This window comes from Anopheles merus, chromosome 3R (genome assembly GCF_017562075.2).
Source record: "Anopheles merus strain MAF chromosome 3R, AmerM5.1, whole genome shotgun sequence".
Lineage (NCBI taxonomy): Eukaryota > Metazoa > Arthropoda > Insecta > Diptera > Culicidae > Anopheles > Anopheles merus.
In genome coordinates this window covers 44,868,794-44,940,643 of record NC_054084.1, presented here as the reverse complement: position 1 = coordinate 44,940,643, position 71,850 = coordinate 44,868,794, and the positions used below count along the sequence as shown (strand labels likewise).

The 71,850-nt window shown below is 42.2% G+C and overlaps 5 protein-coding genes across 13 annotated transcripts; 4 read left to right on the top strand and 1 right to left on the bottom strand.

The window, feature by feature from the left end:
- Nucleotides 1–28,577: 28,577 nt before the first annotated feature.
- Nucleotides 28,578–30,720, top strand: LOC121597506 (calcium-independent phospholipase A2-gamma-like). Its single transcript, XM_041923319.1, has 5 exons — nt 28,578–28,680; nt 28,746–28,828; nt 28,919–29,330; nt 29,392–29,612; nt 29,703–30,720. The coding sequence occupies exons 1-5, from the start codon at nt 28,659–28,661 to the stop codon at nt 30,369–30,371; spliced, it is 1,407 nt and encodes a 468-aa protein (XP_041779253.1). The 5' UTR covers nt 28,578–28,658; the 3' UTR covers nt 30,372–30,720.
- Nucleotides 30,721–31,056: 336 nt separating this feature from the next.
- On the top strand, nt 31,057–43,936 carry LOC121595896 (septation ring formation regulator EzrA-like). Of its 5 annotated transcripts, none has more exons than XR_006005215.1 (3): nt 31,057–32,347; nt 32,431–32,629; nt 43,863–43,936. XR_006005215.1 is itself a non-coding variant. In XM_041920278.1 (2 exons), exon 1 carries the CDS (start codon nt 31,471–31,473, stop codon nt 32,326–32,328), a length of 858 nt encoding a protein of 285 aa, XP_041776212.1. In that variant the 5' UTR covers nt 31,057–31,470; the 3' UTR covers nt 32,329–32,347; nt 43,863–43,936. The 5 variants fall into 5 exon arrangements, 3 of the variants coding, with proteins under 3 accessions (XP_041776212.1, XP_041776213.1, XP_041776214.1); XR_006005214.1 differs by lacking the exon at nt 43,863–43,936 and adding an exon at nt 37,701–39,548; XM_041920278.1 differs by lacking the exon at nt 32,431–32,629.
- Nucleotides 43,937–44,926: 990 nt separating this feature from the next.
- On the bottom strand, nt 44,927–52,636 carry LOC121595894 (ankyrin repeat domain-containing protein 13C). Of its 5 annotated transcripts, none has more exons than XM_041920273.1 (7): nt 52,534–52,636; nt 52,306–52,425; nt 51,668–51,709; nt 49,350–49,454; nt 48,471–49,273; nt 48,146–48,393; nt 47,307–47,752 (listed from the first exon to the last, which is right to left on the bottom strand). In XM_041920273.1, exons 2-7 carry the CDS (start codon nt 52,406–52,408, stop codon nt 47,695–47,697), a joined length of 1,359 nt encoding a protein of 452 aa, XP_041776207.1. In that variant the 5' UTR covers nt 52,409–52,425; nt 52,534–52,636; the 3' UTR covers nt 47,307–47,694. The 5 variants fall into 5 exon arrangements, with proteins under 5 accessions (XP_041776209.1, XP_041776211.1, XP_041776207.1 ...); XM_041920272.1 differs by having other exon boundaries at nt 52,520–52,628; XM_041920275.1 differs by lacking the exons at nt 47,307–47,752; nt 52,534–52,636 and adding an exon at nt 44,927–45,550 and having other exon boundaries at nt 52,306–52,513.
- Nucleotides 52,637–65,196: 12,560 nt separating this feature from the next.
- On the top strand, nt 65,197–67,869 carry LOC121595721 (uncharacterized protein K02A2.6-like). Its single transcript, XM_041919902.1, has one exon. The coding sequence runs from the start codon at nt 65,536–65,538 to the stop codon at nt 67,867–67,869; it is 2,334 nt and encodes a 777-aa protein (XP_041775836.1). The 5' UTR covers nt 65,197–65,535.
- Nucleotides 67,870–67,938: 69 nt separating this feature from the next.
- On the top strand, nt 67,939–68,700 carry LOC121595720 (uncharacterized protein K02A2.6-like). Its single transcript, XM_041919901.1, has one exon. It carries the CDS (start codon nt 67,939–67,941, stop codon nt 68,698–68,700), a length of 762 nt encoding a protein of 253 aa, XP_041775835.1.
- Nucleotides 68,701–71,850: the final 3,150 nt, after the last annotated feature.

Sequence of the window (71,850 nt, the reverse complement as noted above, 5' to 3'; positions counted from 1 at the left end):
TAATACCTCGTGCAAACCCGATTGCAATCATTCCACTTAAATTTTGCAGGTTCGTCTGTTGCATGCGAAGATTCTTCGGGATGAATCTTTCCTACTCTTTCGAACTATTTCGCCCGTTTTTACAAAGCATCTGTCAAGTTAGAGCCGCTGTTGATAAACAACAACCACTTTTATGCTCCTTCTATCATTTTGTTTTTCGTTAGTATTAATGCGTCGTCTGTGTGTGTGTGTGTGTGTGTGTGTGTGTGTGTGTGTGTGTGTGTGTGTGTGGTGTGTGTGTGTGTGTGTGTGTGTGTGTGTGTGTGTGTGTGTGTGTGTGTGTGTGTGTGTGTGTGTGTGTGTGTGTGTGTGTGTGTGTGTGTGTGTGTGTCTTTTTGCGCTTTGTTGATGATTTGTTGCCTGACTGCTGTGTGTATGATTTGGGTTTTTAATTTTGTTTGTTTTCGTTATTTCTAGAGCTTTTTCTATTCCAGTTATTTCCATCGATATTATGGGTGTTTTCTAATTGGTATTTGTATACGTATTTCCTGTCTTGAGATGCAACACAAATTCCTATTTTGCCAGCTGCGTCAAGGGGTTTTAACCTATTAAATTTTGGTTCCGTATTAAGTCCATTAGAGTTCTTTTTTATAGTTTCTGATCGAATTTGTTTCGTATTGTTGTTTTGTTGTTAATGTTGCGGAATGTAATATGTATGTGCAATTTTTAGATAATTTCTTTATTTGCTGCGTATAGTTTTTTTATATACTTCATGCATCGTTTTTTCTGGTTCGATTCTTCTGTAATTATTTTCTATGAATGGGTAAATATGCCACAGTTTAAAAAAAGCTCTTTTGCTGCTAGGTTTGTAGCTCTGTAACGAAGAGGTATTTCTGTATTTATAATGTTTAATTGCTTTTTCTTTCCTTTTCCTAGAAGGGATGCACCATACTCGAGTGCGCCTTTCACGATTAAGCTATGCACTGGAATTGGTTTCTTTAAGCTTAAGTTGTTCTTGTAAATATTTGCATACGTATTTCGGGATATTGAGATTGCTTAGCGTTTCATTTGTTTGTGCTTCATTTTGTTTGCGGAATGTTAGTTTGCTGTCTATCAAAATGCCCAAATGTGTAATGTATGTAATGTATGTGTCTACTCTCTCAACGGTTTCTCGATCTCAATATTTATGTCACTTATTTCGAGATCTGTTACCCACACTTACATTGTTTTGTGAGTTTATAGGCCGATTTAGTTTTGTTTGCAATTGCTGTGAAGTATGTCAATGCTTCTTGTAGTTTTTTTCTTAATCTCTAGGTGAGCTACTCGATTGCACTACAGGTGTAATGAGTTCGAAAGACAGTCACAGTTGCTATGTAATGAGTTCGGAAGATTGTTACGGTTGCCATGTAATGCGATGATCGTACAACTGTACTTCGAGTACCGTCGCGGTAGGTCAGTGTTTCGCTGACATGTATCGAGGTGGAATAATACTTTGTTCGAAGCGGACTTTTCAACACTTAATCGTCCAGGCGATCATAGAAACCTTTAGGAGGTTTCCCTTACTGGAAACGTTGGAGTTTAGAGGCCTTACCTTGGGTAGGGGGACATAACTAAACTCTTTAAATGAGAAGTTGATAGATGTTGGATGGGCATAGTCCTATACTGATAGTCTGAACGAATCTGACTTGCCACGGTTGGAATTGGTTTTATTTATACTCAAATGAAGTTAAGGGTTTCGCACATTTGATTCCGGGTTTTATGTTGGGAAGTTATTGTTTTCACTCAGCTAGTAACATTTGTCTTTTGTTGACAAGAACGATGGTTCTTGTCACTAAGTTCCTGTTTTGGGTTTAATGCATATACTGTTCCTGCGTTGGGTTACATACTGTTCCTGCTTATGTTGTGCGTTTCGGTTGTTTTTGATAAGTGTGTCACATCTATTATTTGTTTGAATGGACGGCCTGAACTCTTCCGGGCGTGTTGCTATGGTATGATCTGATTTACTGAATGTGTTATAATGAATGTGTTACAATGGTGTGGTTTGGCTTTCCAAAGTGTGTTACAATGTGTGTTGGCACGATATAGGCCACATGTAATTTGACAGGCGAATTGGGATATTAACAAATATTTACAAACATCAAGCTGTCATGTCCCATGAGCTCGAATAGGTAGAATGAATCGCAGCAGATGGCGCCACAGTACAACAACAGATAAGGATAAAAATGTGAGACAGATATATGACCAAGATTAGGGCCAATTAGGATAAAGTTCGACAGCGGTCACTTAAAGGGTCAACCAAGTTCATTGCCAAACAGCTGATCTGGAACAGGGCGCCATCGCGAAACGCGGTTAGTTGCAAATTAGATCACGGAAAGAAAGCCCCAATTTTTAAACTGCTTAAAATTTGCTTGAAATCTGCGTGAATAAACAACAGTTTGTAAAATTATCTTTACCGTGTTCGACTCACTTAATCGAGTGCTACACACGTAGCAACAATGTGTTTATAGCTGATAGTGTGTATTATTGATTTGGCTTCAGAATCGCTGTTATTTTGATGTGCTTGTAGCATTTTTTACCTTTATAATTTTCTACATGTCATTTATTTCTTTTATGAATTTTTCGGCTACTGCATTGTTCTAACCTTTTCAAATCTCACAAGATGCTTTGTCGTTACCGGGTGCTGTATTATTTTTATTATTCATAATTTTTCATGTCTATCACTTATGTTGATAAGATTGATTTGTCTTGATTGGTTTTTTGTTGTTGCCTTTTTATGTTTTAATAAAATTCGTTTCTAGAAACTTTTTCGCTGCTTATTTATTTTTGTAAATGATGTTTTGTTTGAGTTAATGAGGGGGGAGGGGTCCCGTGATACAGTCGTCAACTCGAACGACTCAATAACATGCCCGTCATGGGTTCAAGCCTAGAATGGTCCCCACGTAGCAAGGATTGACTTTCCGGCTGCGTGGTAATGGATTAAGTCTCGAAAGCCAGTATAGGCCGACATGTCCACGTAGGATGTTACGCCAAATAAAGGAAGAAGATGTTTTGTTTTATAAGTTACTGAAAGCCATCCTCACAAGTGGGTACAGGAAGGCCTTGACCGACAACGGCTGTTAAGCCATAAAGAAGAAGAAGAAGAAATGATGTTTGTACTCGTGGAATTTCTGTCTTTTGAATGTGTTTTTTTATTTTATTTATTTATTTATTTTTTTTTTCTATGAATCGCCGCCCTTACGACATAGTTTAATTCCTCTCTTCTTTCTGGTATGAACTGATTTATGTCGATCATCAGTTGTTTCGCTTTGTTTTGTAATTGAATTGCAGTTACGATAGTGCTATGGTTAATGGTCACCCATGCGATGATCTAATACGTTGCATTTGCTCTTGATACCTTGATTTGTCTTACGATACCATGGTAAGGTCAATTGCTATCAATTGTTGTGAGGTCATTTAATTGCAAGAAATAATGTGTATCTGTGAGAAGAAAAAGAAAACTCCCTTTCGTGGAGCATACACAGTAATCGATGTGCATATGCACTTATGATATTTATGTTTGGACGCCAACATCGCCACTAGACCGCGATTGCCTGCCAGCGTTTAAAGTTTAAAAATTTCTCCTTATGTCTAACCTTTAAAAGTAAATCGAATCACTTATAATGAAATCCACTTATATCATTACATTTGCCGAGACTACCCGGGATAAAGTATTTACAAAGAAATTTACAAGGAAAAATGTTAGATTTTTATATTATAATGAATTTGCCAATTTAAAGAGGCGAATGAGGCCAAGCGGTTCAAAACCTCAATAAAAATAAAGTTAACAAAAAAGCAATTCAATTTCAGCTAGTTGTTGGATTCTTGTTTTCACGTATATCGTTGGTTCTACCTTATATATCTGAAGCATAATCACCTCTGTCACATCCAGCTTTAGGTTGTTTTCCATAAACTTGTGGAACCCCTGGTGTGTCGGCTTTGGCACATCCGACAAATCCTGACCTCAGTTTTTTTCAAATTGCTTCTGTTTTTTCCTCTTTGTGCTTTTAATTTTTTTAATGCCTCTGTGATCTGGAAACAAGTCTATACATAACGGCTACTACACTTGGAATGACTTTCTTTCTTATGCAGTACTCAAACTATCGTTGGGCATATAATTAGGCTACATGTGCCTAATTAGCGACAATGCTATCCTTTTTCTTTTTATCATTATTGACACTGCACAAAACTCCATCAACAAAACAATATCAGCAAAATGCGACATATGGAGATGTTTAAGTGTTTCTTTTCTATACTGTCTCTTTTTTGCAGAGGCACTAAAGCGCAGCAATCTTGTCTCGTAGCAATAAGGCAACGAATCTCTCAAGTGCGTTGTGTGGCAACCCATCGCGCGACCGTAGCAACGTTCTTCACTTGATGACGATCGTCACTGTTATCTGAAATCTTTTATCCCAAAGTAAACCAATTCTGTGCGCACTCAAGTTTTCCCGTTTGATGCTATTCATGTCAATTTTGTAATTATATAAACATGCAGCACCAACTGACCTGGCCATGCTTAATGCCATGCGGTACGAGTAGCACTAGTTAGTCATATTAGCACTAATATGACACGTCCCAGGTGCTCTCGACGGGTCTTGTTTTACTGTTGATGGTCAAAGGCGGTCTCGGAGCGAATGCGGCTTTCCTCAGCGCGCGTTGTTCTACTTGAAGTTTCAAGAGCCCGCGGGCTTAAGGTAGAACTACTAATTGGACCCTTCAACGCCTAAAACACTCCGATTGCAGCTAGGCCACGACGAGTATTGCGTAGCCGGGCTGGGCGATTAATGTGTACCAGAAGCTGGGAGTGGTGGAGTTTCTTTTATTTCGCTTTGTATGTTATACTCTGCCTTTATTATTCGCTCTAGGGAAAGGTGTGTTTGTCGCGTGGCCAGCTGATTCAGACAGGTTCTTTCACTGGAGCTTTTTTTTTTTGCTCGTCTCTTCGTTACTAGAGCATTCGTCGTGTGTTCAGAGCCCGATACCACTAATTTGCGGGAATGTAATAGCATTAATTATGTGCACTTTTCCCCATCCTGGTCTTTTTCTTCATAATTTGTGTTTGCAAATTGGCACGAGCCACTGCAACACGCAAAGCATATGGGTGAGAGCCTTTCAGCGTGCGCTGCGAAACAGAACCAAAACTCCTACTCACCTCCGCACACACTTGACGCACTTGAAGGCGAAGATGAAAGGCATGGTTTCGGAAAGGACTATGTTACACGAAGCATACTCAATGGAGGTCTCCAGATAGACCATGTCACAGCATATGGTGGTAGGTATCAGAGGCACACACCCCCACAGGTGGCGGGCCAATTGCGCGGTCGGCATCGCAAAGATGGCGTAACCAGCATAAACTCAATTAAACCGTTTTCTGTAACGTTCTGGTCTGTCACCTGTCAGGTTTGTTCCAAATGCAAGACACCATATCTCAGTGAGCCATTATCTTTGGTTTTAAGTTAACCTATCCGTGGCCTCCACCGGCTGCTCAATAAAACAAAAAGTATTATATCAAGCATATAACCACAAAGAGGATATTTTTTTCGTTTTCGTGTTTTATCTAGAAATATGGTTGTTGTTTCTAGTCGCATTCAAAGAAGAACGAGTGCACTTGTACCGTGCGTTGTACGATGCCAAGTAAAGAATCCGGGATTTCATCCTGTGTACTGCGCTCTAATGCTTTTGATTACGCTTTTATGTTGTGTGCCTTTTTTAAGATATTCGTTTTTTTTAATACTTATATACAAAAATTGATTATTTTATTATTGTTGTTTTTTGCCTTTGCTCACCAGTTTGTAACGGCGGAGAGTTTTTTGCATTATTATTAATACTTAAATTGTAGAAAATTGAATACATCATTAAATCATCATTTTTTTAACGATTTTTTCACATCAGATTAAGGATTTAATTTGTATCCTCGTATTAAAAACATTATTGTTCATCATTACGCGCTATGGTTATGGCGCTGATCATTGGTAAAATTGTTGACGATGCCATTTCAAAACAAGCGAAGAGAGTAATTTGATTTTCTAGAACAGCGAATTACCACAAGTAACGAATTCCAGCTAAGTTTAAAAATAGTTTAAAATTAAAAAAATACTATACGTCGAAACGATTTGTAAATAAATTTTCAAATGACCGAACGATTTTTGGTCAAATTTCAATTGAAACTGAACATAGCAGTTAAAAAGATCCGAAAAAACTACTGCTTTTGAAAAAAACTACGCTTATAGAAAAAAAAAAGTGTGACTATCAACGATTCGTTGCTCAATGTAACGAGAATGATTTTACAAACTTTACTACCATTCACATATCAGTTTGAATTTTCAAAATGGGGGCTTTTACTACACTAGCCAGCTGTTATATATGGAATTTGAAACTTGAAATTTTAAGGTTAGCTCCTGGAGGATTGATTTTTTTTATGAAGGATAAATATCGTGTCAAGAAAGGATAAAAATGGTTTTAGTTTAGTTTAGTTTATTAATCGATGGACTATGAAGCCCTCTCGAGTCAAAATTTGTTTACAATACACATAAGATAACGAACAGAACATTTATATATTGTTATTGTTGAACGCATTCCAAACACTTAAAAGCGAAGTCAGTTCCGTTATCGTCATTCGAGGCTCGTAAATATCGTCAGCTGAATTTAAAAGACGGCACATACAAAGAAGGGGGTTGCGAGAGCCAAATGTTGTTCGGGTTTCGGCGACTGCCAGCATTGGTCGGCGACGAAGTATTCTGGCAGGAACATAGAGGTGAATCCTTGAAAGTAGCTCGGGACTGTCGATGGTTCCGTTTAAGATTCCCGTGATAAATGCCAGTCTGGTGTGCTCAACACGTTCGGCGAGAGGCGGGATCCCAAGCAGCAAACACCTAGTTCTGTAGTCGAGACGACGCGGCCAATCACGAAGGGCGAAGCGCGTTGCCTTCCGTTGGATGGACTCTAGCCGCGCAAGTGCCCGAGTAGATGCTGGCCACCAAACAATGCTAGCATATTCCAGCAGTGGTCTGATAAGTGCGCAGTACAGTGTCTTGAAACACATAGGATCACGAAGCTCGCGCGTCATGTTTATGACCAAGCCAAGTAGACGATTGCTACTAGCGACTACTTGGTCTATCTGTTCTTCGAAGGAGAGTTTAGCATCTAGGAGGACTCCTAGATCCTTTACACAGTTCACTCTTTCGAGGTTCTGACCATCAAACGTATAATTAAACAGCGCTGGAGCTCTTGAACGGCTGAATGAGATTATGGCGCATTTATCGATACAGACGCTTAGTGCGTTACGTTTGCACCAGGAGACAAATTCGGTCAAAGTGGCTTGAAGTTGAAGATGGTCCTCGGGCTCACGGATTTCACGATAGATTTTAGCATCATCTGCGTAGAGTAGGCAACTATTATCCGGGAGTGCCGTGCACAAGTCGTTTATGTAGAGCAGAAACAACAGAGGCCCCAGGTTGCTGCCCTGGGGTACGCCGGAAGAGGCACCGATAGATCTTGATTGGTGGGAGCCCATTCTAACTGCATATGAACGACCACATAAATACGATTTCATCCACTTTACCAGGGGTGGTGATAATCCAAGTCTATAAAGTTTTGCCAGAAGAATGTTGTGGGACACACTGTCAAAAGCCGCCTTAATATCCGTGTAAATGGCATCAACCTGCATACCATCATCAATGGACTTATAACAGCCGCTAACGAATTGCATCAGATTTGTCGTAGTTGATCTCTTAGGCATGAATCCATGTTGGTTGGTGCTGATGTATTTGCCGGCAGATGCTATTAATGGTTCATAGATGAGGAGCTCGAACACTTTGGCGCAGGCAAAGAGGTAATACCTCGATAGTTCACTGCTTCGTTTTTGCTGCCCTTTTTGTGGATGGGTGTTAGCCATGAGACCTTCCACAGTGATGGAAAGGTTCCTGTGCGCAGAGATTCGTTAAAAATCTTAGTTAAAACAGGAGCTACCGATATGGTCTTGATGGTTTGGTTTGGTATGGTTTTGATCGACTTTTTTAAGGTTAATAAAAGTACTTTAACTCATTTCAAACAAAAATAAAAGGGAAGAAAACGAATTGCATGTTGTGTGTACGTAATTGCTGAACTCCAATATAATGAGCCTTTACTGTCAAATTGTTACCCTGATAATTGCCTTGACGTAGCAATACGACAAAGTCGTCCCCAGTGAATAAAAAATTGCCTTAATGTCTTCGAACCACAACGTATTGGACATCCATTGCAGGGCACATACATCAACTACAGTTCCAAGTGTCAAAATACTCGTAGGACATATTCAAGCCCAACCTTCACATATGATATTCTAGACATTATAAAAGAATGTTTGTAAAGAAAGTTGTAGGATAAAAAATTTACATAATTTGGAAATAATTTGGACTTGTAAAAACAAAACTATGGAAATATGTAAAAACCTGTTTGTCAATTGTAGGTAATTGTTGGTTAGGCAAACATACGATGAATTTTACTAAACAAAAGTGCTAAACTGTTCTCGGACTGTTGTACTGTATGATAGGGCAAAGTTCATGAGCCAGATCTTAATTAACCTCTCCTCCTCCCCAACTCCTTTTCATTTCACGAACTTGAGCCTCCTCCCACTTAATTCAATCAATTCCTTCGTGCACTCTTTTGGGGTGAATACGTTCAAAATGGTTGAAAACCATTGTTTTAGGATGAAAGTTTGGCATTTTATCTTAAACACAAATGTTTTGCCGCGAAAGCAAAAGAGTTACATTCTGTATATGGTCATTTGATACAAAACAATACATTTCTGAATAAAGTTTGCTTGAAACATGATGTAAAGAATCTGGCAAATCATACCAATAAAGCTGAAGCATAGAGCCCAAAGATTGAATCAATATGGATTTAATTATTTTAATCCATACTAAACCAAAATAAAACTACTAAACTACTAAACTAAAAATGTCTACGCTTTTTTATTCATTAACTCCCATTTTTGGATATAATTATTGAAAACTTTCGATAAGTAGCATGTTAAATTAAAAAGGGTATTTTCTGAATATCTTTTGCAGTATTCGTAATTTAATTGCGCAATAGAGATTAAGTTCGAAAAATAATCGGTCTCTGTACTACTAGCTGTTTGTTCACATTTGACCTATCTATCAAATGTCAGGATTTGGTGTCAGGTCCAAATCAGGTCTCACGTTACAATAAAAGAAACTAATTTTCAAACATGAAAACACCCGAAGACTGTTTGTAAGTTCAGTAAATCTTGTCTGCTATCAATTTTCTTTCGAACTATTTGTATCTGGTTCGTGGTTTAACAACAGCTTACTCTTAAAAGTTTTTTGGTTTATGCTTATTCTAAAGATTGTATTGACGTAGGCGGAATAAACTTACAACAAAAACAGCAAAATATTATTTTTTGTTAGATATGAAACAAAATAATGAATTCCAGCTGAAAAAAAATTCCCACATTGTCATCCAAAATTTGATGGAGTTTCTCGAAGCTTTACAATGCTGATGTTATGTCATAGACGGTAAAAAATATCCAGAGTCTGAATCCATATTATACCTTTGATTTTATATAAAACGTTCCCTTCATCCTTTGTTTTCATAGCCAAGGGAAAGTCCGTTAATTAAATTTGAATTGATGGATATGTTAAATCAAACATGATGTGTGACAAGCGATCGAATAATTCGAATATTTTGTAGCAAGAATGTAAGTATCTTATTTTACATCTTCAAGTATACAGGTTTTTTTTCAATTTTGCTGTTCGAAAATGGCACCATGCAATAAACAATTACACGATCACATTCCCACAGATACTTACATTTGATCGTATAATACTTAGAACTCCATGGCTCAATTTGATAAAATTCTAATGGCCGAAAGGCAAACTAACATGAAATCTATATCCACTAGCGAGCCGTGGAATTTATGTACCCCGAGAACCCTCGGATATTGGAAAACAAGCGTGCCCTCCTTCGCCTTTCTTCTTTCACTCCCAAAATGCAGCTTCCGTAGCACAACAAGAGGGTGCAGCTTGCGAGTGGTACGATTAGAACGAAAGCAAACACCACCACTGTGCCTGAAAAACACATATGCTTCAGGCACTTTCATGCAATGTTTTCGATGGGAACAAGGGCCATAGAGAACCGTATGTACATTGGTGTGATTTAGGTTAGAAAGAGAGTAATTGTACCTTTTGAAAAGGGTCATACCGCATTTTTTGCCATTTGTTTACTCATAGATAGACCTGTTTCATCGTACGAAATTGCAGCTGAAAATGCTTAAGGGCCAGTATGTGGCTAAAGCAGCCTCTGCCTAAGCTGTGTCTATTCGAATCGCAACATCGACCGGCTTCTGTTTGGGGGAAATCGGTTTAGTTCTACCTCGATGCATGCACATTGGCAACATTCCATCTTGATCGTTTGCTAGCTGTACGAATTTGTTAATATGATAAACAGGAGAAGAAAAAAAAAACAACGTCCGAAACCGAAGCAATAAAGCCAAACCTTTAGAACGAGGAAATACTGTATACTGTCTAATGGATTCAAGATGCTTTCACAGCAATTGACATAAAAAGAACGCCGGCGTAAATGAACACTCTGAGCGAATGCTTTTAAGCCAGGCATTGATGCTCACTCTCTCTCTACATGCACAGCATGTGCATACGTGCTAAACGGTAATCGTGTTATTATTTTCGAGATTTAACGTTATTAGGGTGAGCTTAAAAGCTGTCTGTCCTTTGACAAGTCGTCGGGTAAAACAAGTAAACAAGTAAAACACGAATTGAATCGTTTTGAACTTCTTTTGCGCAATATGTCTATAGCTTTTAGTCGTAAATACTCTACATAAGACAGCTAAACAACGATCCTTAATGTATGCCAAATATGTGACCGACGTGGCCTTTCAATACAGTAAGCAAAGAACATCGTTTCTTGTCACAACCAGAAAGACAATGATATGATCAGGAAAACGATTGTAAGGAGCTATATCTAAAGCGACCATACTGTATCAGTTATTAATCACGTGGAACTCTTTTTAATGCAAAACAATTAGCCTAGTATATTTTTTACAGTAGAGTACTGACTCCAAACCTTCACCGGTGTTGTAATTTTCTACTGAAACAACTAAACCTTCATAATTCATAATTGCCGATTCCCAACTCAATGCATTGAAGCAAGCTCCCGAATCAATTAAATACTTTATCATTAATTTTTTTGAGCTCTGCGATAAAATATGAACCATTAGTTTACCATCGCTAGTAAATTCTATATCCAATGATTCATATTCATTTCCACAGACATTTGGTACTTCTTCTATGTTATCCATATATTCTTCTTTAGGACTGAGCAAAAATAAATTTTTCTGTTTTTTCGGAACACTATTCATTACTGTTTCAGCACATAGTGTTCCTTGATTTAGTTTTTTGTATGTGTGTTGGAATTCAATGGTTGGTGGTAATATTGATTTTGCCCCCGTGAATTATAATTTTCATGTTGATTCTGTGGTGGTGTTTGTTGTGAAAAATGTTGTGTATAATAATTTTGTGGTTGTGTTGAATTGTGTGATGGTGTTAGTTGTGTATAATTATTATGGTAGGAACTACTATGCGGAGCAAAATATCTTCTTGGCCGAGAAAAGTTACTGTTAATGTTACGAGTATTTGTGTTATATGCCGTACTATTGTGTTGTGATTGCCAAAAACTATTTGAATTTGAAGGGTTAGTGAAATTAGTGCTATTGTTGCAGCGTCTAAAACTATTGGCACTACATTCTTCTTGCTGCAGGTTTCTTTCGTCAATCACGCCTTGTGCAGATGAGCCACTACAGTAACTGGTTTGAGGAGTATTATGCGCTTCTGAGCGATTCAACCTTGTTTCGATTTTCCGCATGTGCTCAATTTGAACCACTTCATCTTCCAAATACTCTAAAAGTTCATCGAAATCTAAGTGTTTGTTCATTCTCGCCAGTGTTTGCAGTTCCGAATTTCTCAAACCAGCTAAAAAGTGTATTTTTAGGTTTCGTATGGCGTACGAGTCCTCGGTGTTGTTTTTATCTGCATTAATTATGTTTTCTTTGAGTTTAAGAACCCTTTCTTTGAATGCGGAAAAAGCTTCATTTCCCCCTTGCTGTAGTGTTTCCACTTGTTGGAAAATGGCTTCTAAGCTCATTTTTTCTCCAAACAGCTTAATAAGGTTTGTTTTTACTTTTACCCACGATTCGTCTAATATGCGATTAAAGAAACCAGCTGCACTACCTTTTAATTTAAACATTACGGTTCGAATTAAATCTTCCTCCGATTCACCCGCTGGTATTTGTTTAGCAAAGAATTCAACTTGATAAAGAAATCCATCTAAATCATTTGCATTTCCGTTGTATTCCGGGATACATAACATTGCCCTTTCGAGTGGAAATTCATATGCCATTTTGTGGATTGTAGTGTTTAATGCACGCTCGATTTCAATACTCTGGTTGAAAAAGTCTTCCTTAAGAATTCTGAGGTGTTCCGTATAATTATATTCTTTGTGTAGACACTGATCACTATTTGTAGTTGAATTAAGATTGTGTTGCAGATTTGTTGAATGAATTTTATCCACGTTACCGTTATTGATTTTGACAGTCCTGTTTCTAAGCGCCAACACCTTAGGGTTCATTACTCTCTACGTACGCGGCTAAAATAAAATGACGGATTATGGTTGCAAAAATTTACCAACTAATTTGATTAGCCTACCGATTATGATGACTATGATTGTAATGATAGTAATAAAAATAAACTGTTGTTAACTTAGTTACACGAAAGAAAAATGATTTTTTTAATAATTAGATCATAATTAGCACTTAACACTATGACGCTGCAATTTACCTTCACCACATACTTTATACCTTTACTTTTACACTATCACTTAGAACACCAGCCAGAAATAACGTTACGTGCGCTACAAAGTAGGCGCTTTACCGCTGTCACCAGATGAAACAACTAAAGATTAATATTTTAGAGATTATAACTAACTTTATTTATTAACTTTTATTTCCCGCTACATTAATTTAACCGCCACTCTAAACACACCCGAACTACACGCAAGCCGTCACCGAAGTCCCGCTTCTCTCCGCCATCGCTTCTGTCTCCATTCTCCGATCTCTCTTCGCCGTTCACGATCTCTCTCTCCAATCGATCTGTGCCGATCGCTCTCACTTCATTATCAGCACCCGAGTCGCATTTACACGTTACGCGAATCGTAGCGACCAAGGTCGCTGCACTACCGAGGAATGTTGATATTTGATTTGGAAATGGTGTCCCTCGTCATTTGCTTACACTCAGTCATTTTGAACAGTGTGTAGTAGTGATGGGTCATCGGAATCGCACCCACAGCTCGGAATCACTTCAAACCGTCGGCCCGGAGCCGTCTGGAGCCGTCCGGAGCCGTCGGAGCCGTCCGGAGCTGCCCAGAGCCGGTCGGAGCAGTCGGAACCGTTGAAGCCGTCGGAGTCGTTGTAACAGCCTGAAGTCTGAACGCCTCCTACGGCTCCAACCGGCTCCGTCGGCTACGACGACTAGTAGCTCCGGACGGCTCCAACAGTTCTGACTGCTCCGACGGCTCCAACGGTTCCGACGGCTTCGACCGGCACCGGCTGCCGACTGGTGGCTACGGACGGCTCCGGACGGCTTCGAGATCGGAATTTTGCACCTATCTTCCGGAAACACTTCCGATTTTGGCGGAGTCAATTGGAAGCGATTCCGGATTTTTGTTGAATTTATCCATCACTAGTGTGTAGCTGGTGCAGAGCGTGGCAGTGCGACAATTGTCTCGTTCGAAAACTACGGATTTCTCATTAGAATGCCGAGAAAACACAACAACTTTTTATAAAACATGTATGACTACTAAGCATAACTATCATGTATCTTGAAACGTACATTATATTTTTGTTCTCTCGTTAAATATTCTCCAAATACTAATGTCTCACGGACGCTTAACCTCGACGGTTAAAATCATATTATGAGCATTCATTTTTTATTTATTTAAGAATGAAGATTAGAAATAGTACTGGTGTTTTTTTTAATCAATTCTAACGAGTTTCGTTCATTACACTATGCTTGAAATGTGCGCATTTACCTAGTATCTCTACTCAAAACCTTTCTTTGTAAAACTGTGCAGACATGCGCCAATATCCAAAACACAATTTCCTACTTGTTGTTTGTTGCAAATCAATTTTGCAAATCATTGCTTACGATATACTTACCATTTACTTCTTTCCCGTTTCATTTCCGGACACTATTTCATCCCTAATTACCTTTACATCATTACATATGTCAACTGCATGTCTATTCCTGGTGTCATCACTTTTATCGCATATCATCACTTTGAAGGAATAGAAGAAATGCAAAATAAATCTCATTTAATCCACTGAACGTAAGAGTGCAATAAGGAACCACTGATCGTTGGATGGCAGCAACCACTTCTTAAAGACCGTCTACTAATTCATTTAGTTTTGCAAACAAATGCGAAAAAAACTTAAACGATACATACACAACTGTAACTAAATATTTGAATATTAGCTTGACACGATGTATGGTAAAAAGCCGAACTTTGCTGGTCCTGGGTTTGAGCGGAAAATCGACATTTACGTACTTTCCTTCCCGAGGCAAATATTATCATCACATACTCTTCCACAAGAAATGGACCCGACTTCCACCCCTTCCACCAAAGCACCGGTACCACTACACACACACACACACAACACACGCTCATGCCAACAGCCAGAACAGCAATAAAGTAGTCAGACCTCATCACCTCAACCGGCATCCGTTCCGGAGGCCATCGCAACGAGGCGTTGATAATAATGGTCGCTTTTTGAACTACTTGCGGTTGTGTACGCTTCAAAAGGGCGGGACGGGATTCATGTATAGCTAAAGGGTCCACACGGTATTTCTTGCCTGCAAACCTCAGCTCCTTATTCTCAGCCGTTCCGCACCTTAATCGACCGAAATAAAACGGATACGTTCTTTCGCACCTTCATTGCAGTTGGCGGCTGGGGCGGGTTTGCTTTACCTTTTCCTTCTCAATTCCAGTTGTGGAATGTAAGTACAGGAACAGGAAGCGGTAAATATGAAAATGCTTTCCTTTCGCTACCACAATACGCTACACAAAAGCTCATGTGCGTGAACTTGGGGAACTTTAGCTTTGACTTTTTCATGCCGGATATGGTGAAGGGGGTGAGCGAAAGGTTGAGTTTTGGCGGATGTTTATCGTAATGGTAAGGTATGTGCGGAATCACACCTTGGTAAGGATTTTGGATCCTGGAAATAATCTTGGGTGGGTTAAGAGTTGCGTTTTCTCTATCCCAAATACTTCAAATGAAGTGCGAGTACGGAATGTGCGAGTGTTTATATATAGGAAGTATTTAAGCCACATACACTTCAGAACGCATACTGTTTCTTGACAGTATGATCTCACGTATAAGTCAGTTGAAAAATCGTTTGAACTTGAAACATTTGTAATCCAACATTAAATTGTTCAAAAAAAACTTGAGGTAGGTACAATATGGCACATACTTACAATGTATTTGGATATTTCGACCAAAACAGTGCATAGTTTGTGTTTCATTTTCATTACTATTGCGTTTGTGCTCCGGTACCAGTTTTTTTTTCTAGGCAAAGTAGTCATCAGCGGTCCGTGCATGTTGATCCGTGTTGCTTGCAGTCACGTGCGGAACATCAGCCATGGAGGCCCCAAGCGATAATATTTAGGGGAGCCCTTTGAAATCTTTTGAAGTGCGTTGTTTTACGTAGACTAATTTTTGTTGTTGATGTGGCTTAATCTGAAAGTTGTGTACACTTTTGTTAAATGTCTTGTACTTAAATTTTTATATCAATTAATTTATTAATTTTTGTCTAATTTGAGGGGTAACATAGACTATAGTAGCGCAACTATAAAAACTGCAACTATAAACTAATTTATTATAGAGTTGCAAATAGTAAAAGAGCTTTTTTCTAGAAGTATGTTGCAATGTAAAATGCAAAACAGGTGTTCGCCATTCGTACTGTCCGATCTGTTTAGAAAAGAAAAGACTCCAAGTTCTCTGATTTTTTTTTATGAGGCCTGTGTAAGCCCAGTGTAACTGCATAATTAGCTTATGACTTCCTTCAGGATAACAATGTGTCAATGTTATCGCATGTCTTGGCTTCTCCATGGACAACACTTTTGGATATTTTTTATCGAACAGGATAGGGTTCGAACAAAGACAGAACCATCACCAGATGTTTATTTCATTGTTTGGCTTTTCTATGTAAGGTGAAGCATTCTATTAACAACGTATTCCCCAACAAACTGGGAGTATCTCATTGCGTACATAAAGAAGATGAAGTGGTCTTTCTGATACAAATGGTTATTTTCATATCTAGTTATCATATCTAAAACATGTTCCGACTGAGTACTGAAATTACTGCCAAAACCGCACGCACTTTGTGCATTTTAAGATTGTTTAAAAGTTACGACGAAAAAAGCAATTGAGCGATTGAAAGTACCTAACATTTGAGTGCCAAATCATTATTGTTTTTATTTCAGTACACAGCGGATATTTGCTGGGATGAAACCGGTTTCGATACCTAAGGATCAAACTAAGATAAATTCATGTTTTTGCAATTTTCTAACTAAATACCTTAGAAGTTAAAAATCATCAAAGTCTGACATCATTAAACATATGCATAACTTAATGTCAATTTTGGAAAGTCTGTCATATGCTCTGCCTAACAAAAAAGTCTCAAGAGCTCCCAAGGTTTTATGTTCTACATACTGTAATCTATACCAAAGGTCTCCAAACTACGGCCCGCGGGCCGCATGCGGCCCTCGAGAGCCTATTATGCGGCCCGTGGCAACTTTGTGAAGGTTAAAATAAATAGTTGATTATTGTGACTATTTTTAAAGAAAATGTAATTTCTGCTTTTTAGATACGTAGATCAAGGATGAATAATAGAGTTTTGTATATTATGCTAGTATTTTCTTATAAAGACGAAATTGAAACGTTCGCATTAGATACAGGCAACGGAAAAATGGCCCTCAACACGATTATATGTGAAGCAATGCGGCCCGCTTACTGAAAAGTTTGGGGACCCCTGATCTATACCATTGCCTGCCATTTGACGAAATAATTCGCTGTGACTGAGCTCGCCACAAAAGTTAAGGAATATTGTTTTTTTTTTCTTAGAAATTATTTTTAAAAATCACTGTCGAGTCCAATATTTAATAGCAGTAGCACTATTTTTGCGATATAACAATAATACCTATCAAATATGTCGAATGTTAACATTAACCACTAGTTTACGCGATTTCATATTTCATGCAACAAGTACTCGTGTCTTATAGTTTTATTCCGGCATTTGTTCCAAATTGCCCACTGTGCAGTGGCAGCCTAACACCTTTTGTTAACACTTTTGTTGGCTATTATGTTATTATGTATTACAGAAATGACACCGAGAGAAGTGTAATTGAATGTAACAATTTGAAAAGTATAGGAAATAGTGAATGTTACGAATGAATGTCAGCAAAATAAATATGTTACAACAATTTTATGTGGTTTATAAATTATAGACGTACCATTGTAGAATATGATCCTGTAAAAGTAAAGAATAAATTTAGTGGATATTTTAAGAAATTTTTGCTCCCCGAAAACTCTTTATCAAACGTTGTTATCGATTTTTTAATATTTATAATATCGATTTTATATTTAATAAAAATGCGCTTTTTTGGCATCGACACATGCAAACCCTTTTCGAAGAAATTTTAATGATAGCCAACGACACCCTGAAAATATAACATAGAGTTAGCGTTAGAAGTAATATTGTAATATTTTACTCTAACATTAACTCTAATATTTCATTTAAAAAAAACGGATATTTTAAATTGACTACACTCGAATTATTGCATCCTTTATTAGTGCCATTTGATTTAAATCAAACCCAGACAAACATTTCACGGCTCAAATCGAAAACATCATTAATATTAGAAGTAGCATCTGCTCAGCAGCATAAATCAATTGGTTTTATTACCTCCCACATCGGACCAGCAGAGCGCTCACGTGTTGGGCCGTAGCGTATGCGCACGCTTCGTCGGCCAAACGGTACGGTTCAATCTGGACCTCGCCCCGATCCTTTGGGGTGTTCTTTTGTTGTTAGCTTGTCAGCAGGGTGGCGGCAGCGTAGGCAACCGGTAGCACCTGGCCCATTAATCGTCGACCATCCGTTGTGCAAGTAGCTGATGAACGCCCGGCAGGATTCAAAAAGACCTTAAGAACCCACGCAAAGGACCCGAAGCGGTAAGAAAGAAAAAAAATGAGGCGAACACGTGCTTGTTTAGAAGCTACTCATTTTTTAAATGTTGTAATCATAAGAAAAGAAGATGATCCATGTGTACCGCTTTACGTCTTGTTTGTTAATGTAATGTTACGTAGATGCATTAAACAAAATGTGTTCAAAAATGGCTGAAATTAAATGTTTCTTCGTTTGCGCCTATTTGCTCAAGCTATGATCACAAACTATGATCACAGAATGATGAACAATTGCCCAAAACGCAAGGATAATAGATGTCGCACTTAGTGTGTCGTGTGCGTGCTACAATGGTTGCTGGTTTTTACTTAGCTGAAGATAGAGCAGAAGGAAAAAACGAACGTAACCAAAATCAGATTCAGCTGGAATGCTTAGCTCTCAAACGATCAATTTAGATATGGATCGGAGATGGTTACGGGCGGCTTAGGGTAACCTTCGTTATTCAATTATTGTACGATCTACAACAGCAACAAAAAAACGCGTCTTCTACGAATGAAGACGTGGTAAGATGGTGATAACGATCGCTGAAAACGGTTTATTTGTTGAACGATTTCTACACGGCCAAAGATGAAGAATTTGACCAATGTTGATGGAATGTTCCGATATTTCTTTCACTATGTACACATTCAGAAAAATAAATAGATGTAGAAACCATTCGTCGATCGCTTTAAGGCAGGGGTTGGCAAAGTTCGGCTCGTATATCGAATGCGGATCGCGAGCTTTATCTAACTTTCTCGCAATAACATTGTTTCGGCTATAGTGCTGATAGAAAAAAAAAACCGTAGATGAAGAGACAATTTTTAATAAAAAAATATTTATAGAAGAAACATTTGAACATTGGCATACTTCTAACAACAAAAAGGGGTTAGCAGTTGTGTACATAAAAATGAAAAATGTTTACATGTGTAACATACTTCCCAATCTGTTAGATGTATGCTTAATTTCAATACTGTAACCTAATTATTCGTACTGTTCGGCTATTAAAGAACAATTAGAATCAGAAAAGTTGTTTATATCTTCTCAGCCGATTAGAGTTAGCAGATTCGACTTTTTATGAACAAATTTGCATCTATTTTGGGGGGTTTAATTTGGACTGAATTATTGAAATGGATAAGTGTTGCACATCGATGTTCGCGACGGTTGTTTTAATAGTGAACGACATCATTTACTATATTTTCTGTTGTTAAAATTAGGCTTCAAACGCAGGAAATATGTGATAACAAATTATATCTGTCACATTTCTATCGACATTAAAGATTAAACAAATATTTAGCCTCAGTAGAAGAATTCTCTAGTCGAAGGATTGGGTCTGAATCAAACCCTATTAAAGCGTTGTTACTGATATAGCAAGTAGTTTAGCTTAAAGGTAATGGAAAATTTAATAGGTTGTATTGTTTCTAGGCTGCACAAGCTATCTCCGCAAGATCGGTTACATTAATTTTTATGGGGGAAAAATTTATGTACGAGCAAATGATGGTATCATATATCACTCAATCAAAATGGATTAATATATTATTATATTTTAATATATTTTATTTTATTATATTATTGTAATGTTATAACCTTTTCCATGAACCACAGGATTGATAAAGTATCTCTGCTCTGCCTGTTTTAATTAACATTATTGTTATATTATTAATAAATATTATTGAGTCTTAACTATGTAGTCTTGTTTTTTTGCAGCTTTGCTTTTCAAACGAAGTACCATGCAATATCTGCATAACATACCTTTTCATATGTATTAGATTTTTTCTACTGTATTTTCCGTACAAAGGTGTGCGATCCATCGATTATTCAATTAAAAAATATGCCGGTCAACTGTTAAATTCCAACTTGTGGGTGTGTGCGTATTTTTTTATGACACTTTTTTCTAACTAGCATCCAGAATGGTAAACGTTCACAGAGTCAGGCTCGTTAATGGCAAAGAGATCTTGCCAATCCTCTCACCTCTCTCTTTTAAATACAATTATTGAAAAATTAATGAATGTTTTGCTATCTTCTTTATAAGTGACTATTTGTCTACAACTAAAACATAACGAATAAAAGATACATGTTAGTATGCCCAAACTGTTTCTTTTTTTTGCTAATTACCACAAACATGAGGTGCATTTTTTGTAATCCTCCCGTTTTTTACAGGGTTTTCGAAGTCAGTTTCAAATGTAAACATTTGTCATTCACCACGTGCAAGATTTTAATCTACATCAATCTGATTTTTCATTTCCATCATAATATCATGATTTTCAACACAACTTGAGCTGGATTGAGTTTGACAGTTCTTTGTTATGTGTTGAAAATCATGCTGATGAAAAAAAGATTATGGAAATGAAATATCCGATTGATGTGGATTAACACGCACGTGGTGAATAACAACGTTTACATTCAAAACTGACTTGGAAAACCCTGTATTTTTTATGCACGTGAATTGTAATGTTTTACTTTCAACTAAACCAATTATTCGGTAAATGTATCGATTCTTCGATTTGGCGTAACGTCTTACGCGGACATGCCAGGCGCTGCAGGCTTTCGATACTTAATCAGTACCACACAGCCGGAAAGTCAATCCTTGCTCCTTGCTGGAGGAATAGTCCATTCTAGACATGAATCAAAGACGGGCATATTGTTTAGCCATTCGAGCTTACGACTGTACCACGGGACCGCCCCGTGTGTCCATTGCATTTCTAAAATGTCATGAAATGTGAAAGAAATCGGTAATAATCACAACAAATATTTACAGCTGATCGATCAAATCTGCAATTCATTACACATCATACATTTCTATAGTTGTGTTGTTTGTTTTAGAATAAAAAAATACTTAAAAAAGCAATGGCCGGTATCACATCAGTTCAACGATAAACCCAAACATATATGCATTGTCTTCTTTAACGGCAAAAGGGAAATGGCACTACGAGTTGCTGCACTGGTGCACCTTAAGCAAATATTGAAAGTAACGCGCAGAGCGTGCTACTCGCCATACGCAAATGAGGTTGCATAAATATCATAGGACAATATCGAAATGCACTGAAGGTAAGAGGAAGATAGGGCGAACGAAATTTCTTGGGATTTGTCATTGCATTTCTCTGCACTGCTGCACACGTATGCATCAGAATCTTTAAACTATTTTTTCTCTGTTAGCGTACAACCAGACATTCCGCCAAATGACGTCGCGCCGTGACGCGTGAACCCAAAATTGATGACAAATTGATGAGAAGTTCATACAAAAACAATCAGTTTCACGGCGAATATGTTCATATTGTATGGGCGCGTGAAAATGTTGGCATTTCATCGAATGTCAACGCACCATACAGGATGACAGCTGGGAACATACATTTAGGCGCGAAATATTTCAGCCATGCTTATTTTGGCTACTCTTTTCACGCTTCACGGCGTGAAATTGTCTCGATGTGTCTGGTTGCACGATGACATATTACACATACAACTTTTGCGCCAGAGATGAATCTTATGCTCCATGCTTCCAAACAAGAACAATTTTCTTTCCATCTGAACCACCAGCATAATGTGCTAATTGAAACCACAGGTGCCTGTAAAAACACGACGCAACCCGTACGCATTGCATCCTAATCAACCAACGACGTATGCAACGGTGCAAGCTCTTAGGGTGCGCTTATATGCGCGAACAAATTAGCTTCCCTTTTATTTTCAAAGTGCTAAATGAAAATCACTGAGCTGAAACGACAGGTGGCTCTACTGATGGAATGTTTTGAACAAATGCAACATATGAGAATAGATTTTCCACGTGTATTTGTATATGAAAAAACAACATTCTTTGTAATTGCTAAGTGGATGCATTCGTTTCATGTGATGTCGCTGATTAACGAAATGGTTGAGAAACAGACACAGGTTTAGATGTATTAGAATGCAACAGTGGTTTCGTTTTTATATAACTGGTTAGTTTTCATCATTGGTGTTTTGTTTCTAGTTTTCGTGTTGGTGTAGTTTTACTAATATTTGGTTTTATTTTTTTTAAATTTTCAGTGAATAACGAGTTTCAGGGGGCGGTCCCGTGGTACAGAGGTCAACTCGAACGACTCAATAACATGCCCGTCATGGGTTCAAGCCTAGAATGGACCGTCCCCCCGTAGCAAGGACTGACTATCCGGCTGCGTGGTAATGAATTAAGTCTCGAAAGCCTGTATAGGCCGACATGTCCGCGTAGGACGTTACGCCACATAGAAGAAGATGAAGAACGAGTTTAATCCGTTCCAGTGACTCGCTCGCTATGCGAAATGCTCGTTATGCTTATACTTTTGCTTGTATAATAATTATTTTATGCACATCTAATTCGTATAAGTAAAATAAAAGTAAAGTAGATGTAAAATAATTGATTCCAGAATCAAAAATATGTTGGTAGAAAGTGCATATCGGAAGCTCTCTTCATAATACGTCTTAATCTTCTTCTTTGGCACAACACAACCGTTGTCGGTCAAGGCCTGTCTGTACTACTAGTGAGTTTGGCTTTCAGTGACTTACTGAGTACACATAGCAGAATAGTGTTACGTATGGGGCACGGTCTATTCGCGGCTTGAACCCACGACGGGCATATTGTTAAGTTGTATACGAGTTGACAAATGTACCACCAAACCGGTCCCTTCATAATAGTAGCCATTGGTACGGGAAAGCTCGACAAAATGGGCATGTTAAGTCACAAAACACAAATTATTCTTACATTATTACATGTTTCCACTATTTATCTATGGATTAAAATTGCCACATAGAATGAAAATGACTTAAACGCATGAAAAAAGTTTGAAATAAAAATTGATGGTTTACGAGAAGTTATTTTGACACGAGGGTCAAAATGGGCATAGCCCTGGGGCAAAATGGGCATATGTAAACAATATGTGCAACAACTGCGCTTAGATAATGGTCTATGCTTTTACGCACGTTTCGTGAAATGTATTCGCGCCCTATCTTTTGTTTTGCTGTTCAGGAAAGCCCTTTAAATTGTTCCTAAAATATGTTATCAGAATTAAAAAACAGTTTTTATCCGTTTTAATCTACAAAATCGATTCTTTTGAAGCTGTGCCTGTTAACATTTTTAAGGCGACAAATACAACACCATGGCCTCACCAAGCGCCGTATGTCAAAAGCATCCGCCCATTTTGCCCCACGTGAAGCATATTTGTAATTTTTTATATATTAGCAAAAATACGCATCCAGGAAATAATCGATTAATCGATTCTTAGGACCGAAACATATTTATCTAAGTGATAATCAAAATTAAATAAATGCTCAATGTTCGTAATCGTGATCGTGATGTAGATGTCAGATTACCTCTCAGAAATGTATATAGAAAAAGAATGAGGTATTTTTGTAGTATTTAGATTGGCTCGTTATGAGTTATGAAAGGTTCTACTGTATAGCTATAAAAAGGTTATCTATTAAAACTCCTACAAATGATCGACTTTTCTGAGTGGATAGCTATTGGAAAATATTATGATCCTGGATCTTTGTTACGAAGGTTGTTATGTTTTTTTAAATTGAAGTTAGTTTTTTATATTGCAAATTAAACAAATGCTGGTGTAAAATAGTGAAACACAATATAATTCAAACAAACCATTCAAGAAAAGCGTAATGTATAAGCATATACAAAAGAGCGTCGATTATCCGGGGTGCTTCGGTCCGGAATTCGACAAGCACATTTCCAATTTGCTTCGGAGAGATTTTTTATGTCAAAGTCCATAGAAGTATTTGAATTTATTGTTGGTGTTTGATAATATCTACGTTAATGATAAACAATTATTGATTGCTTGTGATAAAGCTCAGGAAATCAATAAATTGGATGAAAAATGTGAGAACTGACAGAAAAATGCTCATGTCTTGTTACACGCACGGCAAGTTTTTTTTGTGTCAAAGCCTTAATTTGAGAGCAAAATACCAAATGAGGATGATAGTACTTTCCATCGTCTAATAAGCCTATCACTGGTTATATTAACAATTGTCTTGATACCAATCGATAAATTATTGATAGAATAAGTTTGCAATCAATAACTATACGTTTAACAATTATTATCTAATTACCTTAATCAACAAAAATTAAGTTCGGAAGTATCACAATACACTAAATATCTGCACACTGTGTTTTATACCAACCTGACCAACGCTGCTAATGTTTGCTACGATTAAACAGTTGCCAAATTCATGCCGACGTTTAAGCTGTCCGCCGATTCATCCGCCACTGGATAATTGTAGTTCTACTGCCCCTTAAAACCAAAGTGTCATAATAGTTTTTATTTTACAAAAATGAAATTCAACAAACTGAACAAAAATAAATAAAACAACTCTGAGCATATTGCATTCTAAGGGTAACACATCATAATTACAACGTACAGGGGAAAATCACACGCAATAGATACTTTGGCTGATAAACTTGCTATTTTAAACAAATATGTTTTAGATCTTACGATCAAAATAACAACATAGAACTGTTAAAATTAAATTCCATTACAATCCGCATTGTTATCGTCCTTGAGTGCGATGCAGTTTACTACAATCCGTAATTCCTGTTTGCTGGCCTATAGCCGGCAGCAGCACCACAAAACCATCGGCCCTGCCGGACCCGGATTGTGAGTGTGTGTGTATCAATCTTCTTTAATCTCGTCAAACGATCCAATCGGAAAATAATCTGCTTTTGATTTACATCAATCATTACGCACTCACCCATACCCTAACCAATGGAAAATGGTTCTTGCGATGGAAAGGACTCACGACATGGGGCGTGCTGCTGGGTGTGGGGTGTGTTTAGCACCTACACTGCACGCTTTCTCCCACACTGACCGGTATGGAAGGGTAGGCACCCGTTTGCTTCCTTCCCTGTACCGAAACCATCGCTTTAATCACACTGGGGTGAGTCCATTTAACATTAATCGTTAGTGGATAAAATTTATGTGAGAAAAGCGACATATTTTCACCAAGCGTGTTCGGCGGTGCATTTGGTATACCATCATACCCTCGTGATAAACATGGAAAATCGAATTAAATTCATATTAGCACTCGAAACAAAACTTTTGATAGAGTATTGCGGTGGCTTTAAGTGAAGGTCGTACATACTTATGATGTTGAGTCGATAGATTTAAATGATAATCCCAACGCTAATGATACTAGTGTAACAATCGTATGTAGCAAAATCAATATTTTTCGTAATGCTCTTTTAGTGTTATGCAGCTATTTTGGCGCAAATTTTCTTAGAATAAGACTGAAGTTGCGCAATTTTAAGATAATGTTATCTTTGTTCGAGAAAATTAAACAAGTTATATTTCGAACAGGTAAATAATTAAAAATAATTTTAATTTACTGAATAGGTTTATATAGATGAATCTTAATCCAATAAATTCTAATAAAAATATTACAACTAGCATTCGAGATTTTGAACCAATTGAAATTTAACTGTTTCCATTGCCTTCTGAGCGATATTGCATGCGCTTTTAAACAAAATATAAATGACACTGCGTTGCACTTGTAACAATAATTGCAACCATAATCATCATTTATTCCACAAATAAGGCTTTAATTTAAAAACTAATCAAAATGATTCCATATCAGCTTCAATTAAATGTCTTCTTTTTTCAAATATCTTCTTTTCAACAAATTGGTGTAATCTTTTCAGACTTTTATCAATAATCATTTAACCAACCAACCAGATTATAGATTGGTGTCGACTTTGAAATTTAGTCGTAAGAACTAACAACATACCCGTCATAGTTACAAGCCTCGTTGGGAGGGGGGTTACCCTACCAAGTCATAGACAAACAAGTCCATTAGTGGCGCATGGAATGTCTAGAACGACTGCAGTGGCAGCACCGAAAAATAAGGAATGTTAGGATTAAATTAAAGATAATTAATAAATAGACATCAATATAAAATGAATGAAAAAAAAGAATACGTAAGGAAAAGGTTGTCCATTGTGTACCGTTTTTTTAACTGAACAACTATCTAAGTTATACAAATTGCATACAAAACGGCGCTACAGCAATATTAGATTCAAAAACTCACATCAAGATGGCGCTACCGTGGCGTATACAATTGTCTCCTGAAATTATGCAATTTTAGATCAATTGTTCTAAAAAAGTGCATCCCAAAACCCCCGCTAGAAACGTCAAAAACCGTCACAATTAATTGTGACGGTTTTTGACGTTTCGAGCGATGGTTTCTGAGGGTCAGTGTGGCCAAATTATTTTGGCAGATTTCGGTAGGAGCACCAATAAATTGCCTGTTTAGGTAGTCCCCGAGATACGCAGTCCCTCTTATACGCGGATTCTGAGATACGCTCTTTTGGTCCAATTTTAAAATTCATTACAAAAGGTGTTAATTTGTAATCTCCATTCAAAATCATATCGAATAATTAATTTAGTAACTAAAACCACCGATAACATGCCAAATTACATGAAAATTAGCTATCTTTTGGCTGAAAATTTGCGTGATTTGATCTCGGAAATTCGATATTCGATATTTAAAGAAGATGCATCAGATTAAGTTCATAGCTGTCACACGAATGAGGCCTTTCTGAAGTATCGATCTGAAAATTGTACTAGGTATTCTAAGCCAAAGGAGGACTAAGATGCACATTTTCTTCTCAGTGGTGGCGATTCCCTTTTCTCGGGGTTCCACACAGTCGCTTAGGACCAGTCGCAGTGGCAGTGCTACGTTTACATAAAAACATACGTTTCAGTTTATTCCTACACATCGTGTATAATTCCATTGACAGCCCAAGCACCACCGATTAAGCTTAAACGACTGGAAAATCGAACATCCATATTTATTGGTTTGCTCAATAGATGACGTATTACAACTCATCATTGTATTGCTGTTCTTTTCTTGCCATGTGTTTCGAAAAGTTTCATCTAATCTTGACGTACATACTTCTAACTTTCCGAGCAAAAATCTATATGAATGGTCGTGTGGTCAGATACGTGGGTCGACCATTACTCAAATCTCACTTGCTTCAGAGCTGGTGGTTATCTTTGGAGTTTATTATTTAAACAATCGTGTCGCCGTTCTAGTTCTAGTGATGCATAACTCCAATGTGAAACCATGCCCACATAGCCAGGTCGAACTCTATAGCTGATTTGAGGCTGTTTAACGAAAAATCGTTCTGATGTCGCACTTTGTGGCTGGTTAAGAGATAAAAAGTACTTTGCGGAAGTATCGTGCTTGTTAACAAGCACTCGATACTCTTTGCAACCTGGCGGCTGGTTAGCCTGATGTGTATTGTTCATGATGGAACTTGAAGGCTTGTTAAGAAAACGTACCGAACTTGGTTGAACTTAATAGCTTTTTAATGCATAACATTGGTACATGATGGTTCTTGTCAAAGTGTCAAAGACTGACGCCGTCAATCATCTAATTGCTGCTTGTTGGTAGGGCAGTAGTGTAATAAAGTACAAAGAAAACATAACACTGCTGCATAAGTTAGATCAGTTCCGTGAAGAAGAAATTTTGAGTGAAGTGATTGTGATTGTACAGTAAACTGTTATACATTTCATGTAATTTATGAATATTGAAGATTTTAAAATATACACATGAAAACAAACAAAACAAATTCTGTTGTTTATTGCATCCATGACGCTTGCTTGAAAATAAAACAGAAGAAAAATAATCCCCAGCACCTGGCATAAGGAAGCTGCTAAGGCGCTATTTAGTAGGACCACCTGCAACTTTGATGCTATTTATCTGCTGCAAAAGGAGAATTCAAACAGCGATATTTAGTATACCAAAATCGACTGCTTAAGCAAATTTATTCTTTAAGCTAAATATATTGTTTTGACATTTGATTTGTCAAATTGACATAACCGCGTATCTCCAAATCTGCGTAAGTCGAGAACCGCGTAACTCGGGAACAGACTGTACAGATAAATCGGTACAGGCGGTCCCCGAGATACACGGTACCTCCTTTACGCGGATTCGGAGATACGAGGTTTTTTTTTTTAAATTTGACAGTGCAATTTGTCCAAAATTGTACTGATTCGACACATCAATTGTAAAATGCCAAATAAATTCCCTTTTGAGCGAATGTTAACAATCATTTGTAACGATTTAAAACTATTATATTTAGTCAGAATCATAAGAAATAATTAATTCAGTGAATAAAACCACTTCCTACTTGCAAAATTATACGAAAATTAAATCAATTTGGCTGAAAATCACGAGATTCGACTTACGCGAAAATTCGAGATACGTGGTATTTTGCGGCCGTTTTCGGTCCCCATTAACCGTGTATCTCGGGGACCGCCTGTATTTCTGGCCACTCTGGTTGTAAACAATTTGTTGGGGATTTGTTTTGGGGAAAATGTGTCGTAATTTTTAACAATTTTAGTGAAAGTAATGTCCAGCTGGAGGACTGTTGGTAAATAATCCGTGAATAGGACTACGGTTCAAAGGAAGTAAAAGCTAACGTGTTTTTGTCCGTAGGTATCTGCTCGCCAATACTTGCCAGCGGAAAGGTATCGCGATGCGTACCACAACAACAATGGCACTACAATCGCCAACAAAATGTAACCAAATCCCCGTTCTCATGGTGTTGGCAAAGCAAGGGTGGCAACAGCTAATCATAGGGATTTTTCTTACCTTACCTTCGATTGCAGCGTCAAAATCAATCACAAACCCGACATGCTCTGCTGGATTTACGCCGCAAGGCAATACCAGTTGATCGGCAGCGACAGGTACTGTACGAGCTGGTGGAAAAGTTTGAAAAGCTACCGCAAGAGAAAGCGTTCGCGATAGAGGAAGGCGCAATCGAGCTGCTGAAGGAGCTGGAACACTCCACCGATCCTGCCATAAGGCAGCATGCGAAGCTCGGTTTGGCGCTGCTCGGGTACGTCCCACCGTTGTCAAGCGAGGGCATACGCATCCTGAGCATTGACGGGGGAGGCATCCGCGGTATAATCGTGATGGAACTGCTGCGCAAACTGGAACGACTCACGAACCGACGAATATTCGATCTGTTCGATCTAGTATGCGGCGTCTCGACAGGAGCTATATTGGTTTGTGCGTTGGGTAAGTTGGTGTGAGCTTAAGGTTGATTTGCGCCTAACCCCTTTGCCTCGTCTGCTTTTAGCCTCCGAGAAAGGTTTAACCCTTGCCGAAGGCATTCACCTCTACAAAAAGATAGCCTACAAAGTCTTCCATCGCCCGACGACGCTGGATAAACTTTCCGGAGCGTCGCGCCTGTTTTCGTCGCACGCCTACTACGATATCGAGCTGTGGGAATCGCTACTGAAACGTCATGTGGGCCACCGTCGCATAATCGACACGGTGATGCTTCCAAATGTGCCGAAGGTGGGATAAAGACACATGGGTAAAACGAAGCCTCAATTGTTCAAATGGTTCTCGGCTAAGGAAATGCTGTCGCTTCCTTCTATTCCGTAGTTCTGCTGTATATCGACTACCGTTTGCGACGAGTACATCGATGCGCATGTATTCCGCAACTACACATTCCCTCAGAACGTGCAGTCGGTGTACGCCGGGTCACACACCGCACGACTGTGGGAGGTAGTGCGAGCGTCATCGGCCGCTCCGGCGTACTTTGGTGACTTCCCGCTGAACGGCCAGCTGCATCAGGACGGTGGCATACTGTACAACAATCCTACCGCCGTGGCCATCCACGAAGCCAAATGTCTGTGGCCGAACGATCGCATCCAGTGTGTGGTATCGTTCGGTACGGGACGAACGCGTGGCAAATCGAACGATGGCCAAAAAATTATAAGCCGTAAAATACTCGACCAAGCTTCGTTGTCCAGCTCGTGGAAGACAAAGTTCCTGCGTATTCTCGATTCTGCCACCGACACGGAAGCGGCGCACACGGTGCTGAGCGATCTGCTACCGGCTGGTCACTATTTCCGTTTCAATCCGTATCTTACCGAGTTCCTGTCGATGGTTGAGGTGCGGCCGGAAAAGATTGCTCAGCTGGAGAAGGATACGGCAATGTACTATGCGCGCAATGAGGACAAGTTCGAACAGGTTGCTGACCTGCTGCTGCGCAAGCGATCGATCGCACGCAAAGCGTACGATGTGGCGCGCTACGTTTTCTATCGCTAGTGTTTCTTGAAAAGTGTTTTTGCTGCTATTTGCCAAAGAGAGTCTGCTAGTATTGGTAGTATCAGGGCAGAAGGTGAATGTTGTTATAATATGATAACAACAGATTTTCTGTTTTTCGTTTGAATCTTTTAGTTGCTGTACTACAGTCACTACTGACATACCTCTCTGTGAAGGTACACAATTCAGGTTTTATTTCGGTATTACATCTTTTTAGTATTTTAGCATTGCTAAGCTTCTTAGGATCCCCGTATAACGACTGTCCATGGATATATTTTGTTTTGCGATTGTGTGTAAATGTTTGGTTTATGTTTGTAAATTGCAAATAAAGTTCTATGACGTGTAAGAGTGATCTTAGACGTAATTAGAATGATTCACAACATATTGATGCATATTCAAAAAGCTGATGATCGATCCATAGATCACAGCAAATGTCCACACACCAATATCACAGCAATGCGACCCGATAGAATGGCCAAAAATCCAAACAATCCCCAAAGAAACGAACGAAAATGAGCTGGAAAACTTCCCATTTCCAAACTCACTTGCTACGCTTAAGCGATGATACCTGTTCGTTGTTGATGCGAGAGAGAAAATGAGAGAAAAAGGGAGATCTCCTCACGACCGAACGGTTCGGTTGCTGGCTGGCGCCGGTACGAATTTGACCCACGGAAGCAAAAGAGGACAGGTTTTATTTTTAAGCAAACCGACCGACGAACTCATCCCGATCGGTCACGATCTTCCGTAGTCGTGCACTGATCGTGACACACTGCACACCAGCACATTGCCCGACTGAGCAGTTCGTCAAACAAGTTCACCGTTTTCGAGATTTTGTGTAGGGAAATCGAGAAGAAAAAATAAACAGGAACGGTTTGGAAAATAAGTGTCTCTACCGGAAAGGGCATCCATGGCCTCGATACAGTTTTCGACGAAGTTAATTTGTAGTGAATTTATTATCTCGATCCCAACCGAGGGAAGTATATGCATATGTGTGCGACTTTACGGAATGTAGGTGAATGTGAGCCTGGTGCGTGATAAATAAGCGAGAATTTATACGATTTTTGTAAGGACGGTGAGTGAATCGAGAGGAAAAAAGGGCAGGATGAGCAATATGCAACCAGAAGAGTACGAGAATACGGGCTGGCTGTCGTACTTTAGCCGGCACAAGACGACCTACACTGCGTCCGATATTCACAAGATCAGCAACGAGCTGAACAATGTGCGCAAGAACCTGACCGCCACCCAGTACGCGTACGGCGAGCTGAGTAGTGAGCTGAAGGCGCTCAAGAGTCTCCAGGAGCAGCAGCGCTTAGTGGACGAGTACGAGCAACGGGCGGCAGGCAGCAAAAGCTCGAAATCGACCGACAAGCGGCTGAAGGAACAGGCCGATGAAATCAAAAGTCTCAAGAGCGATCTTGCGAGCTGCCGGAATGAGCTGTCCAAGCAGATCGCCGCCCTGAAGGTGTCGGTTGGCGAGCAGAGCAAGAAAAAGGGTGTATTTGGAGGTGGTGGCAAGCTTTCCCACGGCAACCCACCGCCAGCCGGCAGTAACGCCATGACCTTGAGTCTGGAAAGTCGCATCATTGCCGCGGAGGTACAGATCGATCAGCTGACAACCGGGCACACTGACCGGTTAAGTGCTCTGGAGCAGAAAGTAGGTCAGCTAGAGCAGACGGGCGGCAGTTCGTCGGTAGAATATGAGGTACGGCTGAATGCTCTCGAGCGAGATTTTACGCGCAAACTGCAGGATCTGACTGATCTTGTGGTGGAGCTGCAGCGCAAGCTAGCTAAGAGTGAAGCCAAACAGGTGGAAATGATGCAACGGTTGTCGACGGCCCAAACTTCACTTTATGAACAGCTGGAGCAGCGGTACGATGAGCAGTGTGGCAAGCTGCGAGAATTGCAAGTTCGGCTCAGCCATCTTGGCCAGCATGACGACGTCGACTCCACGTTTGTCTGAGGGAACCGGGCAACGAGAGGTAAATAACAGAATACGTTTGGACAGTTGTACAAGCCAACGGGTGGATCTATATATGCGGAATGTTCTAAATATTATTATGAGGCGTTTATTGATGGGAGAGGTATTGGCATAAACAAACCACCAGCAACGTCCCACGACCGTCAAGGCTTGATCAGATTGTCTGGATCGTTTCACAGGAATAGCTAAATTAATTTCAGCGGTTTACCGCCGAAATGGTAAACTGTTTTGACCGGAAGACTAAACAGTACATCAAACAAGGCCAAGCGACACCTACTCGAAGGTACAGTATGTTCTCGTGAAACGCGGATTCTGGGAGGCATAGTAGTTTTTAGAAATAATTAGAATACGAATCTCCCAATTCCTATCCCACTTTGGGTTGCGATAAATGCATGTAAAACTACTCATACAAAAACGGATTTTGCCGTTTTTATTCCTTGTGATCTGCATCGATTGCTTAAACTTTCTCATAAACCCTCATTTTTAAAATTACGAATGTTTTACTCCATCAAAAATGATATCAAAAACGTTTGTATTCATTAGCGACTCTAACGGTTTGCGCGATGCTCAATCATCCTATTGGGAGCCAATTGATATTCTAATTAGATTACAATCGCGATCCCAATCGAATTGCAACCGAATCCCAAAGGAATCGCTATCGAATTTTTCTTCTTCTTCTTCTTTTTGGCTCAACAACCGCTGTCGGTCAAGGCCTGCCTGTACCACAACTTGTGGGCTTGGCTTTCTGTGACTTATTAGCAGGATAGTCAGTCCTACGTATGGCGGCACGGTCCATTTGGGGCTTGAACCCATGACGGGCATGTTATTAAAGTCGTACGAGTTGACGACTACGAGACCGGCAAATCGAATTTTTACCGGATACGAAACGCACAAACGGGAACCGATCAAATCGAATCTTTGTATAGATCGAATTTTCGAATCTTCTGAATCCCGAAATCCAACATAAAAATGAAGCTGTTCGGAGAAGCGAGGTAGAGAAGTTTTCAATTTCAAATTGATGTGTTTATGCGGGGAAATCATATTAAACTTGTAGGAATAGGAATCGGATGTATGAAACTGTCTTCAATAAATCGTTGTAGCGCATGAGCTGACAACTAGATAGATTTTTGTGGAATGTCCTTTGATATTTTTGGTAATCTTTTAAAGAAGGAGACCGGCATACCATCCTATGTGAGCTTCCCCGAGATTTATTAAAAACCACTATCTCGACTTAGTAAGACTTTGATACGAGAAACCCCTTCGTTTGAGAAACTACCGGGAAGCGTCAGAGATATATGAATTAAAACTTGAACACATTGGAGCTATTTGAAGACGAATGAAGTGCAAGAGAATGAAAAAACTGGGTAACAGCCCGAATCGGAATTTAACTGACTTGTTCGGTTTTATATGAGCCGGAGTGTGCTGTCCATGGATTAACAATTACGAATCGAAACTAGAGTCGTTAGCATAGATTTGAGTTCTAGAAAATTGTCCTTTGGATGACACCAAACTAGAACTGGAAATGTTTCGAACAATAAATAAGCAATCAATTCAATTACCAACATTTCAGAATTGAGAATCAACACGAATCATTTAATCGAGTAATGAAACGATTCAGGCTCAGGTGGTTAACAATTTGGGTTTGATTTTTGCTTGAGGAATAGTGCAATCCATCATCAATTGAAGCTAATGTTGTGTAAGCAGCGTTAGAGCCACAAGGAGCCCTCTTCTCTTTACAGCAGGATTCTGACCTTGCTCGATGGTTTCGAATATGGGACTCTTTCTTTAACATAGTGCCATCAAGTATCTTGATAAGATATTTACTAGGCACTTTAGTATTATTCACTTACTTACTTACTCGGCACTACAACCGCTTTGCGGTCTTGGCCTGTCTACTTTGTCATTCTATCTTCTATATAATGTATATACTGTGCATCTACCTATTCCGAAGCGTTTTTGACGGCTCTAAAATAATGTTCATTATGTTTGGAGTCAGTTTTTTCACTCTTCCGTCGAGAATTGATCGAAAAAGCAAGCTTCTTTTTCATTTCTTTTGTGATAGTTTGACATTACAGATTAACAAGCACATATAACATTTGTACATTGTTACAAAGTCTAATTTTGCCTTCACTAAATTTAAGCAATACGGAGCAAAGCCGTCCTTCCCGAATAAAAAAAAAGTTACCATCCGGAAATTGTTAATCGCATTTCTCGCAAGCATACTGTACTGTGTGGGAATGATAATGTAATGGTGAAAGGGTGCCCCACAAATCAATGTAAGGTGTAGCGAAATACAAATCTGGGGACAGAGCTAGTCAAGATTGTGAAACTGGTATTCGCTTCCTTCGACATCCCTTTTACTGCTGTGTATATTGTGTATTCACACAATCGGACATTTATGAGGATAATTACAATGAAGTAATATGTGAATTCTGTGATAGTATTTGAGTCATCAACTCGTATTATGCTCATAATAATTTGATGGCTAGTAGTGTATTACAAAACTTTAATTAAATGTAATGTTTATCTTATATTCTGATAATCACGCCGAATTTCTGGCAACGTTTCTACTCCATTAATTTGCAGACCACCGCTCATTTCCACCGACGGAAAATATTTCCGTCATCACCACCATGGCATCCCCTATCGTTAGCTAATGGTGCAAACACTTTCCGTCCGTTCCATTACACCAAGCGGCTTCGCGCGCAAATGGCGCAAATCGTTGGGCGTTTCGAGGTTTTCGGTTCGGTACGCCGCACGGGCCAAACACAAACAAATCCCCACCAACGATGGAAAAACAACAACCCCAACCTGTCAGCTTCAGTTTTGCTTGCGGATCGTTAGACAAACAAATCATCACTCTTGATCCGCTGCTGTCTCATGCGACGAAGCCAGAGCAAAATGTAGTTTTCCCCTCTCAAAATGAAATGGTGGTGGTAGTGATCGATGGTGATCTACTTGGTAAATATGATCTACTACCGGTTGCTTCGTCGTGAGAATGATCTCACATGTGTGTGTGTTTGTATGTATGTGGTGTTTGTATTTATATACGGTTTAGTGTCCGGTCAAATGACGTTTTTTACATACTACACACCTCAACCGTCAAACCTCTTTTTTCTGCCAATTTTTTTTTCATCTCCCGCCAAAGGCCGTTGTTTTTGTTCTTGAGGATTTAGTTAAAATGTGCCTGTGTTTTGACGGTTGTCTGTCAAAATATAGACAGTTTGAATGAATAGCAATCAACCGTCATTACAAAAAAGGCAGATCTGATGGAGGCGGCTTGTCGTTTGTACAGAACTAAAAGCACACCACAACCATGGCCAGAGAAATTGATGAATCGGAATCAAATGTCTCTCGATTGGTAGTGATTTTGTTCGTGTCGCTCGAGCAACACTGCGCACTGTTTGTTAATGTAAACAATAACACCAAAACATACAGCATCAGAATAAATACCATTCAACCCAAGTACGCAACGCAAACAGCTAACACCACGACCGGCGAGAGGCGTCGTCGTCCTAGCTGTAGCGTGCGTGACAGTTGTCGCTTTTCCGGGGGTGATAAATTGACTAACACGCTGCCGGCGCTGTAGAAAGTGGTTCCTCCTCTTTCCTTCTTCATTACTGCTCTCATGTATTCCCGCTTTTTCGTTCGTTCATGTGTTTTCATCTGCCTACACACGAAACGGTTGATGCCGATTTACGTCGCTTTGTATGTTAATCGCTTACCCGTCCGAAGTAGAAGAGGCTCGCTCATTTTCCGATTCGTTTTTGGTCGTTGTTATTGAATGTTTCTCGTCGGTGTCATTTTTTTGTGTGTGGTTGTTTTAAAATGTTTTGAGCGTGCATTAACTCCCGAGTTCTAATGATCGTTCAGCTCCTGGGTGCGTATTTTTACTAAACGAAAGCGGAAAACTGATGGGGGCGAAAAACTTGAACATAACGTATCGTCCCATGCGTTGATTTTCTTGAGTTTATAAAAAGTAAAACAGAATGCGAGAAAATGAGAGATACAAAATATAGAAGAAAAAAATACAAATCGATATAAAAAATGGTAAAAAACTGAGGGAAAAGGCGTTCGGTCATACTGACAGGTAGATATTTTTACGACACGGGCACTGTTCGTTTGTTCTAATTTATGTTTCTCTCGTGCCGTTAGTTAGGCGTGGTAATGAATGGGACAGCCGTTTCACCTATGCTTTGGTTAACAAATTAGGGTGTGCCGTCCTTTATCTTTTCTCATGTGAACTGTCCGGGACAAAAATGCAAATTGGTTTCATATATTTTAAGCTTTTAACACAAAAAAGAGATTAGAAGGTGATGTGGCCTGCAACAATGTTGTAAACGGTTTTTTTTTCAATTACGTATTACAATTTTTCAGTGCGTAATCCCTAAATCACTAAATAATGATATTGGTGATTTAAAGATTTAGTTGTTTAGCTTCAAGGAAAAAACAATATTTTCATTCAAATTAAACCGTAAATTGTAAATAATGTAATGATAAATTACAAATCATGCACAAGAACAGGAATTAATTCGTCAAATTTCTTTAATTCTATAGACTCTATATTTTATTTAAAGCCGAACAAATGTTTTTAACACTTAACACTCTAATCAAATTAGTCGCCGTAAGTCATTTTCGACTTTTTTGTGAGCGTAATTGAGTAAAATTCAATTCAAATCTAATGATCCCTAGTGTTTCAACGGTTCTTTAGTCTGATAGATAAAACATTGGTCATATGGTCTACTTTTCCGGTTTCGTGGTACAGTCGTCAACTCGTACGACTTAACAACATGCCCGTCACGGGTTCAAGATCCGAATAGCCGGTGCCCCATGCGTAAACCTGACTATCCTGCAATGAGTAACCAATAAGTCATTGAAACCTAAACCCACTAATAGTACAGGCTGTGACCGACAATAGTTGTTAGGCCAAATAAAATAAAAAAACATCTGCTAATATTTCTATCCCGGCAGGTACGCGAGACTATTCTACTCGAGACTTTACTGCATGGTGAATGTTTTTTTTTTGTTTGCATTCAAAATATCATTTTCAAAAATATATTCTAAATAGCATAGAATATCCATTTTTGGTCAATTGTTGGTATCTCCTTCACCAAATAATTAAGGACTTATCACTGGACATATAATCTAATCTACATTGTTTCGTTGCCTTCAACAAATCTATTCAAATTAAATGCTTGACTATAAATTATTAATTATGTAGAAAAAGAGAGTATAAAAATAAAATTATATGAAAGTATAAAATAATATATATAAAATAAATAAAACATAAATATAAGGAAATCAATTCACGATATTGACTCACGGCATTTAAAAATTCTTATGCATTACTCCAGACAGGTGCTGACTTTGAGGCTTGCTGACCAGTTCTTTAAACCTCATATCGATGAAGATTCTCTTCGACTTTGCGAGAGCAAAAAAATTAGATCAGTAACTGAAACTACTCATGGAAAACCAAGCATAACAATTGTTTTAATTTTCGGAACTAGTGTTGTATACATAGGTCATAGGTTATAGGCTCACAAAGTACAAATGCAAAGCCTTTTGATAACATTAATGACTAATAATGATAATGAATAACCTAAACACTACATCGGTCATAATTAGCTAGCTATGTAGTAATTTTCTTGAGGTAAAGAGACTAGCCAACCTAGTATAACACATACAATTATCGCCTTTTTTAAGTGTTGGTTTTCCAAGATTATTAAGATAATGACGTGATTTTTTGTTTTGCAAAAGCTAATGCGAAATAGCTAAATAATACTGTTGTGGACAGACCGCTGCCTCATCCTGAGGGCTCACTGTTGACAGCAGGGCTGTCATCCTGTGACGTCCTCAGTGAGGATCGCGGCGCGAGAAGGACCAGCCGTCTTCTCCCCGCATTGCGTGTTATTGTGTGGTATTATTTATTATTGTAAACGGTTGAACATATACCAAAGATAGTGATAAAATACATATTCTGTTTGTGCCGTACACCACCGTCTTCATGTTTGTTCTGTGCGGACACAACAGTGGCGACGAGGATGGGATCCTCCTCGCGTAGGGGGGGATCCTACAACGAACCGACGCAGCACGAAGGTCACCATCGCACAACCGCCATCGCGCAGGATGGGCTCGCTCGAGCTTGCGCGAAGCCCCAGGATCCTCACTCCGCTGCAGCACTATACCGGACAAAGCGAGGGGACATTCCGCTTTGGACCGTCGTCACACGGCATCACCGCCGCCCGCTGCAGCGTCATCGGACACACTGGTGCAGTATTGTCGTGCGCGGCATCAGGGCCGCCCTTGCTGCACCAGCATCATCGTCGAGCCCGGTGAGCAGGCACAGTGCTGAGGCATATCGGCTGCCCCCTGTCCATCTTCATCGCCGGCGCTCCAGCTGCACAGGTGCATCTCGACGGCGGCACCACTGTCGCCCCTGTGCAGCAACATCGTATGTGTCCCGGGTCACAGTCGTCGTGCGCGGCATCACGGTCGCCCCCTGTGTACCCTCATCATCATCGTCAACGTCATCATCATCCTGCGCGCCCTGCACAGCAGTTCACCGGCAGCGACATCACGGTCGCCCCTGTGCAGCGGTTCCGGCTGAGCGGTCCAAGCGCGCGCGGCACCACGGCCGCCCCCTGCTCAGCCGCACATCGACGCCCCAACGGCAGCAGCATCCGGAGAGCTGCCTCATCAGCATCATCGGCGTCCGGTGCAACGTCCTACGGCAACAGCATCATGCTGCAGTTGCACCAACAACAACAACAACAACACCACCACAGCGGCTGCAACGGAACGAGCGAGCGCAGCTCATCGGCTGCCCCCTGTTGCAGCCCGTAACGCTCATCCCGTTCGAGCGTTAGGCACGGAGGCCGGTCAGCACTCTCCCCCGTTTTACACAGCGCCACTTGAGCCGTACGCTTGCCACGCCGGTTTTAATTACATTAAAACCGCTGCGTTGGCTTAAGCCGTACCGGCTTAATTAAAACGGGGAGATGTTGTGGACAGACCGCTGCCTCATCCTGAGGGCTCACTGTTGACAGCAGGGCTGTCATCCTGTGACGTCCTCAGTGAGGATCGCGGCGCGAGAAGGACCAGCCGTCTTCTCCCCGCATTGCGTGTTATTGTGTGGTATTATTTATTATTGTAAACGGTTGAACATATACCAAAGATAGTGATAAAATACATATTCTGTTTGTGCCGTACACCACCGTCTTCATGTTTGTTCTACTACCCTCATCAAATACCCTCATCAATGAAGAGAAGACAGTGAAGAAGGGGTTTTCCGATGCGTGGTTTCGTAACTATCAAAAACGGCCTCAGAGAGTGCCGGCACTAAACAACTACTAAAACACATGGTACATCCCTCATTTCCGGTTACCTAACCAAAGAAGCCAATATGAGTAATCTACTCCACTCTTTGTTAAATATGGTATGTTGATCAGTCTGCACATGTGGATGTGTACTTAATTCATGTTTGTTAAGTCCATAAATCATAATTTCATAGTAAAATACGAGAGAAAACCAAAACGTGGAAACACGTAAACAAATCACACGATTTATACCTAACAACATCACAGAAGCACTAAAATTAAAATCATTTTTGTCAAAAATGTTAATGGATCGATTCCGACAGTCAACAGTTACACACTGGTAACGGATCATGAAATACAAGCTTACAAAAAAGAACGCTGCAACGAATCAAGACCATTCTGTAACTAAAGTATTTAACATTTGATATTGAGAGTTTAGAATGATATTTAATACAAATTTCCTTCATTTAAAATAATGTACTAATACCTTTACCCAATCGATTACTTTGGCTTCATTACGCTTCAAACTACTTCCTTTGAACAGCTGCACCGAATGAAACAACATTTTTTCGCACCACAGCTTAAAGGTAAACCAAATGCTATGCTCTCCAAAAGTAAAGATAAATAAACTGTGCGAACCAACTGATCGGCTGCGCACTTCATCAGCCCCAAACAGGAGTGTAGAACGAATTCAGATGTTAACGTGCACAGCATAATCGTCCATCATGGCGCAGGTCGAAACATCCTAACCTTGCACCGCGTGTTTCTGTGTTTCTAAGTAAAATAAACACTTTCTTAGAGGATTAAGGCGCGAAGGAAGGAAACAAGTATTCCAGGAAACGTGTCGTTTTCTTTTTTCCACACTGCTCGCCTGGTTGTGGTCTTTTGGACGAAAACCACCATTATTTGTCTTATAAAAAGTACCATTGATCTTGGCCTCCTTTCAGAAATACGCAATTCACAAAAAAAAAAAAAAGATTTTACCAGCAACATCTCGGCACGGGAAATTGTGGCCCATAATGTTATGCCTCTCCGCAATGCACACCAACCAAAGGGTTTGGCTTGTGCCGCAGTTGCCAACAGGGATTTGATGCTACAGTTTAATTTGATTTGTTCGTTTCGTACTTCACCTCTTGCACCAGCCCCCATTGCCCACAGTGGTTAGGACTGACCAAACGCTTTATTTATAGTCCGGAGAGACGCATTTCCAATCGTTTAGCCACATTCGCGTAGCGTGCCATCGAAGACGACGTTAGGAGGTTGTGTTTTGCTTTTTCCCACCCTCTTTCGTCGTCGCATGACAGTACATTGGTCGCGGGTGAAATTCGTCGGGATACGTGTTTGGATCGATGCTTTTAGGTGTAGTTTTTGGCACATCGTTAAACGTGTTTTGCTTTTAGCATGGTTTTTGTTGCTCGTGCTGCTTTTTTTGGAAATGATTGAAACCTATTATCCACGTATTAGGGATAAGGTAAAAAGATTGAATGGATTTTAGTTAATTTTGTGAACGTATATTAGTTTTATTTTATATTTTTATAAGGCTGCAGAGCGTGCACTATTTTCTTTATCAAATACTAAATATTTTACTCACAACTTCACAAAAAACGGGTGTTTTCCAAAGATTCCTCTTAACTAGAGCAAAATTACAATATCGGTCACCTAATTTCAAGCCAGTAGGTCGGCACCACCAGTCCAAAATGGGAGCACTTACTAGGTTATTATTGCACGCGTCGTGGCCATCTTTAGCTTTACGCTACATCACCGCATTACGATCAATGACATAATCTATAGATTTAATACCAGATTTGGTATGCGTCGTCCACCTGCTGGCTGATGGATTTACCGATCGTTATGGTTTGAAAGCGATAGCTTTACCTCATTCAAAATAAAACCATTTGCAATTGGAATAACTGCCCTTGTGCATGTTCCACTTCCTACACGCCGATGTGTGTGTGTAATCGAAGAAGAAACAAAATAACCCTCGATAGTGTAATATACGGGAAAAAGTTCCTCCCCACTATTATAATTTCACTTTCGATTAATCGTCGTGTGAAATACAAATCCCATCCACTATTCCCCACTCAACAATTTGGTGCATTGTGTCACTAAGGGCGATGAAAGGGGGTGAGCGTGTGGGAAAGAGGAAGTTAAAAATTCAGTTTATGTCGTTTTACGCTTTACGCGACTGGTTACGATCGTGCCCGAGCATGACAGTGTGGCCAGAGTGCATGTGTAGCCGAGTTGCATACAAAATAGAACGCGAATTATGTAGCGCGTGGTGGTGGTACTGATCTTCCAGTTGATTTGAGGTGGGTTGAAGTGTGCGAGAGTGTGATTGGAAGACAATTTCGGTAGCTACAGAGTTACACGGCGAGTATTATCACATCAACTATCACATCGTATAAGCTTCGGAAACAGTTGAAGCGGTAGGTTTAAGTATGATTTCATGATGTTGAGAAGTATTTTGGTATTTTAGCGTGTATAACGACCCCCTTTTAGGTCGAAAGAGACCAAAATCTGATGAAGGGGGACGTTATGCATGGGTAATAACTTTTCAATTACCGCTAAAACATTACATTCAATCCCATACAAAGATAATCTGGTGCATGGATATCCACAAAAATAATAGAAAAGGCAAGGAGTATTGCCAAGGAAATACATAGGGAAAAAGAAAACGGTTTGGAAACTGAGGAAACAATTCATCTCACTGGTTCTTTAAATTGGTGATTCACATTCATAAAAAGGATCAACTTAAGCATGAGGTTAAAATCTAAAGCTCAGAAAATACCAAAAGAATACGAAGCTTAACCATTCGCTTGTACTAGGAGCACGAAAAAATCTCATTTGATCTGATCCAAATTGGTAACATGGGCACCAAGTTTTGTTTGAATTTTATAAAATTAAAAATAAAATAACTTTTTTTAATAAAATATTGAATAATTTTTCAGGGGGTTGTTATCCACGTTATTATACGGAAATTATTCGGTTATTTTGTAACCATTTTATGATGTCTTTTAGTAAAATAATTTACTAAGACTTTTCTCAATTTCTCGAGAATAGTTCATAACTCGTTCTATATTTAGCTCGAAGGCTTAGAAAAACATTAACATGCTGAACCATTTATCTTCATGTTGAATGAACTGTTTTTTCAGCACATTATGGTTATATGCACTGTATAATTTAAAATTGATTTTTGTTTTAAATTAGTTTATTTATTTTTAAATATGTTTGAACTATGTAATTATGTTCATTTTAATTATTCTTATTCTTGAAACTATTTTAAAATATAAGTGAACAAATTCACCTAAAACCATGCACTTCACTGTAAGCGTGCTGCCCGATGCACCTCATGTGTTATGTTTACTTCCGCCGCCATCCTTATCATTTGGTGATTTGGAGTGGGAAACGCTTAAATTGCCATTTTGAACAGAAACTGTCTTTTACCAATGACCCTCCCCACCGTGTGCATAACATACAGGTGCATTGAGCATTTCGTAAGGAACGCAAACAGTGGTAAAGTGTCGTATTGTTTAAAACCCGTTCGTTTATGGGTAGAAGTGGTCAGTCGTTTGGTGCCAATACGAGGTACATCATCGAAGTTTGAGTAATCAGTTAGTATAGCTAAAGTGTGAGAAGTGTTAAGGAAAAATGTCGAAGAAAGTGAGTAAAAATCACGAGTCAAGCGAGTGATGGTTTGTTAAACTATTGTTTAAAAGTGTTCAAACAATACTTGTAGCAAATGATTTATACTTACTAACTTATCCGGTGCTGTAACCGCTTTGTGGCCTTGGTATGCTGCAGCAGTGTCCGAAGTCTCTCACGGTCTCGCGTCTTCGTCTGCTAATCTACTAATGTCTGTTAATCCAGCCAGCTCAATCCTTGTTTGTGAAAATGTTGTTCAAAGTTGGATGAAATTTTGTGTTAAAAAAACTTACGTAACATACTGAAAGGATCAACCCAGATGTGTGAGATATAGGTTGATGTACAGTAAATATACCATTATATGGGATATTAATTTAACCAAGATCGCAAGGACTTGTACATTTAAACATTTTTTTACAGAATATATGATTCTTTAAAATGCTGTAATGATGCAGACCAGGCGCCTCCACCATAACGAAATGTTGACTTTACGACCTAGTGTGAGCAAAAAAACTTCACAGTTCTCTAATTGTAGGTCCTTTTTTGTGTTTGTTACAGCCAGTATTACTTGCAGCATCATTGACGCTCATATTATCGATTCTGCCGCACTCCCTGGCTAGTGATTTAGAAAGGTAAGTTGGACCGTACAAAATGATTCTCCTACATATAAGCAATATGAGCAGTAGTAAAAAGCATGTTTATTACACAACTGTAACCTACTGTACGCATAATTTTGGACAGTCATCTGATACTTTCATGTTTTGATTACTACTCGTACGCTCTTGTGGTAACCTCGGTACAACCGATAAATATACCTCAGTGTTCCTGGCTTTTTTTCGCGGCTGTTAAATACATCCACAAACACGCAACATCATGAGCAGCATGATACGTGCTAAAACCCTTAATACGAATACAAGTACCCTCGTTTCGATCAGAAAAAATGCCTTGCATAGTGCTACCACCTTCTTTCTTGTCTTTAAACGAAGTTCGACCTTTAACCCTGCCGCGATGGGAAAACATGCCGGAATGGGAAGGCTGTGCAAAACGTTAACCATCTGCCAAAACAAAGTGGAAAACCGATACGAACTCCAACCCAGGGGGTACGAAGCGGCCGCCGCGTTTTACCCCCTTAGACACCACACAGTGAATTAAGTAAACAGTTGCTGTGGTATGGGGAAATCGATTAGTGTGCAATTAGGTTGTAAATTGGTCTGGCGAAGAAAACCAACCAAACGGGCAAAGAACAAATACGCTACGACGAGCTGTATGAAATCTCCGGTAGGATGAAATGATGAAAGAAAGAATAGTAGAGAGCAAAAATAGAGAGAACGAGAAGGTAAGCAAGATAGGGAGAAAATAAATAGAATATATGTGCCATAATTTACCTCAAGCGCGTACGAAATTTTTAGCCCCGGGCGTTAATGGAAACGTTAGAAGATACCTGTGTGCGAGGGCGGGGAGTGGGATCGAAATTGGCAACGTGCCCATGTTTGCAGTGGCCAGGGTTTCCAATTATTGCGATTTAATCTTACGAGAGCCGACCAGTGAAGATTGATTTTACCCATTTAATTTGCCACAAATGAGACTGAATTATGGGAGCGACCAATGAACGGGGCCGTGGCCGCCGTGGTCTTACAAGTTTCGATCCATTTCCATTTGTTCCATTAATGAAGTGGCAGGCTTGACGTTGCGCATGATTAAATGCGCTTGAAAGATATATTATAGAAGCGAAAAGCGATGCTTTTACCGTGCTGATCACAAAGAAAAATAATTTTGTTCTGTTCTTTTGGATTCATTTTCCTTTTTCTCTCTCACCCGGTTACGCGGGATCTAGCTATGCTGCCAGCGAAGCACTCGCCCACCATCATGCTCATGCTGACCATGAGTTAGTGCACCATCATCCGGAGGCGCTGCTGCACAGCCTGGCGGCGCAAGCTGACCATTCGCTCTTACATCACGACGTGCACCATGATCTGCATCACGACCTTCACCACGATCTGCATCACGATGTGCACCACCACGATGTGCATCATGTGCACCATGATCATGTCGTCGTGACTGCTACGCCGCAACCGACCGGATTCTGGAAGAAGAAGTTCATCTGGAAGCCACGCTGGGTGAAGAGCTGGCAGGAGAAGAAGGTGTACGTCGGTGTCTGGAAGCGCGTCTGGGGACCGGTGCAGGTAACTGAATGGGTGCCAATTCCGAAACCACCGCCGGGCTGGACCAAACATCACTGAAAAGCACTAAGGCGTAAATAGTACTGTTAATGCATACCGTAGTTACATAGACGAACGTTATTCCTAAGTCAATCATTGCCGTATGGTTAGATGTAAAACACCGTTTCACTGTTGTGTAAAGTACAATAATTTGTGAAAAAGCTTGATATTAAAAACAATAAAACCAAATTCTATTCCATCGTGAAACTATTTCCATACCAGCAAATTGAGTCCCTCGGTCCATGGGTGTAATTTATTCCTAAAAAAACATATACTCGGGGCTGCCGGTGCCAGGTACTTGTTTGCTTACATTCCATTCAAGCGCGAAACATTACTTGGCAACCGTGCCAACAAAACCAATCCCGAAACTATTAAGATCCGTGATGAGATAAAATCTACAAGCAGTTTGCGCTAATGCCTCGCCTCGAATGATGAGGTTCTCGATGGAGGGAAAGATTTTTGCTGTGTAAATGGGTACACCAGCAGTAGATTCTATAGGATGATTAATTAACCGGCACTTTGTTTCCTTTGCAAATCCACGGTTGCATCTTGCAAAAATTGCACTACATCTTAGTTCATCACTACTTTTAAAAAGCTATAAGGATGGCTAAAGAAGATTATTAGCATTATTGGGATTGTTTTTACTTTTTTTTTCTTTCGACTTCAATACAAACATGGTATAAATTAATGTTCTTTGTAATATTTGTTTTCTTCTTACTCATGTTTTCCTTTTCTTTACTCGACGCACAGTTTGTCCAACTAAGAAACATCTTACAAATTGCCGATTTTGGTTTAGAGACATCATATGTATCCGTTTGGTAGCAAGTGTTCATGATTTGTATTCTCGACTCCTTCTCGACCCCCCCCCCCCCCCCCAATCGTTTCCTTTGACCATTGAACATGCACGACACTTCTACGAGATTTACATCTACACTCTTTCTAATGGGGTTGAACGACATTATCCTGGCCGACACATATACACACACACACATGCGCCCAAATAGTGAACACAGTGCAGCATCATGCAGCATCAAGTCGCATACTAACAGGAATTAAATAATATAATAGACAAATGGATGGGATTGGTAGAAACAGGTAGATTCCATGCACGGCAAAAGTTTGCGATTATCAAACATCTCCCTCCTTTCCTTCGACATTACTATTTGGATTTAGTGAAATTTGGTAAAATGTGTTTGTATCGTTCGGGCGATCCGGTTCTGCATTCCATTTCTGTATAGTTTGTTTAGTTTATATGTTTGCCAAATGCTATTATAAATTCGTTACCCACTACGTACACCAAAAATTTGTCTTCTTTTCTGTTTCTTAATTGCCTCCGCCCCACTAGTTTACGCCTTGTTGGTCGGCAAACAATCCAAAATGATCCTCCAGTATAGTATTTATCGATTGCTCTGTTTTCGCTGCATTTGCCAACAAATGATATCGTTTGACAGAAGATATCGTTTGTATCTCTTCTCTTTTCGCTATTGCAGATATCGGTCAGCTGGAATTTATTTAGATAAACATAATATAAAAAAAACCCTGTGAAACTTTGCCCTGTATGTGTACGTTACTTATATCTTGTTGACTTTTACATTGTTTTTTTCCTTCTAACAAATAAAAAGAGATCCAACAGCGGCTTGAAAGGTAGAAAATATTACTAGAAGACAAACTTCCATTCAAACGACCGTACCCCCTCCACACGTTTACATATCGCCGCTTTAATACAGCAAGTGTAGGATAATAAAATACTATTCTAACAATTTTAATACCGTTTCTTCTACTATCCTCTTATAACGCTATCAACGCTATTAGCGATCTTTTCACGTTTACAACCTCACCACAGTATAGTGTTTTCCTGATTGAAGACAACCTCTGCTCTCTTCAGTGGTACAAATCATTCAAAACCAATTCGTAGATTATACCCAGAAACCGGCGGCTTAGAGAGTGAAGAGAACAACTTGTCAATCCGTCCTGGCGAGTCTACATTGCTGTGATGAACAACATTCCTATCGTCGTCGACAAGCACGAGCCCAATGGCTGCGGAGGAGTTGAACACGAATAGTTCGCACCCCGGACACCGCGACCGGCTGCAAAGGCAGACAGCAGCGGAGCCAGCGGCTGCGGAACGGTTTGTCCAGGTTGGCTGGCAGCTAGCAGCAACGAGCACGCATTTAGTCGGTCGATATCGAAAGGTCATAAATCAGGAAATCTATGAAGTAAATAAGAAACCTAGCCGTGTTAATTATCGTTATCATGGGTGCCGTTACCAGGTGGACGGTGTGCTCTCGCAGCAAGAAGGCATGAATATAGGCGTGAATCGTTTAGTTCAATGTTGGTGGCGTACGTTTGTTGTGCATTTTGAGAGACACAGGTGTGTGTGACAAATCAAGTGTATCGTGCGTTGATGTAGGTTGGTGCGAAATAAAATCGGGACGCGGACGGAAAACAAAATAGGAACGAAATAGAGCAAATATTCAGCAAGGGACGGAGTGATACAACAGTTTACACAGAAAACCAAACACAGAAAACAAGAAAAAGAGCGAGAAGAAGAACGAGAAAGAGAAAAAACAAACGAGAGCAACGCATTAGATGGAACGCGGGAAAGGATATTGGCGGGTTTACCTCATCGTGTCCTCTTTGTAGTCCTCCGGAATGACGAACAGATCGGGCGAAATGTCGTCCCGGAATTCGAACTTTTGAAATGTGATTTTGGCCGACACCGTCGGTAGGATGGGGATGTCGATCTTCACCGGGAAACCGCTGGGCAGTTTCAGCGTCACAAATTCCCGTAACTTGCTGAAGTGCTTGAACGGTGCTATTACTTCCAGTACGTTTAGCAGCATGTCGACACTCAGCGGGAAGTCTTTGCTCTAGGAAGGGGAGAAACATACGGACGCATAAAATACATGTTCATACTGCATCTAGCTGTGTCCGACGTTGTACTCACCATAGCTACTGTTGCTTTAAAATTTTTACTCGATTCCTTATAAACTAATTCACGACCCAAGTTTGGATACTGTCCTGGCTCAGCCGAAACGTAATCCTGCCAGGTGACTTCACAGTTCGGCGGTGGCTGGAGCGATTCCCTTCGATAGATCTCACCATTCTGATCGATGCCGCCCTGCTGACCCTGGCCGCCCTTCGTCAGTGACTCCATCAGCGCTTTGTTTTTCTGCAGATCGTCTCGAGATAAGTGTTCGCGGCGCTTGCGCTGCTCCAGCGTCAGCCCGTTTATTGTGTAGAGATCACTGTCATACTGTCCGGCCACCGTTTCCCGCCGATCCTCGCGAAAGATCCAGCCGGATTGTGCTTTCGTGAAACTGATACCCTTCGTTGACATCTGCGCTGCAAGGATGTCGCTCGACATCAGGATATCGACCTCATCCTCTATCTCCATCTCGGTCTCTTCGTGTCGCACGTGCTGGTAACAACGACACTCGTTGTCGAGCGCCGTCAACGAGTCCTTTGGAGGGTTATCGCCTTTGAAAATGAACGAAATGTCGCCACGCTCCCAGCGCATGTCGGAAAAGTCAACCAGCGTCGTATCCAGCCGGATCGAACAGCCAGATTTGTGAATTTTGCACACGTCAGAGGGAAGGATACGGGAGATAAGTGGCACCCAGGAATGAAAGTCCCACTTGAGCTCCATGTAGAAGTCACCCATCTGCTTTAGGGCTTTCACCAGGTTTGGGCGACGTTGTTCCATTTGTTCGCGTGCCTGTTGCTTCAATTTGCGCAACAGTGAACTTACTGAAAAGCGGAAAAATTAATAACATCAACTTTGATAAAACCGAGACGAGGGGGGGCTGTTCAAAACACGACGTACTTATTTGACGATCTCCGTATGAGATCGCTTCCGCTAGGGGAGACCATCCTTGAGAATTTTTCACTTTAACCGGTGCGCCATGTGCAAGCAATAAGAAGATACATTCTGAAAGATGTACAACAAAATAAAAACATTAATAATTATAAGCAAACAAAGTAGATACACATACATACACATACACATAGTAGATAGATACAGTAGAATACAAACAAATTCATAAAACAATATTAAAATATCTGAAACTAAGCCGGGCAATGATTTCTCATGCCAATTTTCATTGGTGTTTTGCGTAATCCGAGTACAATGAAATATGATAAGAGGACCCAAAGAAAAAAAATTATATAAGATAAGCGCGATAACAATATATTGTTCTAGGAATAAGTAAAAATGTTTAAACAGAAGGTACAAGACTAAGAAGAAAATAAATAAAAAAATCTCATCTGATTTGATTTTGACACTGTACATCTATTATGAACTTTGCCAGAATCGATTGAAATGGTGTTTTATTAATATTTGCGGCTTAAAAAGCATTTCAATCTAACAGACGGACAAGAGGAATTTCAGTATTATACTTTTCTCGTTATGCTGCTCATCGATATTTTAAAAATACATTTTTTCGCACGAATTTTACTACACGATCGCTGCTACAGTGAAGAAAAAAAAAACACATTAAAAAAGGATTCGCTTGGGTAGCGATATTGGAAAAGTGTGGAAAAAGGTCGCTTCAAAAATGAAAGCTTCTTTCGCAATCCGGACAGGGAATGCTTCCTTTCGAGCCAGGAATGTAGTCAGTTGCGTGACTATAAATAAACAAATGAAAGACAACACAGCGCACAGCGAAGCTTTGGTTCAAAAGAACACAACAACACCAGCCATCGAACCGCCGCTAGCCATGGAGGTCAGCGAGAGCGCAATCAATAAAGATGCTAGAGCGAAGAGGAAAGATTGGGTAAAAAGAAGGTTTGCCGCGAAAAACGGAAATCAAGAATCCTCGGCTGTCTTCCACGTCCATTTATTTCACCCTATCTTTTCCATCGGCCGTAGTGCAGTGTATCGCGACTCAGCAAGAATTCCGGGGGCAAGACGAGGAAGGTAACGGGACTAAATCAAGGTTACTATTAAACGGCGGCATTCGTGTCGTTTCCTTCTAACTAATAATGTTCATTGAGGTCATCCGGTGTACCGGGAATGAGAACGTCTAGGGTAATAGCAAGTGCAGAAATAATAATAGAAATTACTATTACTAATTACTATTATTAAATTAAAATAAACGTTTCAATTGCGAATCTATTTTATCTATATCTATAAAATAAGTCGACAGTCACCGTGAGTAGATTTCAAAGCTATAATAATTAATTCTTTTGCCCAACACGGATTGGCTTTCTATCATTTTGTTGTAATTTCCGGATGAATAATATATAGGTTCATGGAGTTCGTAGGTATTGGCAAGCATATTTTTCTTATCTCAACGTTTGATGCAACTTCTGCTAACCGATGTGCTTCTGCTCTATTACTTTGTCACCATTGTTGATTATCTAACGGCAAAGTGTGACTGGGGGGAAGTCAATTAGAAATCGATTCCAATGAAATTACTCCACTTCTCTAAAAGAGTATAAAGTATAAAGTTTTTCTCTTTCGGTTTCGTCCACCGCCAAAGAGCAGCCACCTGTTCAAGTGGCCACCCAATGCGACACTCGGCTGATAAGCGTCAGACGAGATGAGAGGTGGAGTGTATGGGTACAACTTATGGTTTTATCAGCACCGGCGAGGCTGGGGAACTCGAGGGAATGTATGAGCCATTGTACTAAAGATAAATAACTATCAATGAGGTGTGCTTCCTCGGTAACAGACACAGGCAAAAGCTATGAACCTGCTGCAGGTCAACATGATTCCATCAAGTTTGTTAAGGTTGCTCCCATTCACGGTTTGAACGTGCGGGCAAACACACACACACACACCACACATACACACGACACTGTTATCACTCATCTGCACGCAGAAAATGCACCGAAGCGTGTCACTGTGCAGATCATCTCGTTACACCGCAGTTCGCCGTTATGTAGCTTGCATAATGTCTTTCGGTTAACTCTCCTTTCGAATACACCACACTTTCTAAACAAACGGTGCAAAATTTGGAGGCATCATAAGACACACACACTGTAGTCATTAAACATCGATTTCGTAATATTGAATTAATCAGAAGCTTCGATGCACAAAAATGACCAAATAAGAAGCAATCGAATGAATGTTAGTGACCATTTGAGCTTATTAGCGGGGTGCCTGATTTGTTGACGACATGTTCCTGCTGATATAATTACCTTTCTTTCCCAGCATAACAGCCAAATGGAGCGGAGTGTTTCCTAAAATGAAAAGAAAAGTAAATTGAATGAATCATTCGAGTAAGATAACATAAATTGTTCAAAAGGAGTACCATTGTTTACATGGTAAACTATTTACAAACAAAACTATTTCGAGAGTCGCGATTTCGTTCTCTCTCACTCTTCCACTCTTCCTCTTTTGATGTGAGTGGATTTTCCTTCCGAAATATGTTTTATCTCACTCATGCTACAGCGCAAAGCTACACTAAAGTCTACCGCAAATGTACACTAACGCTATTCGTTCCTATATTGAGGAATTGACGCACAATCTTGAATTCTATTAACTGATTAAGTCAGTCACTTTGGTTTGACTAATGCTCAATCATCCACGAGTGTACAGCCCGAGTGTAGCCTCAAAGGAAAGGAACATGAAAGGAAAATAAAATCCAGGTAACACTGCCTCGCACCATTTCGCGGTTGCGTGGATACCCGCAGCTAGGAAACTTATCGATGCATGAATACGATTATCACGTCCCGTTTGTCGCCTTCCGCTAGCGCAATGGAACAAGCAATTCGCGATTCAAGGCGCTCCGATTCGTTCCGATCCACGTGAAGCAATTGGTACAGTTTTCACTTACCATGTTTGTCCTTTTCGGCTATTTCGTGAGTCCGGAGCAGCAGCGATAGCTTACGGGTATCACCGTTAAAGACGCACTCATGCAGCGGAAACGAGTCCGTCATTATTTCGCCGACTTGTGCTGCAATTGAGAGAAAACATTTTACTGAGCCACACGCACTATTCGCGACGCGCAGCAGTCGATTTTTTCTCGACTCCTTCCGTTGTTGCCCTACCTAGTGCCACCTACCTCCACGAACAGCATTTTTCACCTTTCGGAATTTGTTTTGAACAAATGTCAAACTTCGGGGGGTTTGCCGCGAGCTGTCATTCCGCCGTCGTTCATCAGTCCCGGTGCAAGATCTACACCAATTATAGGGAGTACATAACGGTCAGTTAAGCGGAGTGACCAGAAATACTGATTTATCTGTAATACTACCGATTTTTGATATACAGGCGTCCCCCGAGTTACGACCCCCTCGAGTTGCGACGATTCGCAGATACGACGATTTTGATTTTGACAGTGAAAAGTTGTCATCGAGAAGAAATTGATGTATATTTTTGAATTTCTGAGCTGATAACCGTTACACACACATTTCCAAAGATTCCACAACTACCCGATATTGAATATCTATATGGTGTAAACGACTTTTTGTGTAAAATTAATACATTATCAAACATTGTTTCAAATAAAAACCCGATATGATAGATTTCGACTCTTCAAATTCGGTTATAAACTTTACATTGATAGATATTCGACATACGACTTTTTCGACTTACGCCTTGCGTTGGGACTTTTTTTCGGTCCCAAATACAGTCGTATCTCGGGGGACACCTGTACAGGTGTCTCCCGAGATACGACTGTATTTGGGACCGAAAAAATGTCCCAAAGCAAGGCGTAAGTCGAAAAAGTCGTACAGTGGCCGGCAAAATAAAGTGGCCACTACTTACAATTTTACATTTTTTAATTTTTTTCTGGCAAAAATGAAGTTATTGTACTGCTTTATTTTTTGAAACATTGTTTGTGATATGCTTAAGAATGCGCAGTACCATAGCATAACAAAAATGAGAAGTTTGCTTCAAGAAAAAAATTTTTTTTCAAAATTGATAAAATCATTGTGCCAAAATAAAGTGCCCACTTTATTTATTCTACAGAAAATATGTTTATGAACAAATATCCCAAGCGCCACAGATTAAGCTTAAACGACTGGAAAATTGAATATCCATAGGAAAAAAATGAAAGCTTCACAGCTTCATTGGTTTGATCAATAGATGGCGTATTACAACTCATCATTATATTGCTATCCTTTTCTTGCAATGTGTTTCGACAAGTTTCATCTTATAATGACCTATATAGCCTTCTAACTTTCAGAGCAAAAATCTATATGAATGGTTGTGTGGTCAGATACGTGGGTATCAACACCAACGACCATTACTCAAATCTCACTTGCTTCAGTACTGGTGGTTTCCGTTGGAGTTTAGTATTTAAACAATCGTATCGCCGTTCTAGTTCTAGCGATGCATAACTTCAATGCGAAACCATACAACAGTACAGAGGAAATGAGAAAGCTCTCCTCCAAGCGATGAAGCTCCACAGGTTGGGTATCCCACAAACAGATGGCGCCACCAGCTTTTTTGCTATTTTTAGAATGCATGAGTCGTTTGCCGTCTGCTAAACGAAGTCTTTCTATATTCCGTTTAGGTAGAGAATTTGAGGCGTTTAGAAGCCGTTTAGTGGTCGTTTAGTGGATTTGTGGCACTTGGGATAACACGCAACTTATAATTTATATGCGTTCCTCTCGCATTCTTTACATGTTCGAGAATCTTTGGCGTATTTTTTTTTTTCAATTTCTAAAGGTTTATCTAGTTCTGCATCTAGTTTTTGCATCTGATTCTTCTCAAGCGTTATCAAGAGCATTAAATTTAAATTTATTTGTTTGTTACACCAGTTTTATCCACCTTGGCACCTGTAATCTGCCACAAATTCTCGATGGCATCAAGATTTAGACTTTATGGAGGACATGCAAGGTGTTTTATACGATACTAGTTGAGAAATGTTTTTTGTATTGATTATGTGTGTTGAGATGTTAGCCTGTAGGAACATGTTTTTAGTTTCCAAAACCCATTTTTTCCCAAAGTATTGAAGAAGAATGTTAAAATAGGTATCAGCCATAGTTGTATTTTCGATTCATACCAGTTTTCCCGCTACTCCTAAAGATTAACACTCCCTAGCTATCACATTGCCATTTTCGTAATTGACTGTCCGTTAGATGTGGCGTCCTTCAAGGTCCTTGTCCGATCTACAGCAAGACTAACAAAGCCAATTGGCTTCAATATGATCAAGAACATGCAGATATATCGTTAAATTGTTGAAAAACTGATATTTGGACAGATGAGTCCAAATTAGAACTGATGTTCAAACATATCTAGACGCGATATAACAAACCAATATGTATGAAAAGTGCAATGTGATGACCAGGGAGGGGATTCCTATACGAGAAGTGGGTAGCATGGCTTAAATCGACCGCGTAATGAAAGCTAATACCTATATAAGCATACTATGTGAATTTATCTGTTTTCTGTGAAAAATACGGAGTTAGTAAATAAATTGATGTTACAACAAGAAGACGACTCAAGTTATACACGAAGATTTTTTTTAATCAAATCGAATAAAACTCCTTTAATGGCTCTCACTTAGTCTTACTTTTAATCTTATCGAGATTTAGTGTGCACATTTTAATGCAAATGTGGTAAAAAGACGTGATTAAGAAAAACAAAATATGTTGATGCTCTGAAATACTCTTAGGAAGAACCAACGCCAAATATGTGCAGATAAAAACAAAATAAATTACGTCAAAGATCCTCGAACATGTAAAGAATGCGAGAAAAATGCATATACATTTTAAATTTGGTATTATATTTGTTAAAATAAAAAAAAAAAATATTTTCTGTAGAATGAATAAAGTGGGCACTTTATTTTGGCACAATGATTTTTATCAATTTTGAAAAAAAAAATATTTTTTTGAAGCAAACTTCTCATTTTTGTCATGCTATGGTACTGCGCATTCTTAAGCATATGAAGAACAATGTTTTAAAAAATAAACCAGTACAATAACTTCATTTTTCAAGCAAAAAAAAAATAAAACATGTAAAATTGTATGTAGTGGCCACTTTATTTTGCCGGCCACTGTATGTCGAATATATATGAATACAGCAATTATCCGCAGTACGCGATACTCGATATACGCGAATTCGCAGTACGCGATTGCTCTAAATTTGACAGCTCCATGTGTTTTTGCAAATATTTCAATACTTTGAAAAAGATACCTGTTTTACAACGAAAAACTTTAATGCAAAACTCTGTGGCGATATTTTTCAACCCTCGAACTGGTAGTGTAAACTATTTTTCCATACAAATCCGCTATACGCGAAAACTCGAGATACCCCAAGTGCCACAAATCCACTAAACGACCACTAAACGGCTTCTAAACGACTCAAGTTCTCTACCTAAACGGAATATAGAAAGACTTCGTTTAGCAGACGGCAAACGACTCATTCATTCTAAAAATAGCAAAAAAGCTGGTGGCGCTCTCTGTTGGTGGGATACCCCAACCAGTTGAGCTTCATCGCTTGGAGGAGAGCTTTCTCATTTCCTCTGTACTGTTGTATGGTTTCGCATTGAAGTTATGCATCGCTAGAACTAGAACGGCGATACAATTGTTTAATTACTAAACTCCAACGGAAACCACCAGTACTGAAGAAAGTGAGAATTGAGTTATGGTCGTTGGTGTTGATACCCACGTATCTGACCACACGACCATTCACATAGATTTTTGCTCAGAAAGTTATAAGGCTATTGTTGTGTCCGCACAAAACAAACATGAAGACGGTGGTGTACGGCACAAACAGAATATGTATTTTATCACTATCTTTGGTATATGTTCAACCGTTTACAATAATAAATAATACCACACAATAACACGCAATGCGGGGAGAAGACGGCTGGTTCTTCTCGCGCCGCGATCCTCACTGAGGACGTCACAGGATGACAGCCCTGCTGTCAACAGTGAGCCCTCAGGATGAGGCAGCGGTCTGTCCACAACAGCTATATAGGTCATGATAAGATGAAACTTGTCGAAACACATTGCAAGAACAGGATAGCAATATAATGATGAGTTGTAATACGCCATCTATTGATCAAACCAATGAAGCTGTGGAGCTTTCATTTTTTCATATGGATATTCAATTTTCCAGTCGTTTAAGCTTAATCTGTGGCGCTTGGGACGCTATTGCGCTCGGTCCCGTACGATAGCGTATATCGGATAATGACTGTACAAAGTTTATAACCGAAGTTGAAGAGTTGGAATCTTCGATATCGTGTATTTTATTTAAAATAATGTTCGTTAATGTAATAATTATATTCCAAAGGCCGTTCACAATATCGATATTTAAGATCGGGTAGTTTTGGAATCTTTGGAAATGTGTGTATAACGGTTATCAGCCTAGAAATTAAAAAAAAAACATCAATTTCTTGTCAATGACAACTTTTGAGTGTCAAAATAAAAAACGTCGTTTCTGCGAATCGTCTTAACTTGAAAGGGTTTTCGGAAAAATCAAAAGCCACAAGAAATCAACAATAATCTGTAAACCAAAGAAGAGAACACAGAAAAGGAGAATGGACCCTGAATCCCCCTCCTATAAACAGATTTTTATGTTTGCACTTTTACACATTTATTAACCGAATTAAATGATACAAAACACAATACAATGATGTATGGGGCCGCGTGCACAAGCCGCACCGTGAGCCCTACCGGGAGCCCTGCTCGACCGGTAGCCTGTTACACACTCCTGCGTTAGGTGCGCTCTGCACACACTTAGCGCGCATCGCTAAGTGCGGCGTATTAGTGTGCGTGAGCGCAGTGTCGATTCCTGGATGTCGACCAGCAGCAGCGCAACTGCTACGGCGAATCCAGGGCTCGGCACGTCTATCCACAACATCTCCCCCTTTTAATAACCGAAGGGTCGAACCGACGCGGGTGATATTCCACAACGGAATACCAGCGTGGTGACACCCTTCGACCGATGGTACGTAGTGGGGCCCGTGATGCTGCTGCGCTCATGTTCCCGGGCGGCGGCGATGATGCCGCGTTCGCGTTCCTCGGGTTGCGGCTGTTGTTTCTGGAGCGGCGGCGATGAAGCCGCGTTCGCTGTCCTCGGGTCGCGTCTGCGATGATGACCTGTTGTCCCGGGGCGGCGGCGATGATGCCGCGTTCGCTTTCCTCGGGAGCGTCTGCTATGGTGCACCGTTGTCCCGGGCGGCGGCGATGATGCCGCGTTCGCATCCTCGGATTGTAGCGTCGCTGCTACGCCTGCCGGGAGGTGAGGGTGGTGCCGCGATGAAACCTTGCACCGGCAGGGCCATGACCGGCGACAGCAATGGCCGGCCACAGCGATGGCGTCTCTGGCTGGACGTGCTGGGTTTGCTGCAGGTGAGGCGGAATGTGTCGTCGCCTATGATGCGAGGCTGCTGCGTTGCAGCCGAGGCGACTTACGTGTCGCCGTTGGTGATGCGGGGCTCGAGCCGCGGCGGGAATGCGACCTCGCCGATGACGTGCTGCCGTGCTGCAGTCAAGGCAACCTGCGGGTTGCCGATGATGAGGCGGACTCGAGCCTTGGCGGGATTGCGACCTCGCCGATGATGTGCTGAGGTGCGGCAGCCGAAGCAACTTGCGCGTTGCTGTTGGTGATGCGGGGCTCGAGCTGCGGCGGGATTGCTGCTTCACCGATGACGTGCTGCAGGGCTCGAGCCGCGGCGGGAATGCGACCTCGCCGATGACGTGCTGCGGTGCTGCAGCCGAAGCAACTTGCGCGTTGCTGTTGGTGTTGCTGGGCTCGAGCTGCGGCGGGATAGCTGCTTCGCCGATGACGTGCTGCAGGGCTCGAGCCGGGGCGGAATGTGCCGTCGCCCTTGATATGCGGCTGCAGTGGGTGGTGTGTAGCCGGCTGCCCATTGCAGTGGTCGCCAGTGATGGGACAGCAGCCGGGGCCACGGTGTCTGCGGTGGCGGCGGCCCGATGTTCCGCGGTATCCAAAGGCACAGGGAACCGTGCCATCGCGATGGCCGCTGCACTGACGCTGCAGAAAGGCCAGACGAAACGCGATGGCTGCCGCGGGTTCTGTAGGATCCTCCTTGCGCAAGAGGATCCCATCCTCGTCGCCACTTTTATGTTTGCACTTTTACACATTTATTAACCGAATTAAATGATACAAAACACAATACAATGATGTATGGGGCCGCGCGCACAAGCCGCACCGTGAGCCCTACCGGGAGCCCTGCTCGACCGGTAGCCTGTTACACACTCCTGCGTTAGGTGCGCTCTGCACACACTTAGCGCGCATCGCTAAGTGCGGCGTATTAGTGTGCGTGAGCGCAGTGTCGATTCCTGGATGTCGACCAGCAGCAGCGCAACTGCTACGGCGAATCCAGGGCTCGGCACGTCTATCCACAACATCTCCCCCTTTTAATAACCGAAGGGTCGAACCGACGTGGGTGATATTCCACAACGGAATACCAGCGTGGTGACACCCTTCGACCGATGGTACGTAGTGGGGCCCGTGATGCTGCTGCGCTCATGTTCCCGGGCGGCGGCGATGATGCCGCGTTCGCGTTCCTCGGGTTGCGGCTGTTGTTTCTGGAGCGGCGGCGATGAAGCCGCGTTCGCTGTCCTCGGGTCGCGTCTGCGATGATGACCTGTTGTCCCGGGGCGGCGGCGATGATGCCGCGTTCGCTTTCCTCGGGAGCGTCTGCTATGGTGCACCGTTGTCCGGGCGGCGGCGATGATGCCGCGTTCGCGTCCTCGGATTGTAGCGTCGCTGCTACGCCTGCCGGGAGGTGAGGGTGGTGCCGCGATGAAACCTTGCACCGGCAGGGCCATGACCGGCGACAGCAATGGCCGGCCACAGCGATGGCGTCTCTGGCTGGACGTGCTGGGTTTGCTGCAGGTGAGGCGGAATGTGTCGTCGCCTATGATGCGAGGCTGCTGCGTTGCAGCCGAGGCGACTTACGTGTCGCCGTTGGTGATGCGGGGCTCGAGCCGCGGCGGGAATGCGACCTCGCCGATGACGTGCTGCCGTGCTGCAGTCAAGGCAACCTGCGGGTTGCCGATGATGAGGCGGACTCGAGCCTTGGCGGGATTGCGACCTCGCCGATGATGTGCTGAGGTGCGGCAGCCGAAGCAACTTGCGCGTTGCTGTTGGTGATGCGGGGCTCGAGCTGCGGCGGGATTGCTGCTTCACCGATGACGTGCTGCAGGGCTCGAGCCGCGGCGGGAATGCGACCTCGCCGATGACGTGCTGCGGTGCTGCAGCCGAAGCAACTTGCGCGTTGCTGTTGGTGTTGTTGGGCTCGAGCTGCGGCGGGATAGCTGCTTCGCCGATGACGTGCTGCAGGGCTCGAGCCGGGGCGGAATGTGCCGTCGCCCTTGATATGCGGCTGCAGTGGGTGGTGTGTAGCCGGCTGCCCATTGCAGTGGTCGCCAGTGATGGGACAGCAGCCGGGGCCACGGTGTCTGCGGTGGCGGCGGCCCGATGTTCCGCGGTATCCAAAGGCACAGGGAACCGTGCCATCGCGATGGCCGCTGCACTGACGCTGCAGAAAGGCCAGACGAAACGCGATGGCTGCCGCGGGTTCTGTAGGATCCTCCTTGCGCAAGAGGATCCCATCCTCGTCGCCACTTTTATGTTTGCACTTTTACACATTTATTAACCGAATTAAATGATACAAAACACAATACAATGATGTATGGGGCCGCGCGCACAAGCCGCACCGTGAGCCCTACCGGGAGCCCTGCTCGACCGGTAGCCTGTTACACACTCCTGCGTTAGGTGCGCTCTGCACACACTTAGCGCGCATCGCTAAGTGCGGCGTATTAGTGTGCGTGAGCGCAGTGTCGATTCCTGGATGTCGACCAGCAGCAGCGCAACTGCTACGGCGAATCCAGGGCTCGGCACGTCTATCCACAACATCTCCCCCTTTTAATAACCGAAGGGTCGAACCGACGCGGGTGATATTCCACAACGGAATACCAGCGTGGTGACACCCTTCGACCGATGGTACGTAGTGGGGCCCGTGATGCTGCTGCGCTCATGTTCCCGGGCGGCGGCGATGATGCCGCGTTCGCGTTCCTCGGGTTGCGGCTGTTGTTTCTGGAGCGGCGGCGATGAAGCCGCGTTCGCTGTCCTCGGGTCGCGTCTGCGATGATGACCTGTTGTCCCGGGGCGGCGGCGATGATGCCGCGTTCGCTTTCCTCGGGAGCGTCTGCTATGGTGCACCGTTGTCCCGGGCGGCGGCGATGATGCCGCGTTCGCGTCCTCGGATTGTAGCGTCGCTGCTACGCCTGCCGGGAGGTGAGGGTGGTGCCGCGATGAAACCTTGCACCGGCAGGGCCATGACCGGCGACAGCAATGGCCGGCCACAGCGATGGCGTCTCTGGCTGGACGTGCTGGGTTTGCTGCAGGTGAGGCGGAATGTGTCGTCGCCTATGATGCGAGGCTGCTGCGTTGCAGCCGAGGCGACTTACGTGTCGCCGTTGGTGATGCGGGGCTCGAGCCGCGGCGGGAATGCGACCTCGCCGATGACGTGCTGCCGTGCTGCAGTCAAGGCAACCTGCGGGTTGCCGATGATGAGGCGGACTCGAGCCTTGGCGGGATTGCGACCTCGCCGATGATGTGCTGAGGTGCGGCAGCCGAAGCAACTTGCGCGTTGCTGTTGGTGATGCGGGGCTCGAGCTGCGGCGGGATTGCTGCTTCACCGATGACGTGCTGCAGGGCTCGAGCCGCGGCGGGAATGCGACCTCGCCGATGACGTGCTGCGGTGCTGCAGCCGAAGCAACTTGCGCGTTGCTGTTGGTGTTGCTGGGCTCGAGCTGCGGCGGGATAGCTGCTTCGCCGATGACGTGCTGCAGGGCTCGAGCCGGGGCGGAATGTGCCGTCGCCCTTGATATGCGGCTGCAGTGGGTGGTGTGTAGCCGGCTGCCCATTGCAGTGGTCGCCAGTGATGGGACAGCAGCCGGGGCCACGGTGTCTGCGGTGGCGGCGGCCCGATGTTCCGCGGTATCCAAAGGCACAGGGAACCGTGCCATCGCGATGGCCGCTGCACTGACGCTGCAGAAAGGCCAGACGAAACGCGATGGCTGCCGCGGGTTCTGTAGGATCCTCCTTGCGCAAGAGGATCCCATCCTCGTCGCCACTTTTATGTTTGCACTTTTACACATTTATTAACCGAATTAAATGATACAAAACACAATACAATGATGTATGGGGCCGCGCGCACAAGCCGCACCGTGAGCCCTACCGGGAGCCCTGCTCGACCGGTAGCCTGTTACACACTCCTGCGTTAGGTGCGCTCTGCACACACTTAGCGCGCATCGCTAAGTGCGGCGTATTAGTGTGCGTGAGCGCAGTGTCGATTCCTGGATGTCGACCAGCAGCAGCGCAACTGCTACGGCGAATCCAGGGCTCGGCACGTCTATCCACAACACAGATGGTCAAAACTCTGATTATGGCTCTGTATGACGGAAAGCATAGGAGAATATTATCCCATCAAACCTACTAAGAAGAAGAAGAAGAACTCGAGAGGGTCGTAACTCGGGGCACGCCTGTACAGTGGAGCGCCGTTTATCCGGGTGCCTTTTATCCGGCTATCTGTTTATCCGTGCTGTTGAGAAATGACAGTTCAATACAAAGGTGACATTGAGTTCCGAGGAGTATTTCCGCGCCCGCGGAAACGCGTATAACAATCCAATCATAGAAATGAAATGTCATTCGAACGCGCTCCCGCGGAACGCAGAGAAGCTCATGCCGGATATCTCTGCGGAACTGTTATACGCGTTTGAACGCGCCCGCGGAAACGCGCGTCGTGTATTTGGGGCCTAAGATAAATTTCAAACGAACATCAAGATTTTGTACTTAAATATATTCTTTGACTCATTATCCGTGTTATTCGCACTTTCGGGCAAGGTCAAGTCTCGATGAGTCCGGATAAACAGCGCTCCACTGTACCTACCGACTCACAGATGAGCCTCTAAAACTACCGATTTTTCTTTAATCCAACCGAAAACCACAGATTTTCTCATAATACTGACCAAAAAGTCATAAAACCATTTCCCAAATCATTTAAAGAATTAAACTCTTTTATGTTCTTTAACGCATAAATAAATAAATTAGTCCGAACATCAGGATAAAATACTTAAAACATGTTTTGTCCGGGTTGGGGTGATATAGGACGGAGGCCGATTAAAACTCCGGACACAACGTTTAAACTTTACAAACATATATTACAAAACTCCTTAAAGCTAACACGCTAAAAAGAACTGTCCGCGGCACGTCTGTGTTCCCTCGCTGCTGAACCCCGAAGAAGCACGATCGGCTTTCGCGCACGATCGCAGCCTCCCGATCGTTGACACCGAAACGTCTGACAGTTGTCGCACGGTCACGGCAACCCAGAGTACCAATGTCGTGCGGCGCTGCTAGCGCCCGCAACATCTCCCCCTTTAAGATAGTTGATACGAGTCAAACCTTCGCGGAACTCTTCTAGGCCTAGAGGAGCGGCGAGGTGGCGGTATCTGTTCTGCTGTACTCTGCTCTGGAGGGATGAAGTTGTCCTGGTGCTGATGACGAATCTCTACTGTCTGTTCTGGCATCGATGATGATGATGATGATGATGACTGTGCCGACAGCCAAGAAGCAGGCGAGGATGTAGATGACGAAGACGATGACTTAGGTGACGAAGACAATGACTTAGGTGACGAAGATGATGACTTAGGTACAGGCGATGATGTGGATAGACCCCAAGTATCCAACAGGACGTTTAATGGCAGGCGACTCGCCAACGTGCCTACTGCTTGACGAGCTCCAGATATAACCCTTTTACGCATCTGATTTACATGGCTTCTTAATACTCTTTGTTGCGCATTGGTTTTGACTAAATACATAACGTTTCCGCATCGTTTGATAATTACTGCTGGAGTCCAACTCCACGAATTCCGCTTGTACACCTTTACATACACTGGATCGTTAATTGCAAATGCTCTTAGCTCTGTATCGAATGATCTGTACTGGGATTATGTTGGTGGACGCAACAGTTCGAAACTTGTTCTTAATCTCCTTCCAAACATTGCTTCTGCTGGCGTTTTGCATTCTTGCAATTGTGCGTTTGGTGTGGTTCTATAAGCCAATAAGAATATATCAATTGCTTCTTGCAGAGACGTGTCTCCGTTTCTGATTTTCACTAGTGCTCTCTTGAATGTATCGACAAAACGCTCGGCTTGACCGTTCGATTGCGGATGAAAGGGTGCTGTTCTTATATGATGTACTCCGTGCGCTGTGCAAAAATCATTAAATGTTTCGCTTGTAAATTGTGTTCCGTTATCTGTGACTAGTATAGTTGGCATTCCAAACCTAGCGAATAAACCTCTTAGTATAGCTACCGTTGCTGCAGTTGTGATACTATTTGTTTTAACTATCTCAGGCCATTTTGTGTAAGCATCCACAACAATTAGAAAATGATCCCCGTCAATGGTGTTGTGAGCTAACCTGGCCCGGACGCATTCACGGCGGTAACTCACGGATGACAGCAAAGCATCATCCGTCAATGTATGCGTGTGATCGATCCGGGGGTCATCGGTTGCGCGGTCACGGACGTTGACCGCCAAACACCAGCGCGCACTGAAGAACTAGCGGTCAGCAAGGAAGCGTGCTCGAAGCCAACACCAATTGTAACCGAGTGAAGTTGAATACATACGTTAGTAAATTTATTAGTAACGCGTGAGTTTTATTCGACCACCTCTGCGATCGAAAGAACATAAAAGTGGCGACGAGTAAAAAAAAGCGACTTAAAAAAAACGCGATTTTTTTTTCATTGCATTTCGACTGTGAGTGAAGCTTGTGCTGTTCGAAAAATTACGCGCCCGCGAGCAAAACACAGAACGATGAGCACAAGCGAAAACGGTGCATCGGATTTCCCCATGGAAGGAGAGCAGCGAAGATCATCCTTGCTGCGTTCGACTGGTTTTGCTACGGGAAAGCAAATTTTTCCACCCGCGAACGAGAATGTTGTGCCAACGGTGAATCTGCCATCGCAGAATGCAGCGGGGCAGCCATCGCTACAGCATTTTGCTGCGTCATCATCAGTGCCGGCGCAGTCACCCGATTCTGCGATGCTGATGCAGATGATGCAGTTAATGCAACAGCAGATGCAGCAGCAGCAGCAGCAGGTGCAGCAACAGATGCAGCAACAGCAGCAACTAATCACGCAAGTATTGCAGCAGTCACAAGTTACAAACCAGCAAAGCCAGGCCTTCCCGACGCAGGTCATTGCCCCCAGTAATCCGGAGTTGATTATTGATGCGTTGTCGGGTAGCATCACCGAGTTCCGGTACGAGGCGGAATCCGAAATAACTTTCGATACGTGGTTCGCGCGCTACGAGGACCTGTTCGCACAGGATGCCTCCCGCCTCGACGATGCAGCAAAGGTGCGCTTACTGGTGCGCAAGTTAGGCCCTGCGGAGCACGCACGCTACGCTAGTTTCATCCTGCCCAGCGTTCCTCGGGAGATACCGTTCGATGAAACGGTGAAAAAGCTGAAGGCTCTTTTTGGGAGAGCTGAAACGCTTGTGAGTAAGCGCTACAAGTGTTTGCAGCTAACGAAATCCTGTACGGAGGATTTTGTGTCGTTTGTTTGCCGCGTGAACCGCTCCTGCGTCAACTTTCAGCTGTCCGCAATGAGCGAGGAGCAGTTCAAATGCCTGATATTAGTGTGCGGCTTAAAGGATGATGCTGATGCGGACGTGCGCACGAGACTTCTCTCTCGTATCGAGGAGAGAATCGACGTCACGCTAGAGCAGCTCTCCGCTGAGTGTGAGCGAATCTCCAGCTTGAAGGTGGATAGCGCCATGATCGCTACTCAGGCGGAGGAGCAAATCCTAGCACTAAGAGGTAGAAGCAATGCACAACAGCAGGCGAGCAAGTGGAAACAAAGAAAGCAGTACCAGCATACGAGGAACAGTGATAATGTAAACAAACCACCTGGGCCGTGTTGGTTATGTGGAGACGCTCATTGGGCAAGTGAGTGCTCATATGCTCTGCACAAGTGTCGCGATTGTAACGTAACCGGTCACCGAGAAGGTTTTTGCAACCAGCAGAAAAGAGGCAACAAAAAGGGGAAGTACAAGAAAAAAAACGCACGTCGGTGGACATGCGTACGGTGACGGTCAATGTTTGTAATGTCCAGCAAGCTAGAAAATTTGTTAACATTTTCATCAACAGTAACAGGGTCCGCCTGCAGCTTGACACTGGATCGGATATTACAGTAATCGGACGAGAAACGTGGCAGCAGCTGGGTAAGCCAACACTGAAGCCGGTAACAGTCCACGCAAAAACAGCATCTGGGTCCCGCCTTGAATTGGATGGTGAATTCGAGGCACAGATAACGATCGGTGACAGAACGCGGTCTGCTGTTATACGCGTTATGGACTCGGCCTTGCATCTTTTGGGGGCCGATATGATAGCAACGTTCGAGCTCGGTGCCGTCCCCATGGACCAGTTTTGCAACAAGGTGGAAGCAGAGGGAGTGAAATGGGAGAGCCGATTCCCTGCATTGTTTAAAGGCAACGGATTGTGCACCAAGGCGAATGTACAGATTCAGCTCAAGCCAAATCACCGTTCTGTGTTTTGTCCCAAGCGCCCGGTAGCGTACGCGATGCGAGCAACGGTGGACAAGGAGCTCGATCGCTTAGAGGATCTAGGGGTGATTACTCCGGTGGATTATTCGGACTGGGCGGCCCCAATTGTGGTGGTGAGGAAGCAGAACGGCAGCGTGCGGATTTGTGGAGATTATTCAACTGGGTTGAATGCAGCTCTTCAATCGTACGAATATCCACTCCCACTCCCAGAGGATATTTTTGCAAAACTGGCACAATGCAAGTATTTTTCAAAAATCGATCTAACGGATGCATTCTTGCAGGTACAAATTAAAGAGGAATATCGTCCACTCCTGACGATTAACACGCATCGCGGATTGTACCATTACAACCGTCTACCGCCTGGCATTAAAATTGCTCCAGCCGCGTTCCAGCAACTCATCGATGCAATGCTCTCCGGCCTAAAATGTACATCTGGGTACATGGATGATGTAGTTGTTGTTGGCAAAACAGAACGCGAGCACGATGAGAATTTGCTCAACCTTTTCCGGCGCATAAAGGAGTACGGATTTACAATCCGAGCGGAAAAGTGTTCGTTTAAAATGCCAAGGATAGAGTACCTGGGTTTTGTTATCGACAGACAGGGTCTCAGACCAAACCCAGCGAAAATAGATGCGATCCTGAAGATGCCAGCACCGACGAACGTTAGTGAGGTTCGGTCCTTTCTGGGTGCTGTGAATTATTACGGCAAATTTGTACCAAAGATGCGAGAATTGCGATACCCGCTGGATGCATTGCTCAAAAACGACACCAAATTTGTTTGGACACGGGAGTGCGCAAATGCTTTTAACAGGTTCAAAGACCTGTTAGCATCCGACTTGCTGCTGACGCACTACGACCCGAATGCAGAGATAGTGGTCTCTGCCGATGCATCGTCGGTTGGACTAGGCGCGACCATAAGCCACAGGTACGCGGATGGCTCGCTGAAGGTTGTCCAGCACGCATCGAGAGCCCTTACGAAGGCTGAAGCAAATTATAGCCAAATTGACCGCGAAGGTTTGGCGATTATATTTGCTGTGAAAAAGTTTCATAAGATGCTGTTTGGGCGCCATTTCCGACTGCAAACCGATCATCGACCCTTGTTGCGGATTTTCGGGTCACATAAGGGTATACCAGTGTACACGGCAAATAGGTTGCAGCGGTTTGCATTGCAGTTGCTGATGTACGATTTTACCATCGAGTACGTGCAAACCGATAAGTTTGGCAATGCGGGCGTGCTCTCAAGGTTGATACACGAGCACGCAAAACCGGATCCGGAATACGTAATCGCAAGAGCTGAGTTGGAAAATGATGTAAGTTCCATAGCATCATACTGTATTAATATATTTCCACTCAATTTTAGAGACGTTGCGAAGGCCACGGAGTCCGACCCTGTCCTGAAGAAGGTTTACGGATACATCATGGAAGGGTGGCCCCAAAATGTCGCGTATGCTGCAGAGCTGGCTTGCTTTTACCACAGAAGCGAAGCCCTAACCACGGTGCGTGGTTGCATTTTGTTTGGGGAAAGAGTGGTGATCCCTAGCAAGCTGCAGCAGCGTTGCTTGAAGCAACTACATGAAGGGCACCCCGGTATCCAGCGAATGAAGTCGAAGGCCCGGAGTTACGTGTACTGGCCATCCGTTGATAAGGACATAACGGAGCACGTAAAGGGATGCCACGCTTGTGCGATAGCGGCGAAGACTTCACCTCGCGAGAAACCTGTTCCCTGGCCAGCGACACAGAAACCTTGGGAACGTATTCACATCGATTTCGCTGGGCCAATCGATGGTGACTATTTTCTGATCGTGGTAGACGCGTTTACCAAGTGGCCAGAGGTGATACGAACGTGAAGTACCACATCAGCAGCAACGATCGCGATACTGAGGTCAATCTTTGCGAGATTTGGATACCCGGAAACGATGGTGAGCGACAACGGGCCACAATTTGTAAGCGCTGAGTTTTCGGAGTATTGCAGTAGTCGCGGTGTACAACACGTCACAACTGCGCCATTCCATCCGCAATCGAATGGGCAGGCGGAGCGCTTTGTTGACACCTTCAAGCGGTCGATGAGGAAGATCCAGGAAGGGGGAACAACGCAGGACGAAGCGCTTGACGTTTTTCTGGCGAGCTACCGGTCAAACCCCAACGCTATTTTGCCGGACATGCAGTCGCCAGCTGAAGCCATGCTAGGCAGAAAAATGCGAACAGCGTTGGAACTGCTGAAACCTCCACCTGCAGCGCAAGCAGAACCGGCCAACTTGGATAGACGATTTCAGCGCGGTGACCTCGTCTACGCCAAGTTCTATGCGCGGAATTCATGGAAGTGGGTTCCGGCGCAAATCATACGAGAGTTGGGCAGCGTTATGTTCGAGGTGCAGACGAACAATCAACGGGTTCACAGGCGCCATGTGAACCAGCTGCGAAAACGTGATTCGGCCGTGGGGGCTTCCAGCGAGGACGTGGACATAGATCATTTGCCGTTTGATCTGCTGACGGACAGCACGGTAGCGGAATCGAGTTCTGTTCCCTTGACGGACCATCAAACTAGCGCGTCACCCACACAACCATCTCCACGCCCAATCCCGTTCGCTACTACAAGACGCCAGCAGCCGATACGGTCGCCACGCCGGTCTTCTAGGCTTAGAAGACTTCCGCGTAGGCTCGAGGGGTATCGTCCGTAATTAAAAGGGGGGAGATGTTGTGAGCTAACCTGGCCCGGACGCATTCACGGCGGTAACTCACGGATGACAGCAAAGCATCATCCGTCAATGTATGCGTGTGATCGATCCGGGGGTCATCGGTTGCGCGGTCACGGACGTTGACCGCCAAACACCAGCGCCCACTGAAGAACTAGCGGTCAGCAAGGAAGCGTGCTCGAAGCCAACACCAATTGTAACCGAGTGAAGTTGAATACATACGTTAGTAAATTTATTAGTAACGCGTGAGTTTTATTCGACCACCTCTGCGATCGAAAGAACATAAAAAATGGGACCTGCGTAGTCCACATGGACTCTCTGCCATGGTACTATTGTTTTCTCCCAAGGCAATGGGACCTCGTGTGGAGGTGACTTGGCTGCAGCTGCACAAGATGAGCACGTACTCACACATTCAGCAATGTCTCTATCTAAGGTGGGCCAATATACATAACTGCGTGCCAACGCCTTCATTCGGTGCACTCCCGGATGCCCTTGGTGAAACTGCTCTAAACATCTCTTTTGCAGACTCTGTGGAATAACAAGCCTTTCACCAAATAAAATACTTCCATCCACTATGGAGAGTGCATCTTTTCTGCTGTAATATCGAGCAAACTCCAACCCAAAAGTATTATTTTCTGGCCAACCTTGCTGAATATACTGATATACTTTTCGTAATAATTTGTCTGTTTGAGTGGCGTTTGCAACATCTCTGAAGTTTAACGGAAGCGTACATAACGAGCTCACGGCTACTGATCGTATATCTTTTTCCAACTCAATACTTGCTACGATATACTCCTCCTCCGGCTGAGTTCGCTTTTTGATTAATCTTGATAATAAATCAGCATCTCCAAAATGATCAGTGCGAACGTAATCAATATCGAAATCATATAGTTGTAATGTAAGGGCAAATCTTTGTAATCTATTTGCTGTGTACACTGGAATTCCCTTCTTTGAACCAAAAATTTGGAGTAACGGTCTATGATCTGTTTGTAGCTTGAAATGACGCCCATATATCATTTTGTGAAACTTTGTCACTGCAAATACTATCGCTAGTCCTTCGCGATCTATCTGACTGTACTTCTTTTCTGTCTCTGTCAGTGCCCTTGATGCATGCTGAACGACTTTGACGCTGCCGTCTCGAAACTTGTGGCTTAATGTGGCGCCTAGACCAACTGATGACGCGTCGGCTGAGACTATGATGTCTGCCTTAGGATCATAATGCGTGAGTAATAGGTCTGAAGAGAGAGTTTTCTTAAATGCTTGAAAACTTTCCTCGCATTGCTTTGACCATTGAAAATGCTCACCATGCTTGAGTAGACTGTCTAAAGGGTAGCGGAGGTCTCTCATTTTGGGCACAAATTTGCCGTAATAATTAATAGCTCCAATAAACGAACGAAGCCCTGATATATCTGTTGGCGGTGGTAGGTTTAAAATTGCTTCGATCTTTGCCGGGTCTGGACGAATACCTTTTCCATCTATAATGTGACCAAGATATCGGATTTGCTTCATGCCAAATACACATTTATCCGCTCGGATTGTGAATCCGTATTCCTTAATGCGGCTTAAAACTTCTTTCACATTCGTGTCGTGTTCTTCTTGTGTCACACCTCCAACTATCAAATCATCCATGTACCCGCATACCTTTACCATGCCTGCTATCATTGTATCTATAAGCTGTTGGAATATTGCAGGGGCTACTTTTATTCCTGGCGGAAGGCGGTTGTATTGGTATAAGCCACGATGTGTATTTATACTCAGTACTGGCCTATATTGTTCTTCTACTGGGACTTGTGCAAAAGCATCAGAAAGGTCTATGGTTGTAAAAATATTGCATTGTGCCAGTTTGGTAAAAAATTCCTCCGGAATTGGAAGGGGATACTCGTGTGCTTGAAGTGCCTGATTTAAACCTGTCGAGTAATCACCGCATATACGTATCTTTCCGTTAGATTTGCGCACAACCACAACCGGCGCTGCCCAGTCTGAATAGTTAATGGGAGTAATCACACCGTTTTGCTCAAATCTATCTAATTCCTTTTCGACTACTTCTCTCATAGCATAGGCCACTGGCCTTTTGGGTCGAAAAACAGGGGTAACATCATCTCGAAGTTTTAATTGCACCTGAACTTTTTTACATACTCCTGTTCCATTGAAAAATTCTGGAAACTGCCTTTGGAGACTTATTATCGTCATCTTTGCTGAATTATTACTGATATTGTTGCAAAATACATTCATTGGCACGGACCACAACTCGAAAAGTTCGATCACATCTGCACCTAACAGCTTTACGTCTGCTTTTGCCACCCGAATTACTGCAAAACGTTCAACACCATGAATTATGATATTCGCCGAGAACTCTTCGATTAGTTCAAAATTCGTGCCTGCTGCTGTTAGTGCCTTCACTGTTGGCCTATTCAATTGCGGTTCGCCTATCTGTCTCCAGGACTGCTGTCCTATTACCGTTATATCAGAAGCAGTATCCAATTGTAACTGTTGGGACCAAAGATTGGGTCTGTTTTCCTACGTTGTGTTTTTTATTTTAGCGAAATTGCAGTGCAAAAAGAGGACGATACAAAATTCAGACTTCTTATATACCCTTCTCTAGAACCTGTCGTTCCTGACGGACATAATCCTATCCGTTCCCAACTGACAAAAACCCGCACAACGGTAGCTCCTCATTCCGTTAATTCAAATTATGCATGAATCCTAACATGGCGGCCACCAAAATTGAACAATTTTTAATTCTCAAAAAAATCTCCTATCTCTCTCTCAAAAGGTAAAAGGCATACCTTGGACACTGGTCGTTTGTAGATCCCTTTCGCTGTTCTAACTGTAACTACTCGCACCACGCTGGCTGTCTTTCCCTGGATGAGTATCTACTACCCTCGCCATAGACCACTCTCCACTAACCTTATCCTCTTCCTTCAGCATTACCATATGACCTTTGCTCAGCTGGTGCACTGCCCTATTCTTCTGGTAAGAATTATGCAACTCTCCTATATATTCTACCCGCCATCTTCTCCAATGATCTTGAACAATCTGTTGCAACTGATCTTTTAGTTTCAACCTATTCATAGGAACTTCTAACACATTCTGATCGGGTAGGGCTAACAATGACGTTCCTATAAGAAAATGGCC

Bases quoted from the DNA above. Each gene is read 5' to 3' on its own strand.
- LOC121595894 (XM_041920273.1), bottom strand. From the start codon at position 52,408: ATGACGGACTCGTTTCCGCTGCATGAGTGCGTCTTTAACGGTGATACC. The intron at 51,710-52,305 runs GTAAGTGAAAAC...TTTTCATTTTAG, and splicing joins AGCCGAAAAGGACAAACATG to GAAACACTCCGCTCCATTTG. The intron at 49,274-49,349 runs GTACGTCGTGTT...TCCGCTTTTCAG, and splicing joins ATACGGAGATCGTCAAATAA to TAAGTTCACTGTTGCGCAAA.
- LOC121597506 (XM_041923319.1), top strand. From the start codon at position 28,659: ATGTCCAGCTGGAGGACTGTTG. The intron at 29,331-29,391 runs GTAAGTTGGTGT...GTCTGCTTTTAG, and splicing joins TATATTGGTTTGTGCGTTGG to CCTCCGAGAAAGGTTTAACC. The intron at 29,613-29,702 runs GTGGGATAAAGA...TCTATTCCGTAG, and splicing joins TGCTTCCAAATGTGCCGAAG to TTCTGCTGTATATCGACTAC.
- LOC121595720 (XM_041919901.1), top strand. From the start codon at position 67,939: ATGGTGAGCGACAACGGGCCACAATTTGTAAGCGCTGAGTTTTCGGAG.
- LOC121595721 (XM_041919902.1), top strand. From the start codon at position 65,536: ATGCGTACGGTGACGGTCAATGTTTGTAATGTCCAGCAAGCTAGAAAA.
- LOC121595896 (XM_041920278.1), top strand. From the start codon at position 31,471: ATGAGCAATATGCAACCAGAAGAGTACGAGAATACGGGCTGGCTGTCG.